The sequence below is a fragment of the Pinus tabuliformis genome, chromosome 6 (genome assembly GCF_031772625.1).
Source record: "Pinus tabuliformis cultivar Carrire ecotype Pingquan chromosome 6, CPIR1, whole genome shotgun sequence".
In the NCBI taxonomy this organism is placed as follows: Eukaryota; Viridiplantae; Streptophyta; class Pinopsida; order Pinales; family Pinaceae; genus Pinus; species Pinus tabuliformis.
This window is the reverse complement of record NC_142292.1, coordinates 783,169,369-783,241,457: the sequence shown is the minus strand read 5'-3', so window position 1 is coordinate 783,241,457 and position 72,089 is coordinate 783,169,369. Positions and strand designations below refer to the sequence as shown.

At 34.2% G+C, this 72,089-nt stretch overlaps 1 protein-coding gene and 1 pseudogene across 1 annotated transcript; one reads left to right on the top strand and one right to left on the bottom strand.

Annotated features, from left to right (window-relative positions):
- Window positions 1–38,615: 38,615 nt before the first annotated feature.
- Window positions 38,616–44,435, bottom strand: LOC149261067 (uncharacterized). Its single transcript, XM_089367544.1, has 3 exons — window positions 44,031–44,435; window positions 39,171–39,581; window positions 38,616–39,079 (listed from the first exon to the last, which is right to left on the bottom strand). The coding sequence occupies exons 1-3, from the start codon at window positions 44,433–44,435 to the stop codon at window positions 39,008–39,010; spliced, it is 888 nt and encodes a 295-aa protein (XP_089223670.1). The 3' UTR covers window positions 38,616–39,007.
- An 864-nt stretch (window positions 44,436–45,299) lies between these two features.
- On the top strand, window positions 45,300–61,402 carry LOC149261066 (CBL-interacting protein kinase 18-like; annotated as a pseudogene).
- Window positions 61,403–72,089: the final 10,687 nt, after the last annotated feature.

The window sequence follows — 72,089 nt, the reverse complement described above, 5'->3', positions numbered from 1 at the left end:
AGTTTAGTAAGGTCAATTCTTGCAATTATTATAGTTTAGTTTAGTTTTCTAGTTTTACTTCTTAAGATTAAGATTAACTTGATATTCAATAATGTATCAATACATAAGTGCTTGTGAATTAGTGAAAACATAGATTTCCTTATCCTCCATCTATTGCCAAGGGTGCCAACTCTAGTGCCCTTCAAGAACCTCTCGTTCCAAGGGTGCCACGGGTTTCCCTTTAAACAAATGTGATCTGAATAGGGGAAAGAATTATTGGCATAATAGAAACTCAATAGTCTCCTTGTAGCCCACGTTGATAGTTCCATGGTGACTGGGGATCAAATCTCCCTTTGATGCGCACCCCTCAGCAGGCCCTCATGAGCGATCATATTCATTACCCAACCCTCACAACATTAGCCAACTCGAAGGATACATACCTTTGCACTTCATCCTGAGCCACAACTGGACTGCTTACATGTATAATCATGGACACAGATCATATCCCTCCTAATGCATTTGGTCTCCTCCTACAAACCCATTACCCATATGTGGGTCATTTGGTTAGCACTCGCCAGAGCCTACAATAATTAGGGGAACATCCACCAATGAAAGTATCCAAAACAAACATATAAATCATATTGTAACTCAAACCTTCATGTCATGGGTTGTGTCCATGGTCCTCTTTTCGTACTATAGTTAAGAAATGATTAGTAAAATTTGATAAACATGTTATAAATATCATCTAGTAAACATCATAATGATCACATATAAAGGTCATAATCTATGTCTTTATCATCATTAGAATGAATGTGAAAGATCCCAATATCATGAATACATGTTTACACAAAATACATAAAACTTTATGAGCATCATATTGATGTCCTCAAAGAATACTATGTAAGTCAAATGATGTCTCAAAGTCACGATAGTGTAAATCTCATATCAACTAGCTCATATCAATTAGAGTAGGGCACTACAATTGATGACTATCAACAAGTATAGTTCAATCGCGAAGCTCACCCAAATTCAATTACATCGATTTTACAAAGAAATGTAACATAATTATCTATTATTCCTTTGGTTTATGAATAACTACATAAAATATTATGAAAATACAACAATTGTAAACACATTCATAAGAAAATACTACAAAACTAAGATCAACAAAGAAAAAAACTACTCAAAAAAATATCAATTCAAATACTGGAAAAATGAATATGTACACTTAACATTAAACAGAGGTATTTATGTAGTAGAAACAATTCCAAGGGGCATGATTATCAAGCAACAAGTGTCTATTGATATGTAAGCCTCTAAGGGCATTTATTAAGTATGTTGATTAAAGTGGTTCAAATGGAGGAAACAAATATTTTTTTGATAAATTCAATTTATAAGGTGAGGTAATATTTTATTTTATTTTATTTTTTATTTTTTTATCTTAGGCATTTTTCTTTCTAGATTGTGAATGATCAAATTTTAGCGAAAAAACTACCATGTGCCTTCATTTTCATCATCATTAGAAACACTTTCCCACATTCTCATTCCCTTTTCCATCTATAACACTCACTTTATATTTTTTCCTACCCTTTAACCAAGTCCAACACCAAAAAATAGACTAAGGAGAGGGTTTATGCCTCCATGGATGGCCCCACAACAACACAAAATCCTACTCTTGTAAATGGCTAGGTCATATATCATGATAAAAAATAATTGATACATTTGATAAAGACTCCAACAATTTATATAAAGCATCATGATATGTCTATAGAGATATATGAGACAATTGGCAGAGACTGCAACAAACTATATAGAGCACCATGATATGTCTATAAAGTTCTAAAAGACATTTGGTAAAGATTGCAAATATATATATATATATAGATATATATATATATATATATATATATATATAGAGAGAGAGAGAGAGAGAGAGAGAGAGTGTGTTTCCTATAACATAGTCAAACCAATAATATGAATATACCTCACTAATTATGGTATACATGAGCTAATCAATAATATGTCATTATCTCTAGTTTAACAATTTCAAATTTATGTTAAAAGCATATTGATTACACATGTTTCTTGAATTTAAAAAAAATAAATAAATAAATAAAATAAAAAAATTTCACATATTTTCAACTTATAAGATTTTTTGAAATTTAAATCATTTAAAAAAAACAACCCTAATCCAAAACTCTTAAATAAAATCCCAAAATGCTTCAACATCAACCATTAAATTTGCATCTTAAAATTAGCAAAATATCATCATTATAATCATCCACATCTCCACAAACATAGATGCAAATTAGCAAAATATCATCATTATAATCATCCACATCTCTACAAACATAGAAGCCTACACTAACTTTTGATAATCTTTTTTTTTTAAATCTAGGATAATCAGTAACTGGTGAGAGTTACCCTGAATAGACCCAAGATCAAATCTAACTGGCTGCCACTATAAACCTAGGTTACGTGCCTGCAAGCCGCACAATAGCAGGAAACTTATGCGTCAACAAGGCTACGTGCTCTTAAATAAAATCCCAAAATGCTTCAACATCAACCATTAAATTTGCATCTTAAAATTAGCAAAATATCATCATTATAATCATCCACATCTCCACAAACATAGATGCAAATTAGCAAAATATCATCATTATAATCATCCACATCTCTACAAACATAGAAGCCTACACTAACTTTTGATAATCTTTTTTTTTAAATCTAGGATAATCAGTAACTGGTGAGAGTTACCCTGAACAGACCCAGGATCAAATCTAACTGACTGGCACTATAAACCTAGGCTACGTGCCTGCAAGCCTTGGCACTATAAACCTAGGCTACGTGCCTGCAAGCCGCCTTGGCACTATAAACCTAGGCTACGTGCCTGCAAGCCTAGGCTACTTGCCTGCAAGCCGCACAACAGGAAACTTATGCCTCAACACAAGAGGTCCGTTATGGGGTCGCTTACTCTTCTAGACAAGACGCTTACTCTTCTAGACAAGACACAGCAGGTCATATATATACTCAATAAGATTTGAACCCTCATCTCATGGATTTCACCCACCGAAACTTACCGTTAAACCCCATATCACTGTATAACTTTTAATAATCTTAATATACATGAACGGTAAGAAACAAAGGTTCCTTACTATTTTCAACATGTTTTAAAGTTTAAACTACTCCAAAAAGGCGCGATGGTTGAAGAATCTGAAATACAGTATAAACATGCTTCGACATCTTCCATTGTTGTATCTCAAAGTTGACGCATTTACTTATAACATTTTTATATTACGCACAACAAATACGTGAGAAGCAACACGTAATCGAAGGACAAAATACATGGTTAAACATAAATAACAAAATTATATAATAATTAAAATTAAAATAAAAAAATATAATAATTTTTTATATTAAAATTAATTATTTATCATATAAATAGGACATATTATTATTTTTTAAAATATATCTATTTTAATTTTTGATCTACTAAGAGGGATCAAATCTCTTTTCATTTTAAGAAAAGTTTATGTTTCAAAAAAATTTCAAAAAATAATTAAGCTTATTTATTTCTAAACATATCATCTTTATCTATTAAAACTCTTTACAATCATTATTACATATAAATTAAGAGAATATATTTCAGATATTATATTAAAGTGATTATCAAATAAATGCTTAAAATAAAGAAGCAATTATTGTTTTGAATGTTGAGCAATCCTGCTTAATCTTATTCTTATTTAAAACAAATAAAATGTAGATCTCTCAAGTTTCTATATATATATATATATACACACATATTATGTATTTATCCATTCAACCATAGAAACAAAGCATACAAAAAGATAGAGGGTCACCAAACATATCCATACAAATGCCCAACACAAACATATTCATAATTTTCTTTTAAGTTTATAGGCTACATGGATTCAATGCCATCATTTTCTACAACTAATTATGTATCTAAATATAACTTCAAACTAAAGCCACAACTAATTATGTACCTAAATATAACTTCAAACTAAAATGGCTTTAAGCTAGTTTAATTTCCCCCTTAAACAAGTTATATTCACATGAATATTATGGTTCAATGCCATGAATTCTTAATATCATAAATCAATACTAGTAATCATTTTTTATTATTATTAATTTTTCATAAAGTTATTTTTATTTAATTATTATTTTTATTTTATTTTTACAAAATTAAAATATTTACCATACTATAGGTTAACTTACACATCTTCCATATTTTAATTTAATTTTACTTTTAATTTCTCCCGATCAAAATGTTTTCATTTCAAGTACCACTGAAAAACACTTCTTAATCCAATAAAAAATGAAATAATTATTTTTATATTGTATTATCCAATAAAAAAATGAATAATTATTTTTTTATATTGTATTATCCAATACAATATAAGTATCACTAAGTATTGCTATCCTGAATCCATCTGATCGTAGAAAAAGAGTCACCAACCACCAAAATGCAATCAACATTGAGCCATAAAGCCACGTGTTGTGCCAAAATGTTGCATTCTGCAACAGGTTGCTCATATCTGGCTGTGCTCTATATTACTATTCCTGAGATGGCATTGCCTGCTTTCCATTTCTTCCAACGTCGCTGATTCTGTTATTCATAGACTTGAAGCCTAAAACCTATTAGCATGGGCTTTGTAGGGTCATGTTAAATCTGGACAATTTAAGGAGAATAACACTCAAGCTATCAAGGACCGGGCACCTCTTCTAATATATGGGCCGGCTCAGCATTGGTTGTATCATGTTCATTTATTATACAAATGAAAATGGATTTATAGATTTATATTAATTTATTAGGTTAATATTCATGGTGACAAGTTTTTGTTTTATTTTTATTTCTGATTTAAATTTATTAATTCTACCCACCCAATAACAATCGATACTTCTGCATATAATTTTTCCGTATTCGTCTTAATTATGTAAAATAATTCGAACATTATAATAATAACCATGTGAATGCATGAATATGAAATTGGCAAATAAAGATTCAAAATTAGTAATTGTTTCTAAAGATGTGGAAAACATGTAGAAACATATGCTTACTTTAATTTTATGTATTTTATATTTTAATAAAAATTTGCTTTATTTATTGGTTGGTAGGATTTATATGGTCTTGCATGTGTTTTCATCGAATTCTAAGCGAAAAGTACAACATTTCATGGAAAAGATATTGCATTCTAAGCAAAAAGTACAACACTACATGGAAAAGATATTTCATGCAATGCCGAATGAAGAGGTAGTTATGGAGAGAAGTTTGGAGGAATATAATTGTGTTGAGAAATTTTTTAAGGCAATGAAAGAAGTTTTCTTTCGAGGTGGTTATGTATTATATGAAAAATAAAGTCAATTATGTCGCGAGAATCATGGATATTATTTATGGATTTTTATTGTGATCAGATTTATAAAAAAAAAATCTCCTCAAATTTACATTTAGATGTGAGAGTGTAATCATTCTTAAAAGTGGAAAAAAAAAACATCCTAAGGTATAAAAATGGAAATGTTTTTTTATTTTTAAAATCGTTGAATGGCGTAAAATTAGAATGCACAAGTTCAAAATACAATGATCTATTTGAAATTTTGTTGGGTACATAAATATGAAAACAATATCTATTCAAAAAAAATGTAATAGACATGCTAATGGAGTCAATACAATGATGCTATATTGATGTGGCTTGGAGGCAAAGGTGTGGTAGGATAACATAGTGGAAAGCAATTCCTTCCTTCTTTCCCTCACTAGAAAATCTAGAATCAAGATTACTAGGAGGAGGAATTTTTCATTGCATTATTGTTTCCTCCATTTTAGAATGTGTAATGCCTCTAGAGCCCAAGTTAGAAGATGACAATGGGAAAATTGGCGAGATTGCAGACTTCAAGATGTAGTCAAGTAATTTTCAGAACCATCTCTTGCTATATAATGAATGACACACACACACACACGTATTCCACATTTGATCACATGAGGATCACTAATTTGCTGAGATGTCATCTTTTATTTTGGTTACATCACAACATGTGCCAATGATATGGATGAATTTATGCTATGTTGAATGTATAGGTATTAAACTAATTGTTTTGTTTTAACTTCTATTTATTGTTTATAATGTTCCTATCAATCAATAAATAGCTATGTGCTTTTGCATTTGGCTTGGTGTTAACTTTTAGGTATGTTATATCAATCAATATATATTGTCAATTTGAGAAGTGGAAAAATGCACCCTTGTTTTTTGAAAATAGTTACAAGTTAGTTTGTAAGCACACACTAACATTGCTCTTAAATAGCTAAGAAGGTAAAACTTATAAATGACAATTTTGAACTTGTCCAACTTCGAGGGCTAAGTAGTCATTTCTTGCCTAATCTCTCCCACTAAAACATTTTTTTTGTTCATTCAAAGCTTCTGTGCACCCATCTAAACTTCATAGGGAAGAATTTCTAGTTGTGTCTTCGCTTGAAGAGGAGAACCCAAATTTGATTTTCTTGGTAGGGTGTCTTTCAAACTTGGATTAAGTGAGTCAAGCAAAGCTTCTTTGTGCAGTCAAAACTTCTCTACACCTTTATAAACCTCACAGGGAAGCATTTATATATGTTTTCACTGGAAGAGCAAAGCACAAATTTGATTATTATAGTGGGGTGTTTTGTTTCCTTATAATGTATGTTACCAATCAACATGCCAAGTTACATCATAATATTAGAGTGACCAATTTTCTTCATTCATGATAGAGAACTTGCAATAGGTCACCATGCTATGTTGTATGTGATAATATTATAGTAATCATTTTTAATGATAATATGATGTGAACTTTTAGTATACAAAATTTAATATCACCTTAAAAATGTTCCAAGTTGGGTTGATTGATTTGATGTACAACTTGTTTTCATAATTATGTGAAATTCCATATTTCAATTTCACAGAAAAGTTGTAGTATGAATAAATTTATCTATTATTGTTTTATAACATGTGGCTGAATTAACATTATAGATAGTCAACCTCTATTTTGATGGAAAATTCATATATTCAACTTTTGCATACACTTACCTTTGGATTTGAGTAGAATCGTAACTCATCAAAAATTTCATCATTTTTTAGTGATAGTCTTTACTTTTAATTTAAATGTCATGTGTTAAAATCACATTCCATTGCCTTTGTCAAATACCTTGCTCTTGACCATCACAACAAATCAAAGACTTTAAAATTCTAAATTGTATATGACTTGTTGTACATCACTGCTTCTTGTTTCATTTTTGTGAATTTTGGGACGAGAGTTCATATGACGCTACAAGAAATTTCCATTTTCAAAGCATGATTGTGTTAACAAGTGTCTCTCTATCCCCAAATTCACATTGATGCCTAATATATGAGTTTCACCCATGTTATTTAGTGCATTTATATTCCCTTAGTATTTCTATCCTTTAGCCTCTAGCAACAAGAAAGTGTGTCCCTTAATCCTACATGCATGGATATGGAAAATTTTGGTAAGCCTCAAGGACCTTCCTCTTTAATTCCATATTTCAATCTCCATGACAGGTAATTCCTATCCAATTACATGAGAATATTTTCTTGAATGGAAGATTTAGTAACTTATGGAGACAACAAGATGTAGGAAACTTTGCTCATAGTGGAACTTTGATCATCCATAAAATTCCTATTGCTTTTTTATCAGTTTTTGTAATTAGAAAAATGGTCTCTTTGGTATAAAATAAGCTACCTGTTAGAAACATTGAAAACCAATGAGGTAGTTATGAATTACCATAATTTTTTTTTTTATAGTGAGGTGCTAATTGACATTAAAGCTACGCATAGAAACAACCAAAAAGTTTATACCATAAATGGTGTGTTTTGATTAAACTTTAACTCACTTTGTGGATCATATTTACAATATGATTTTTAGTAATATGATAATGCATAATATCCTACTATAATAACATATGTGTAACACCTCCCACCCCTTATGTCATCTTGAGCTATGGGAGTGCTACCTTTTGACCCAATCTCTAAGGTCTGTTATGAAAATGGGGTTATGAAAACCTCTTTTCCTCAAATTACTCAAAACCTAACACCAATGGCACCATTTCATTTAGCTTGTTAAGAGTATTCCGAGGATATAAATTGTGCCTCAATCTGAGTCCCAGGTAGAGATTTATGCTTCTTAGAAATCTAGCCCATTTGAAGAGGTGTTGACAGTGTTGGATACCCCAAACATATAGGGTGTCTCCCTAATGTGAAGTCTCAATTAGACCTCACGCCATTTGAAGAAGGAGTCCCATCCGGAGTATCGAACCAACCATCATAACTTGAAGGTCCTCCTTGGTTTCAATGGATAACATAAGAGATTATACACATAACCTTTGAACAAGCAAGAAAGTTGACATTGTGAAACACCAATTGCAATGTATAAAAGGAGGCCTTCACGAGAGGGGAGATGTAAGTGAGTCTCTCGAAGGAATTAATAGCACTAACCTAAGAGAGACAAGCGAGAGAAAGAAAATATGTGTTATTCATCTAGCAAAATAGTTCACATAGACACAATGATCATTAAACCAAATACAAATCACATTCAACAAGATAAATACCAAAGCCAATGAAGTAGTTCAATTTTCTTGGCACATATGAACAAGACATATACCACAAACATCTAAATAATAGTCCTATTAACTTCATGATAAATGCATGAAAATGCATTGGCACATTGAGCTTCAATTATTAGGTTAAAGATCCAAGTACACAGTTACAATTCTCATCCACTAGATCTAGTAGTGAAACATTAAGTCACTTCTGACTTCTCCAAAGAATAGTTTTCTCTCTTATGCCGAGTTAGAGAAGCGAAGACTAGCTCTCCAAATCCTAAGCCTCCAAAAAGCCTTTTGCTTGATTTATGAGATTTCTTTTATAACAAGAGGAATGACCTTTCATATCCCCATGAATCTTGAGTTACCCGCATGGCGCTTAGACTTCTAAACTACTGTTGAACTTCTAAGTGAATTTTGGACTCCTCTGTGTGACTTTTGTCCATATATTACTATGTGAATTTTCTTATTCTCCATATGACTCTTGGATTTCCACACATTACATTTTGTCCTTTCCCCTTTAATAATTACATCATTACATTCCACATTATGTGGCATGACACGTGGACACACTTGAGATTTTGATGACACTTTTACAAGTCACAACTTAACAATAAAGATTAAGTATTCATGATGAGGTGGCAATGCCAAGTTATTTTTCTTGCTACTTTTTCTTCAAAATTCATGAGATATTTTTTCATTGCTTCATCCTCACCCTCCAAAGGGTATTGAAGAAGTATTGGAATCATGGGAGGCATCATGATAAGTCTTCATTCTGTCTTGGTCCAAGATTTTCTTAATGTCTTCATGATGGTCCTTCTTTATGCCTCTTCTATACAAGTGCTTCCTTACTTCTTCTACTTGAGCATCACCTTATCATGCTTGGAAGGAACACCTACCAATGAAGATCATTCATGACAAGGAAAAATCATTCTTAAAATCATTTATCCTATCCTTACTAACTCATGGGAGAAGTTGCTTATGATAGGCATGTCTGAGGGATAAAAGAGGAATGATTGATAAGGAACGCACAATTGAACTCAACAGTGGCTAAGGGGAGCACCATTGTTCACTATTATTATGACATGCGATATGAGGGAGGGGCTCTCCTTCATCCAACGTAGTGGGGAGGAGCAGGGAACAAGTTTGATAAGCGTGTTTCTTAAGACTACGCCATGCACTTGAAGGAAGAGGAGGCCTTAAGGAAAGCACAACTTTTTCCAACAAGAACTCACTGTCTCCATGCACTAGGAGAGGCAAGACAAGACAAAAATTAAGCACATAGAGGGACAACAGTGATTAGTGGAAGAACTATTGAGCCTTGTTTTTGCGCCATGTGTTGGGCTTAAGGGGAGGCCTTTATGTCAGCACAATATTATTCAACAAGGGATCATTGTTCATTTAGAATGCGCTTTTCACCGAGGGAGGTAGCAGAAGGTTGGGTCACTTAGCCTAGGAGGTGTCTCCCTGCATCATGGAGGGCAGAGGCATTTTCCTTGTGAAAACTCATTTTGCAAGGGGATGGAGGAGCTCCTTAGTTTTGGTTAGAAGAAATTTATTCACCGAACAACAAAAAGGTGATCAAAACTTGGCACAGTGAGTTGCTAAAACCAAGAAGCGTAAAGTGACCATACTTGGAAGGTTCTCAATGTGAAATCATTGGAGATAGATTTAAGAGGGACTTAGTGCACAAGTATTGGAGGGAAAGTTTGCATGAATTAGAAATGTAAATAGGTTATTATCATCATCTAGTAAGAGGGTTGATGCCTTCACAAATTGCACTGGGCAGGATGACCATGAAGAGCTCCAAAATGGCTAAGTGTGGGACCAATGGAGTAAGAGAGGGACATATATCCGAAAATGACTCAAACATGGATAACACACATGAATTCCATTTATATAAGCCAAGAGAATACACAAGAATCTTGAACAATAATCACGCCTTGAAATGACAACAAAGTGATACTTATTTTTAAGTGCAATAGTTGAATCGACACATTACGACACTTAGAAAACAAGTAGCGACATAAGTGACGATTGAGACCAAAACGTGCACTAAGTTGTAGGAATGTGTCTAAACAATACTCTAATGATATGTAGGATCATGTAATGTAGATGGGTGCGCTAGAACTAACTCTAGTGATGTGCGAAGGTGCGACAGATATAAGTGTGAAAATAACAAAAGAGATACTTGCAAGAGGAAGAAAACATGAATGACCCCTGCAAGTGCGAAGTAAATTGAAAGCGACACATGCCAAAGTGAATATAATAAGAAAATGACACTTTTTAAAGTGAAAGCAATAAAAAGTGATAGTCATAAACATGAAAGTGACACTTGTGAAGGAAAATGTGTGTCAAAGAGACAATTGGGAAAGCACACCAAGACAAAGGTACAATTGCAACCAAAGTGAGGAAGAATGTCAATGGAAGGTGTACACTAACTATCGACATAGGTTGAACATCGCATAGGCACTGTCATGATGGATTGTGCTATGCTTGTTCAATCTTGGATATAAGAAACTAGGAAGAAGACTTAAAAACCTAGTACAACATTAGTTGACAATGAAGTTATCATAGATGACATATCATAATATCCTCAATATGCTCCAAAATTTAACTGTAGAAAATTTTTTGGAGGATTTTGATTTGAACGTCAACACTTGGTGACACACTTGTAGAACTCCAATTTCTTTGTTCATGTTCCACCTTTACGTGCAAGATCCCATTCCTTCAGGAAGTATTAATTCACCATGTAGGTTACCCCATCTTTGCTAGTTATACTATGTAAAGATATAGTCTCTTCTTTACCTTGCTCAACATGAAGCACATCATCATAAGATTAGTCATACGTCAACTTTTCGATAGGGGAAAATGATAATAAGTATACCAAGCTTTTACGAACATTCCCTGGTGTTTCTCTGGTGCTAGCAAACCTGTTTACTAGCCCAACAAAGTCATGTAAAGGAAACAAAAGCATCGCTTCACTACCAGCATTCCTAGACAGTACCCTGGTGAAGTTTCTTTCTTCACCTCTCTACGCAAGAAGCCTTTCTCTTCTTCACCATTTATTTATTTTCTTAAAGATATTCTTGAAGCACTTATTGAACTTTTATAGCCCGGGTGGAAGAGGGATCATGACTTATTGAGAGTAGGAGAGTTATTTTTGTTTGTTTAAGGGATTTGAAAGATAACTGGAGTTATATGGTCATTTTAAAATTTTATCCTTGCCCTTCTCTACTCGGTTGAGTTGATAGGTTGAAACACCATTCAATACAAGGCTGCGTTGGAATGAATATCCTAATAAATATACGAGCTTCAAGTTTGACCAAAGGCTTTCTATGTGGAGCGAATAATATTTTCCATTAAGACACCATTGAATTTAAAGAAATGTAACCCAAATAGAGAAGAGATAACATATTAGCCAAGAATTGTTTATCATCAAAATTTCCCTTTTCAAATTTTGCCACATTGTCTTTTGAGCCAAAAGGAGCTTTTTTCATGCAAAGTCTTGTTAAAAAAACAAAAAATAAAGAAAAAAAAACGAAGAAACAAGACCAAATGACAAAGAAAAAGTAAACTAAAAGCGACATGCAGAACATAAAATAAGAAAACGAACAAATGTGGAGACTAAATGGAGAGCGGGATAGTGGGTGGATACAATGCAGGGGAAACTAATGCAACTAAGCCTACTCCTAACCTAACTAGCTAGAAGGTCAGGGCTAAGTGTAATGATATTTCCAATTTAGCCATCATTGTTCCCGACTTGTAATCATAAAGATATGAACAATTAAAAGAAACATAAAGCATTGTGTAAAAGAAAAGATAACCACTTGAAAAACTTGTGTAATGAACTAAAGGTCTTCCTTATTCACAAACAAATGTGTCATACCAACTGGCTTGAGCCGGTCTCAAACTATACCTTATTGATTGAATTGTCAATAATACAAACCTTGTAGGTTGCTTGCAAATACACATTCACTTGTGTTTTCAGTTCTTGCAAGCATTAATAAAGATCAGAACTTATTATTTGCAATAGAACTTTCCAAGTAAGATTTCTCTAACCATTTGGTGATTGGATCTTGATTGGTGATTGGTGAGAATCTTCGGTATAATGATTAGATTGGTCAATTAACATATAAGGTTATCGAATCTTTATCAATTCTCTTTGTATCCAATTACATGCAAAATCAACAATATGAAATATTAGAGCATTTACAACAATTGTTGAAATTGCAGATCCAAGAAACCAATTAAGATACTAATTTTAAAATAGAATAGAAACATGTGTCAAATCAAACCCAGTATTTGCTTCAATGCTGTAACATCCTCCTCCCACATCTACCTAAGAAATTGGCCATCCGAGGTAAACATGCAACAAGAGGCCACTATGATATGATTCGACCTCTTAAGTCACGTTAAGGAAGTGGAACCAAAAAAACACACCATACATACATTCAACATCAGCTACAGGACCCTCAATAACCACTCCAATACTTTAGACAACTTTCCCTTAGGTCCCACTGAACTTTTGGACAAATTTTACCTCGGTCGCTCTCATTTTATAGGCATGACAACGTCCAGAAACCCAAATTCACTCTCACAAAGTTACCTTCCAGTGATCAGAGACTAAATTTGTCATTGTTATGCTAGCGACCCTGGGATTTGAGCCACCTTATTAAGCCTTGAGCCTAGGTCACTACCCAGAATTAAACCATCTCTTCATAACTGTAAAATAACATGTAAATGACAATATTAAAGAAAATACATGTTTAAGACCTTTAATGGAACCCTACCAGCAATGACAAGAATTTCTTCAAACATATCACGAATATGTAATCTACAGGTGTAAATAACATTTTTGAGCATAGGGGTCTCACACTTAGCTGAGAATCGCTAACAACCATTGATGTCTCAACACATCAACATTAGGTCATAGGTACATTGGTCATTCAATTACAAGTAATAAACATGATCAAATCCATACATGGATGTTGTCATAAAACACATACATAACCAACATAATAGCAAAAAAAATACTCATGAAATTACATCCATATAGACCACATATAATCCATCAAAATTCTCATAGAAATACAAGTAGAAATAACCTTTCATTAAAGATGCAAAATCCAAACCCAGGATGGGACTTCCACACTCCACCCTAATGTAGAATGGCTAAGCCAAATCTCTCTTCATTCATTCACCCTTGTGCCATATTCCAAGCATGAATGTAAGATCTCATAGAACACATCAATCAAAACTCATCCAGGACCTCTAGAGACCATCCACCTCAACCCATCGAATAGTGATTCCACCACCCAGTCGGACATCACCAAAACTATCATCAGATTGGTCTCCATCCAAACCTTCCAGGGCTTCTAGAGCGTTTGTTCCAACCAAGGCTTCCAAGACTAGTAACTCAACACACACAGGGCTTTTAGAGCATTTATCCAACCGGGGCTTCCACGACTAGTAATTCAACCCACCAAGGGATTCTAGAGTGTTTTTCCAACCAAGGCTTCTAGGAATAGTAACTCAACCCAAGTTGGTACAGGTCTTTCAGAGCGTATGTCCAACCAGGGCTTCCAGGAACTAATAACTCAACCCAAGCTAAGGAAACATGAGAACCAACCAAAAACAAAAAATGAAAGTAAACCCACAATCACCATGGCTATCCAGGAAATGGAAAGGCTAGGAAATCCACTATTAATCTCGGCCATCCTCCATGCCAATGATAGATCACAACAAAAATTCCACATGGATATGCCATGCATGCCAAAACTAGTGAAAGAAACATATATGCAACTCAATACTTGCAAGAAAATATGATGCAGTTTCTAATCCTAATGCCTTATTACACTTTCTTGCTCTTCCTTTGCCTTCTTTCTCCAAGAATCCAAGTATGCCACACCCACCAAGAGTGCTCCAAGAAAACTCTAAGTCTCCAAGAGTATGAGAGAGAGAGAGAATAATGAGAGAGCTCCAACACTGAACTGACAAAAGGTTACCAACTGATCCTCAGAAGCCTTTTTATGAATGAGGCCTCTATTTTCTTCATTTTCCATTATTTTCCTTCAATTTCCTCCTCACATGAAACCTGTGAACTTTCACCTTCCTTTTCTCCTAATTTCCATTATTTTCATAAATAAATGTGCCAAAAATGCCATTTTTCCTTTCCAAAGCCTTAGCCATTGCCTTTGCCAATTTCCTTAGCCATAAACAATCACAAGTGATCCCCATCACTAGGATTTTGCCCAACATTCAACTTGGAATAAGTGTCCCATCAACCGTGGTTATTATTTTGCCTTTATTTACTTTTATTACATGGAATTTTCACCAGGGCTATTACAAACACAATGGTTTTGATTAACACTCTAAAAGATGAAATGTGCCAGGAAGATGATCAGCTTCATGACATGCACAAAAAGGCTAAAAATATGATCGGATTTGAAAGAGTTTATCAGAGAAAAATCCTTCAACCCAAAATGAAGTTTATCTTGATAATCAAAATGACAAGCTTTGAAACTATGGGGATCCATGAAAGACGTTCTTTCCAAACATTGGTTTAACACAAGGGATCCACATTAAAAGGGACTATCCAGACAAGAATCCTTCATCTGGTCATAAATTAAATCTAAAATATCATGAAAATCAACCTAAAAACACGAGGAATCCTTTAAAAATGAACTCATAACCAATGTATAGATACTAAATAAGGAACTATGCGTGAAAATTTGGATCCATCCTAGTTCAGAGATATCAATGGGAATGCGAGAACCTAACATAACCATCAGTGGGGGATGAAGTGCCTCGACTTCCTGACAAGCCTTTGAACTTTCTAATGATGGATCATCAAATCTAGGTGGCTTAGAAAAATCAATAGGTAGACATGTACCATTATCATTTGATGTATCAATGAAAATGTTGTTAGTGCCAATGGTTTGATGAGATTTAATATTAGGTATATTATACTCTTGATGGATATATAATTTGAATGCATTGATTCCTTGATCAAATAGAGTTGGAACATCTTCCGCTTGACTTATGAAAGATGTACGGTTGAATAGTATTGGACACCTAATCTGCCAAGGGTTGGCATGAAATGTGATCAGTCACCGGAGTCCAAGAGACCACTTGGAATATGAAGACCAAAGGTCACAATAATGTATTATAAATGTGTATCATTTGAATAGTAACAAGAGCTCATCCTTATCTTAATATGTTGTCTCTTTATGTGTGTGTTTAACATGGTATCAGAGCCACGATGTGTGGCCTTCCATGACCACTATTTTTTTGGTCTTCATCAACCTATTGTCTCGGCAGGTGAATTATAGATTCCTTTAGGGGATTTATTTCTTATCAAAGGATAGCACAAAATTTCATTAGATCCTCGTGCTCAAATATTCCCAGTGTTTCCATCCACACCAGGTTTAGATCCTGTCCCTATGTCTATTAGTTCAACTACTTACATGCACCAAGTTGTTTCATCTAAGTTTGTCTCTGCCATTCTGCATTGTTCTTCTAGTAGAAACGCTCCTCTATCCATCATATTCGCTTGTTGGGTGCTTGATTGTGTTGTCAAGGGTCATTTAAATTCTAGCAAACCATCTTCCTACATTTAAGCACTAATCAACAAGTTTGTCAACACTTTTGGTTGTTGCCTGCACCATAGTCGTTTTGTTTAGATGTTTGGTTTTTGCATTTTTCATATTTTACATAGCTCCATGTTGTCATTTTAGAGAACCTGTTGCTTTAGAGATGTTCGTTAATATTTTAAGTTTTCGGGTTTACACCATAAATTACAATTTCATAGTTTCCAAGAAAAGATGGCACTTGTTTATAAATGAGATTATCCTATAGCTAAGCTCTAAAATTCAATAGTTACAGTTGCTTATTCTGCATGTAATATCTACAACACAGGCAATCTAAATTCCCAAATTCCTTTTTTAACCATCGCTTTGACCCATGCCAAATATTTTTTCATTCACAATGGCATATACATCCGAGGAAAGATAGTGTATTATTGGACATTAACAGAAGATGTTCTATCAAATGCATGACCTTTGTAATGTCCACACATTTTCGCTTCAAATGGTAAACATTGAGTGGATGAAATTAGTGATTTGAAAGCAATATTTGGTCCAATATGTCGCGAGTAGCTTTCCATTAAACTTCATAACTATAATGCTCACCTCACATTCTCTCCTACAATGTTGAATCACCATTTGAAGGTTGGATTATTTATATATACAACGATGATCCATTAATTGTATGTTGGATCCATTGTTGGGACATATTTTTCTCTCTGCGCATTGTATTGATATTTTGAAACCTCCTTCCTTGATATTTTGAAACCTCCTTTAAAGACATATTGTATTGAACATTGTATTGTGTTTCACTTGCGTTGAATGTATTGCGCTCTCTTTTGATGCCCACTGAAGAGTTAAACATCAAAGGGAATACAAACAATTTGGTGATGTATAAAGTAGTGAGTTAAAACTCCTGGTGATGTTCCAATACATTGATGGTCGGTCCGTCTATGTTGAAGTAGTGTGGTCAGCTCTGGTGGCCAGTTTTGGTAAGAAACATGCATTGTTGGACTATTTTTCATCAAACATATTTATAATTGCATTGTATATTGGGCCTATATGTTTGTTAAATCTCTATGGTATGTCATATGTTGCATTGAATCTAGCCACGGTATCATATATGGCTTGTAATGGTTGGTAAATGACTTATATGTGCGTTTCGTCACTAGAAGTGTCACCAAAGAGAGAATTAGTGATGGCCCTTTAAAAACCCTCACTAAAAGTGTCATTGAAAATGGCTTTGGTGACAAACCTTAAAGGATCATCACTATATGCACTTACAACAATGTTTTTTTAAGGATCGTCACCATATGCAACATTGGTGACGAACCTTAAAGGTCCATCATAAGCATGACCCTCACCAATGACATTTTTTGTTGTAGTGCTTGTTCAATGTCCTTATATATATATATATATATATATATATATATATATATATATATATATATTTCTTTTTTCTGTCATTAATGTATAGATTTACTCTGTTTCTCCAAGGACTTGTGAATGTATTAGCCCTTTCTTTTTCAGTAAATGAGCATTATGTATTTTGTATCTATCATGGTCACTCTCATGCATATAAATGTACACACACATATATTCCAGAGGCCCAGTTGACCCCGTATTAGAGATTGCTCAATGACCTTCTAAGCTATATTCCTCTAGTGTACATGACTAATGGTATGGCCTGGAGAACAATATAACTATTTTCTACAGGTTTATACTTCTAATCTGTACACAAACCATTTTTGAATTTCATTATATCTATATATATATATATATAATGTTTTGAGTAAGCACAAAATAAGATAAAGCATATACACATAACGACAAAAAAACCAATTCCAACAAACTGCAGAGAAAAAAGTTGTTATAATACAGGTGTTCTTTGTTCAATCCTTTCTCTAAATTTGAAAATAATTTCCCAGCAAGTCTCTACCGTGCAACTTTCTTGAAAGGGATCTAGAGGGAATGTGAGAGGAAGATGTTGGTATAAAATCGTACCCTTCTTAGTATAAATGAATGAGCACATGCATTCTAAAGTGAGCCAAAGGCTTTACACTTTGTTTCGATTGAAATCATAAGATGAGAATAAGACCTCGTCAAAGTGAGCCAAAGGCTTTACACTTTGTTTCGATTCAAATCCTTTCCAACAATAGCTTCCTTCAAGCTATCAACCTTCTCAAAGGAAAATTATGGACAGGTAGCAGATGGTTTACCTGTGATGCTCTGATTTGTTATTCATGTTAAACAATTTAAAATTGCTTATAAGTTTCCAAGTTTGTTTAATTTGTTGTTTAAAGTTTAGTTAGTTTTAGATCAGATATTAAAAGGCCTCAATGCCTACTTTTTACTTTTAGTTTGAATTTGACATACCTTATTCAATTGTACTGTTTAGATCTAATCGCAATAGTGGTGTGAAAGCCCATTTTTTGTGAGAGCTAATAAATGCAAAATGCAAAGTTTATGCTAAATAAATTTCATATTAAATCCTATTGTGAGGCCACTATTTTAAGGCTTGCTTCTTAAAGGACCTGTATGATCCTTATTCCATATTTTCTTTTATTAGGAACATTTAGGAAGCTAATCTTTACTAAATGCATGTATGATGCTAGATGAACTTGTGGAAAGATTAACAAATGTGTGGCCACCTTATTTGAAAAATAATTGTGATGTTATGCACATACTTATGGCAATTCAAGAATCAATATATTTGGAGAGAGTTGAATTGTGAAATATCTAAATGTCTCTATATGGCTTACTATTATGGTTTTTTATTCTTTATGGTTCACATCTAAATTAAGAGTGAATGAGTTGCTGTGATAACGTTGAACTAAGAATTAGCTTCATTAAATTTTTAAATATCTAATATCCGGGGAAATTTCCCTACCTCATACTCGAATGAAACAATGTTAAATTACTAGTTTTATCACTTTTAACTTCACACATTCTGATTGAGATTGGATTAATGTGTTTAATGGAAGATCGAAGAGCCAGACGAATTTAAAACAGATAATAGAAGATATTTTCCATCAACCTTGCCAACCACAAGATGCAATGTAGGTGATGTTATGAAAATTTTCAGATTCAGTGTGATTGGAGCTTTTTAAAGCTTTTTACCAATTTCCGAGTAAGCTGCTTTCCGAGTAAGCTGAATTTCATGTATTAGAGCTTATGGGCTTTATTGTTAGACTCTTGTTATGATATGGGTTTTATTGTTAGACTATTATTGTTATGATATGGTTGTAAGATTGGAATTTGGATTTTCTCTTTACTGGTTGTATAATTTTTTTTTTGTATTTTGGATTTTTATTCTTTTCTATAATAAAGATAATGTTTTTTAAGTGTAAATCTCATGAGTAGATGGTAATGAGGTATGAATTTCATGTATGAGAGTTTATGGGCTTTATTGTTAGGTTATTATTATGACACGGGAGTATGGTTGGAATTTGGATTTCTCTTTGCTCATTGTATAATTTTTTTTGATGTTTTGAGTCTTTATTCTTCTCGTCAATAAAAATTATGTTTAAAATTTTACCCTTTAAAAATGCTATTCTCATAATAAAATAACCCTTATCAAAGCTCATAATCCCTTAACACTCCTCTTTAGCATATGTGTAACATAATCTTTGTAATTAAATATAATACATCAAACCTCTTATGAGCTAACATTTAATGTAAAATTCAATTAAAAATAGAAATAAAATTGAATAGTAACAAGAGGGGAATATGGAATTCCCATATGCCTGGTCATCATGTAACTTTTTCTGAAAAAAAATATCGTGTAAATTTTTCATGTTTAATAAAATTCAAATTATTATCACATTCAATCCACCTTTGAAAAGTCTAAAATCAATGAAAAGTTTAGACTAATGATTTTCAAGGAAAATATCGTGGAAATTGTTTATGTTGGATAAAATTCAAACTATTAGCGCATTTAGTATCCAACTAATTAATTTCAAAAGAAAATAAAAGGGAAATTAATTCTCTGTAGATTTCAATAGATTAATGTTATTATAATTATCAATTAAATTTTTTGTTATGAAACCAACTCACAAATAAATAGAAAAGATAGATCAACGACTTCAAATCAGCCTCTTCAAGGAGGAAACCTCCTTTACATTACACAAATGAGCAATTCGTGGATGATACAAATGACAATACCTCATTTTTATATATACGAGTCTAAGTGGTTCCAATATAATCAGAGCCTACATAACAATAATATTGTAAGGGCACAACAATAACAATAGTGGGCTTCTATGTGGCATAATAATAACAACATGAGGACTACATGGGCACAACAATACCATAAGGGGGTTGCACTAATAACAATAAGGCGCTACACTAGTAGTATAAGGACCTAACATGCCTCTATCCTTCAAAAAGTGTTGTCCTCAACGCTTGAGTAGTTTTGGATGCTTATGTATAAAATTCTCATCCTCCCATGTAGAATATTCAACGGGTAAGTTCTTCCACTTGATGAGATACTTTGAAATTTATCGATTTCGTAGCTATCGGGTTCTTGTTTCCGTGACTGCTTCAAGTTCAAATATGATTTTTCCTTCCTCGTCAAGTTCCGACAATATTGTTTGAACTGGGACCTTGTCACCTATAACCTTCTTTAAGCATGAAACATGGAAAACTGGGGGCACTCGGGAAGATGCAAGAAGCTCCAATTTGTATGTCATAGTACCAATATTTTGCAGCACTTTATAAGGACCATAGTACTTTGGTGATAATTTATTATCCTTCTTAGCTTGCTTGAGGGACATTTGTTTGTATGGTTGTAGTCATAAAAATACCCAGTTGCCTATGTCAAAACTTCTTTCACTGCGATGTTGATCTGCCTGTTGTTTCATTCGATTTTGCGCGAAAGTGACATTATCCTTTTTCTTCTTGATATGTCATTCTATCTTGAGAGTTTAAGGAGTGGTAATTCCTTCCAATGCATTACAAGATATGGTCGAATTCATTTCTTCTTTCTCTAGGGTCGGTTCTTGGTGTATATCCTATTCTTTTGATGTTTATTGATCATTTTCTTCCTCCTCTTTACAATCAATGTAAAATAATTTCTTCTCAGCACACTTATGATATTTAGTATGTTTGCTATCACAACTGTAACAAAGGTCATTTTTTCCTTCTTCTTCCAACTGTTGTGATGTCAACCTTGTAGGTTGCTATTCTCTATCTTTATAATTGTGAGTGATAGGATTTCTTGTTGCCATAATTTTGCTTTCAATTTTTCTTGCCAACTTGAATGCCTTCTCCAATGAATTAGGCTCCCAAAGATGAATCTCATGTTGAGTGTTATCTTTTAAAGTCACTATGAAGACATCAATCCTCTGCTTCTGTGGAATATCATTTACCCTTATATTCAATTTTTGGAAGTCCTCAATGTGCTCTGCCATTGAACCCTCTTGTTTGAGATTTATCAATTGGCTAAAGAAGGTGTTGCTCTTTGTATCCTCATAATGTGCTATCATTTTCTCCATGAAAATTTCCCAGGTGACAAGTGGTTTACGAGAAAAAAGCCCTTTATACCATAAAAATTGATTCGGTTCTAAATATAAAGATGTAATGCGTACCTTTTGTAACAATTGCACATCATGTAGATCAAAATATTTCTCCATCTGTAGTATCCATGTTATGGGATCCTTGCCATCAAACTTCCTCATATGATCTTTGGAATATGGTGAGTCTTCATTTCAATGTCAGATTCTATGAAATCATGATTAACATTTATTTTTTTCTCATCATGAGTTTCCTCTACTACCTTTTCGTCATTAGGAGGCCTTTTTTGTAGTAGTGTTGTCCCACCTTCCTTCAAACCTTCGATGTATTTCTTCAAATCTTCCATGCCTTTCTTCAAATCTACTTCCCTACCATCGATATTAGCTTCTATGGAACATATAAAACTATTTATCTTAGCTTCAATGACATTCTTCAAATTATCCATCCAATTTTGCTTACTAGGTGTTTCTATTTTCTTGATTCAAGCCATTATTTTTCTTGCTTTTAGCAGCGCAATCTTGAGTCTATTGTATCTCTGAAATTTCGAATCTCCAAGGTCTAAAATCGCAACCTGTAGTAGCCTTCTGCGTCCTCTTTCCAATTCTACCAGTCTGATCGAAATTGGATTCTCCAAGAAAGAGTTATGCCCAATCTCCCAAGATGACCTAATTATAAACTTTTTCAGTAGAGTGAACTTGTACGAAATACCACGTCACTTTTTCAACCTTCGGACCTAAAAGCAATATACAGAAAATTACAGTCCATCCTCTTTCTGTAACTTTTTACGAAATTTCAATCTGATGCTTAGAGAGAAATTTATGATGATTTTCCCAAGGTCACCTGTTTGAGATGTGATTCGGGAGCCTACAGAAACCATAAATGTCTTAGATCGTATCTCCTAAAATATAGCGAAACAAGATCTGAAATTCGGGCCCGAGCTTCACCAAGGTTTCAGCTCAAACAGGGAGTCTGAGCCTTCGTAGAAAACAAATTATAGCAAACTTGTTTGAGATGGAATTCTAGAGCTTGCAAAAACCCTAAATTCCTCAGATCATATCTCAGAAAATATAGCAAGACATGATCTGAAATTCAGACCTAAGGTTCAGAAAGATTTCAACTCAAATGAGCTTTTTTTTACCTTCTAAATCTTCATAGAGAAAACGTTATAGCGAAAATTCCACGATGACCTGTTTGGAGCAGCAAAACCCTAGAATCCAAACCTCTGATACCAAATGTTATGAATCCAACTTACGAAAAGATAGAAAATATAGATCAACGACTTCAAATTAGCCTCTTCAAGAGGGAAACCTCCTTTACATTACACAAATGAGCAATTTTTGGATGATACAAATGGCAATACCTCCTTTCTATGTATAAGAGTCTAAGTGGTCCCAATATAATTAGAGCCTACATAACAATAATATTGTAGAGCCACAACAATAACAATAGTGGGCTTCTATGGGGCACAATAATAACAACATGGGGACTACATGGGCACAACAATACCATAAGGGGGTTGCACTAATAACAATAAGGGGCTACACTTGTAATATAGGGACCCAACATTTTTTTTTTTTATTCGACCTTTCAGATCTAATTCAAAATTTGTCTTCAAATAGATGGATGAATGTAAAAGATAATATATATATATATGTATATATAATAGATGGATGAGTCAAGAGTTGTAAAGGAGTATATATATAGAAATCGTTTTTCCTAGGAGAATATATATATATATATATATATATATATATATATATATAGATGGATGAGTGAAGAGCCATAAAGGACGATATATAAAGAAATTGTTTTTCTTAAAGAACTCCAAAATAAATCAAGAGTTTTAAAGTTTTAGGAAAATATAATGGAAGTTGTTTATGTTCAATAAAAATTCAGATCATTGTCGAATTTAGTCTTCCAATGGGAAGCATAGAATAACTGAAAAGTTTAAATTACAAATGGTTTCTAGACTTTCTGCTTCATAAAATTCAAATTATTATCATATTTAATCTTCCATGGAGAAGTATAGAATAAATGAAAAGTTCAAACTGATGATTTTTAGGATTTTCAAGGAAAATATAGTGAATATTGGTCTAGTTTCGATAAAATTCAAATTATTTTCGCAATTTGTTCACCATTGAGAAGTATTAAACAAATGAAAAAGTTGAATGCAGTGACTTTCAAGGAAAATATGGTACAAATTGATTCTATTTATAAAAATTCAAATTATTATCACATGTAGAGATTGCAAATTTGCATAATCTGAATGTAGATGAAATTTTATATAATGATGAATCTCTAATTTCAATAAGATTTGATTGAAGATGAAATTTGTTAGAAAAGGCAAAACTCCTCCTTTGTTGTTATTTCAATTCTCTCTCTATTTCCCTTTTGTGATAGATTTTGATTTTCCTGGTTATCAGAAAACAAGAAGAAGAACCAGCAGTTGATTCAATTGAAGATGGCAAAAGTGGAAAGTTAGAGTTGATTTGCAAGGAAATAAATTACTCCACATTTAGTTATACACACGTGATGCATCTATATCTGGTTCATATATTCAGAAATTATACTAAATGAAACTCAAATTTGCCTTCCCAACTATTGTGAAATAAAAAAATTTAAAAGCTCGCAGCAACTCAAACCCAATGTCTGAAGAAAAAAAATCAATGCCTAACCTGAGGCACCAATTTGCAGTTTCCTCCGAGCCAATATTCAGTTGGGGTAACTCTGAATGGGCATATGCCTTGAGAGTGTGAGTTTCAGGGAAGTAGACCGCCCAAATCTCCTCTTTTATGCATGTGCAGTTTGATGATGAAGCCACGCCACGAGCAATCTATGTCATAAGCTTTCGAATTAACTGTGAAATTGAGGGGCAACAGTGGCGCCAATTGGCATTTTTACTGGTACTTCACGACCTTAACCCTATTCCTTCTTCGACCCTATTCCTTCTGTAAAAGGAAGGCAATGTACTTTCTGTAAAAGGGAGTGGAAAGCAAGATGGAAAGGATGTTCAGATCAATAATCATCCACTATCGCTAATATACTCAACCCATTGATATTCTTAAATGCTAAGAAAAGTAACTTTTCCTTATACTTTTTAAGCCAGTTGTGAATTTATTGTGGTTGCAGACTTGCAGTGAGGATATGTCAAGTTGTCAACTTGCTACAAAAAAACACTAATAGATGGAAAATAAATGGGCGTAAGAACGTTTTCTAAAAACTTTTAAACGTCAAAAATAAGTGTCTTATCATTCCAAGGACGTCACGAAAAACGGGCATCCACGAATTCTAGCAGTCAAATACGATCAAAATGTCTAATGACTGGAAAAGTGCCCATCAAATTCCATCCCTATATGGGAGAGAGGAAAAATTACTAAGTGTAATGGGGTGCTTGACAGGGAACATTACAATCAATTGATGCCTAGATTCATGTTGCATTGCAGGCCCCTTATGCAGTGGCAAGTTGTTGTAGGTGGCATGATAACAAAGACTGAAATATGGAAGGTCGTTTCATCACCAGATAGGAAGGTTTCCCATTTGTGCCACAACCTTGGATGCTGGTGCTCTCCTTATTCTGGCACGAGGGTAGTGAGTGATGACTTGGAGACTTTGTAGGTGAGGATCCATGGTGAACCCAATAAATCATTATAATGGTAAGGAGTTATCTTGCATAAGTAGGAGTCCACATGGAATGATTACATTGATGAGTTACTAATGTAGCATGCGGACAACATGACACGTGGTAGGAATAATGGCCTTTTGGAGGGCCATGTGGCTGGATTTTGGATGACATGTGTGTGAAAGCCCCAATCACTTTTCACCTTTGTAAATGTTGTAAAATATTTTGAAAAAAATCAATAAAAAAAATATGCACATGGGATGAATCAAGGGAGAATGATTCCAGAGCCGAGGAGGATCATTGCTTGAAATATATTTTTATTTTTTTTTGTTACAACCACAAAGGTTGACAGATGGCAAGTGACATGGGATTATGTGGCACTATGGTGATTGGTAAACAATTTTGAAATAGAAAGACAATTTGATCAACTATTGGTCTAGAGGATTTGGGCCAGATTGAAAAAACAACCACCAAGAAGTAGAATCAAGGACCTACAGTTAAGAGATACAGAGAAGGGAATCATATAGTCATTGGGATTTCAACGTTGCACGAGATAGTCATGGAGAAAGTAGAGAGATCTCGAGCAAATTGGAGTGAAGAGACTTGAAACAGAGAGTAGAAAAGGTAGAGAAATTCAAAGAGAAAGAGGGCATAAATTATTGGAATAAGTAAAGAAAACTCAAAGGCAACATGTAAGATTGAACACAGCTACAAGAACTTGATTTGTTGTGGGAATTATTGCATAACTAGAGAGAATAAATAACAACACAGGAATAACAGCTAGCATGTAGAGAATGACATAGGAAAAATGTTGTTGATGCAATTGTGAACACGGACGTGGAGGAAATATTAGCACAATAGTGATAGTTTGCCTAAAACAAGGGAATAACGAAATTGGGACTTCGAGAATTCATGCTTGCATTTTGTTGTCTGTAGTATTTTTTGGAGAGAAAAGTGTCAAAAAAGAATTCATATGTTATGCAGTTGACTATAAAGACCCGTGTTAAAGGAAACTAGAGGCATTGGAATCCCTGCCTATCAACAACTCTATGAAAAAGGAATATATCTCAGTTGAGCAAAAGGAGAATTTTTGGAAATCCCTTCAGGTGAAATAATAATCCTCTAGATTCCCTAGGGCTAGAGGGTGGAGATGGTATTCATTGGACTCCCTTGAAAGCTTGGGTGGAGATTTCTCCTTGAATTCCTAGTAAGAGGAGAATTCCCAATGTCCTTTGTTTGTTTCATTGTTGTGGCATTAGGTTCTGTATTCCCTTCATTAGGTGGAACCATTGTGGTAAATAAATTCATGGTGAAATGTGAAATCTCTAGATTCCCTGGTTTTGATTGAGGGTGGAGATTCCTATCTCTGTATTCCCTTATTGGTCAGTTGGTGGAGGTAGCTGACCTTTAGATTCCTTGGACTATCTTGTGCTTGATCCATTTTATGACTAAAAGGTGGAGGTAAATTGGACCTCTCGAATCCCTAGTTCAATGAGCATATTGGTTTTGTCCCTTGAGCAACCTTCTAAAGCCCTAGAATCTAGCTCGAGGGTGGTAGCTACAACAAAGACCTAATTGCAACCTATCTATGGTTGGGTTGAGAGTTGTTATCTTCAACTTAGTTTCTCATTCCTTACTCTAATATAAGTATTTATCCCATTTAACATGTGCCATGAATTTTATGTTACGTCTGATAATCTAATGTTTCGCTCATTGAATGCTTAAGCATGGTCTTCTCATATGGTTAACTTAGTAAAAAGTTGGCAGTTTCCAAGTTGTTGTGATGGTGGTTGACTTAGCATGAAGCAAGGCCATGGTAGCTATCATAAATGTGATAATTGCATTATTGTTTCTTGTGTAAGAGGGGATATTATAACCGATGTCTTGGAATCTGAATATATATAAATATATCTACATATATTCATATATGTTTACATGTATAGCCATTATGCCCTCTTCCTAATGCTACAAACACAATGCCACAGTATACAACCTCCCTAATGTATTGTAAAATATATACTTCATTTTTATACCAATAGTGAAAATAAATTGGGAAGAATGGTCAATGTCTAGATAGAGCCCATCTAAACAACTCCTTAGTGTTTTCTTTCCAAGCACTAGCACTATTGTTGTTTCCTAATTGTAATCACCATAAAATGGCTATTATAGTCATCTTTGCTGAAATAGAAGAGGAGTTAAAATATTTCCTTAAAATAATCCCATCCTAATGTTCATTCACATCTCTTTGCTTTCCACTTGGCCATTATAATTGGTTCAATCTCCTCAAGATGATTTATGAAAATATTATACATGTTTCTAATGCAACGTGCTATCATGGAAAAATAATTGAATGAAATAAAAAGGGAAATCTCGCTTCTATAATTTGAAAAAAAAGATGCAAAGCAAGAATTAAATCTACTTTCTATGTAATCCAAGACAATCTTGACACACTAGGTTGAGAGTAATATTCTATAATCGATTCCTTACTGATCAACCCTTCTTTTCAGGATTCCTATTCATACACTAGATGGTCCCAATTTTGTCAAATAATATGTATGATTATATAGGATGCCATGGTACTTCTTTTTGGAGTTTTATATACTTTGGTATGTCATGTTAGAGAAATGTTGATAATAGATAATAACTAGAATGGAAGTCCATCATATAATGGTCTACTAAATATGATGATAACATTAAATAAGACTAATACAAACTTGCAGAGATTCACTTTGTTCATTAAGCTAGAAATGTAATAAGAGCACTGTAGAGATTGATTACCATCACAAAGAATTGTAATTAGTATTGATATATCTTAAATGCAACCTCCTCTTGGTCATGTAGTGATATATGTATCTAATAGAGCTAGCATGAAGGTCAATCTTAGGAAATAACCTGGCACCATGTATTTAATCCTTCAAATTATCAGTGTGAGGCATAAGGAACTTATTTAAAAAGGATTTGATTAAGTGTCTTATGTAATCACTTTATAGATGGAAGTGGAACCAAGTCTCGCACTAGGAGAGATGATTTGAACCTCCTCACCATTCCTCCGAAACCTTGTTAGTGTTAAGTTTATGAATGGGGGCATGTTGATAGGATGAATCATAGTGAGGCCCTTAGTGGAGTTGAGTACACTAACATGTTCAGTATCCCTTGTAGGTAAATACCACCTTATATCCTTAGAGCTATGTAGAGTAGTGTGGACTATGAGTTTGTTGAGAAGGGTCTACAGTCGGTGGCAGTCCTTTGATAATGTGTTCTCAATCATCTCGGTGAATTGAGAGGAATTTATTTGCTGGGTGGAAAAGAAGGTTCTCAACGAAATAACTCATTGAATACTCCAAAGACCAACCACTTCTATATTGTTTGTGGCATAGTTGTAATCTTGGGGTTGTATTTTTCCATTGTAAGGTCTGCCTTATGCTTCACACCTTTGCACTGCATGTACTTGTGGCTGGGGGTTCTAATAGGAAATTTTCCAATCAAGATGGAAGATAAATTGTGTTACTTATTCCTTATTAAGACTAATTAGTGCACTGACGTAATTAATCAAAACATGGAGACCTTGCCTATCAATTTAGGAACCAAGCTTGAAGGTGTCAAAATTCATTCCAATGATTTCTATATGGGATACCAAAGGGTCCTCCAGTTCTATTGATGGAGTTTATTGGGTTTCCAATGCCTTCCCCAGGAATGGATCCAAAGTCTCAATGTTGCAGGCATGCCCTTTAAAACTATAGATGAGAGCATCTACTCTACAGGTTAGAGACAGACTTGAGATATGGATTGTGATATCCCCAGATCCTATAAATATTTAAATTTACTGCATACCAAACAAACTATTTATTATTTTGTTATAAAAACTATTTTTGGTATTTAATATCTTCTGAAAGGTGAAATAACAGTTATTTGTTAATATGATTTTTTTTACTTGCTAAAGTAGTTAGGGAGACAGTTACTTGTCCCTAACTAATTTCTTGAGAATTTATTCAAGAAGATCAAGAGGATAGGGGTATCTGAGATTAGGGAGGAAAAAGAGAGCAAGAAAGAGACAAGGGAGATCTGTGCTGGTTTGTGAGACAAATTTCGATGGCTATGTCTGGTGAGGACCAGATAGCTAGGAAACATTTAAAGTAAAGAAAGAAGGTTCATGTGGTCAGGAACAACTCGGGGGGAGATTTACAAGTACAGTAATCTCAAGGTTGGGAGGCAAATTAGAGTACAGGTCTAGTGATAGACCAAATCTGGGATGGCATAATCCAGATAAGTGAGAAATTTCTTATATTAAGTAAGCATAGAACTTATACAGGTCATATGAGTTTATGTGAATTTATTAAGTATTTTTATTGTTATATGAATTCATGTTATAACAGATATTAGCGATGAACTGTTAATTAGGAAACATTACAAGTAAACTACTCTGTATATCTACAAGAAGTAGGAATTAATCATTTACATTTAGTAAATTAGTGCAAATATGATTACAGAAACCAACAAGAATATTTTCTTTTATCCAGAAGTAGGAAAAGTAAAATGCAGTATAATGCTGGAAAGAGACAAACAGAGTTTATAGCTTAAGTCGTACTATTCTTCCAAGGAATGAAAAATCAAAACCAATAATGTTTCGCGCTATCTTTTGGTAGTAGTGAATTAAGTACACTTTACAATACCAGAGCTTACATCATAGACCAAATATTTTCAAAGACTGAGACTAATAGCGTCATGTTATCTTCCTGTGAGGAGTATAGCTAGGTACTCTAAGTGCTAAAACATGACAGTATATAATGCTGAGATTATGGCAAAAATGAGAGAATTAATAGACACATTATTTTCCTGAGAAAATGAGATAGACTCGAACTAGAAAATAAAATCAATAGTAAAATATTTGCATGTAAACGTTAGGAATCTTCAGAACCCAAAAGTGGAAATTCCATTCTTAAGAACCCTATAATCCTGTATGCCAAGATTGGCACTGAAGGAAACGAAACCCCAATCTAGGGCATCAGTTAAACAATCGATAAGCATCATAATATAAACTAAGAATCAGAAATAGAATCACGAAGAATAATGTCAAGAAATTCTAGAAAATCGATACAAACAAATAAGTTTCGAGTATACACGAAGGCCGAATGAGTAAACAGTGCAATTAATACTTCAGCCTACACTACCCTCGTGGGATAACTCTTAATGAAATATCCAAATTTTATTCAAAACCAAAAGGAAGGTGTTACAGACTATTTGGAATCACAAATTATTTTTGAGAAAAAACATTTAAAAACCTTGGAGATAGTATGCGCTGGAACCCCAACCGGCCATACAAAATATTCAAGATTATATAGTCCAATGGCACGAGACCACTCAAATAACCAAAAAACAATAGAGATTGGGCCAAAACCTCAGACTCCTTAAGCATTGTAGAAAAGTAGTACCCTGCTCATCCAAAATAAGCACCAAATAACAAAAACCAGTCTTGCGAAGTTTTACAATGCTAATTAAAGTCCATCCATGGGCTATCTAGCCGAATTTAAGGCATAATAAAAGTTACAATACCCAGAAGGGAGTTTCCGTTAGCCGAGGATTGAGAGAGGGGTTTCCACAACTCTTCCTCTCCTGAACCTGCAAAACCCTCCATCAAAAACTGGATGGATAAACCCATTAGAGCATATTCATATATTAAAAGACTGCAAGGAAAAATTATCATAAACAATGAAAGAAAAGTTATATCTCACTGAGGAGAAACGTTGGTTGAAACCCTCTCTGCAAAAACGATGGATTCAGTTGCCAGCTAAGTTGATGAAGAAACCCCAAGCGAACTGGAAGATTACCATGCTGGCGAGAAATAAAGGAGAAGCATATGTAGGCCACAAGCCATGAGCAAAGCAAATAGAGAACTCTGTGAGAACCAGGAACTCTGAACCAAGCAGACGGATTCTGGAGATGCACAATGGCAAATAATGCCCAAACCACCCGGGGCATAGAACCCCAGGAACCATAAGCACTGTTCGATCCAAATCTCTGCCAAGAGCCATCGATGAAGTAGCCAATCCCAAGGGCAAGGATGAAGCGGGATAGTCGGACAAACTCCAGAACACCACCTAGGTCAAAGCCAGCCAAGATAATTAATAAGCATACAATTGGAGCGACTTCCAAGCGTATAAGCAAGCCTATGACCAAATCAAAACAAATTCAACATTAAAGAGTATGTATAGGCATTGTACAGGTGGACTTAACACAGATTGGTAATTGGACTAGTTGGCGCGTATAGCCATAGTCCCGCTAGCGTAAAATGAATCATTCCAAATATACAACTATGTCGTGACTTTAATATTCGGAAATAAATATATGTATGAGTTTTTTCGAATGTCTATTATTACGGACATGAATGTTTAATCACCATGGTGTAATATTAGAATAGCATATGGTATATTAAATAAGTTGTGGTTATTTATTTATTTTTTTATTTTTAACATGTGGGTTTATGACATATGGTATCAGAGCGCTTAGGTTGCCAAAATGAGACCTATGGAATATAGAAATAACAAACTCAGTGATGTGCACGTAGGAAGCAAGGAGCAATCAGCATGAGGAGGACTAGAAATCTACCGCACAGGTCCGTAATGGGAGCAGGACCAACATCATTTTAGGAAGGCAATCTTGAGGTTTGTGTGCAGCTGGACGATGAGCTGCAAAATCCCAATATAGATATCAAAGTGATTGTACAAGAATTGAAAGATGAGATAGCCTGGCTGTGGGAAGATAGGGAAATATTAATGCAAGAGCAGGAAAAGATCATGAAGACTCTATCAGATAGACATAATCATTGGCCACTAGCCCCCAACCCTGAGCACAGAAATATGACAGGGGAACAAGAGTTTCGAACAGAGAATGTAGAAACAAAAGGTGGAGAAGAAAATCATGAAGAAGAATCAGATAATGTGTCAGATCACAAGACACAGAAAAGGCAGAAAATGGAACTTCAAGGGGAATTTTGGAAAATCAAGCCTCCTCTCTTCGATGGTGAACAAGAAGAGGCGGCGGAAGCATGACTCATTAATATGAACAAGTATTTCCAGTTGTACGAGTATGATCATAATCTGAAGGCCCGGATGGCCATTTTCCATCTACAAGGGAAAGCCACACTGTGGTGGGAGGAAGTAAAACCAGTTCAAGGAGTCAATGAGCAAAGCATAACCTCGGAAAATTTTCAAAGATATTTTAAAGAAAAATATCTAACATAAAGGTTTTATGATGAAAAAGAAAAATAATTTCATGATCTCCGACTGGGTCAAATGACCATGGATGAGTTCATAACAAAGTTTACATCATTACTGCGATATGTCCCTTATATTCGTGAAGAAAAATCTAAGGTGCAGCGGTTTATCAGCAGTCTTCCATTGTTCATGAAGGAACGACTAGAGTTTGACAACCCAAAAACCATGGACGAAGTTATTCGTAAAGCATGGATCTGCTACCAGCAAAATAAACCAAAGGGAGATATGAACAAGAGGTGGGCTAACAAAAAGGGAAGTAAATTTGTACCCAACCACAAGGGGAATAAGGGTCGAGGCAACAATGGATTTTATAAAGGTCAAACTAACCGGAATTTTGATAAAATTCAACCCAGATTTAAAGTACCAGGCGAAACCAGAATTAGTGAGCAAGCTAGCAGAACTAAAGCAAAATTAACCAACATACCCTCTGTACAGTGTTGGGGATGCGGAGACCCACATTATGTCAAAAATTGCCCACATCGCAAAGGAGCTGATCAGATTTCGCAAATACAAGAAGCTTCCACGGTGGGAGAAGTAGCAAGGAGCCTCCCTAAAATTAATGCCGCCCTTGAAGATCATCAAGAAAAATTTCAACCAACCATGGTCGAGTTTGAAGTTAAACTTTTTGACCGAACTATATCTATTTTAATTGATCCTGGGGCTACCTTGAGTTATATTAGCCCCAAGATCATGGAACAATGTAAATTGTAAGTTGTAAAGTTTAAAAATCCCTAGTTAGTACAACTAGCCATAGGAGCAAAAAGAAGAGTTTTGGCCAAGGTCAGTAATTTCCCTCTAATATTAGCTAACCAGTCCATCATGGCAGATTTGAATGTGTTACCCTTGGGGTCATACAACATCCTTATAGGCATGGACTAGCTGGAAAAACATTGGTCCCTTATTAACTGTAAGACCAAAACCATTAATTTCCGAGATGAGAAGGGAGAAAGACAGGAAATTCAAGGCATTCAAAAACCTCTGCAAATAAGACCTGTAACAACTTCCCAATTAGAAAAATGCATCAGAAAGGGCTGCCAGATTTATGCAATACAAGTAGGTTATGTTGACTCTAAGGATAAATCTGTTTCTTTAGAAAATATACCAATGGTACAAAATTTTTCGGATGCTTTTCCTGAGGAAATCCCGGGCCTACCAATGAAAAGAGACATAGATTTCACCATCGAGTTAATTCCAGGAGCTGCCCCAGTCTCCTGAGCCCCTTACCATATGAGCATACCAGAGCTTAAAGAGTTGAAAATGTAGCTACAAGAGCTACTTGATAAAAAATATATCTGCCCCAATGTGTCCCCTTGGGGATCTCCAATACTTTTTGTTAAGAAAAAAGATGGAACCTTGCGAACGTGCATGGATTACCTTCAGTTGAACAAGTTGACCATTAAGAATAAATACCCCCTACCTCGTATAGATGAGTTATGTTGGGTGTGAAGCCTGATTATCTTCTGTATTCAAAGGTATCGTCGCATTGGACCCCAGTTCGTAATGGGGTGGAGTTGAGTATACGCTACAAGGGGGGTCCAAGGGGGGCGGCTGCGACCTTTGGGAGCCCCCCTGGCGAGGGGATCGAGAGCAGCGCTCCCGAAGCTAAAAAGAGATGTAAAATTCCCTTGTAAAATGTTGTAATTTCGTAGTCAATCTAGGTCGTTCATTAAGCGGAGATCTGACAGTAGATGTTATGTTTAATTTAGGGGTTTTTTCCCTAGAAAGCACCCCCTCGCTATATATGAGAGAATTGTATTGCGTCTATGTAGATCTGTAGTTTAAGTGAAAAAGAGAGAGGAGATTGAGAGCAAAGAGGAAATTACAACAGACCTGCTGTAGGTTGTATCTCTTCAGTTTGTTGGATAATATAAAAGGAAGGATTCGCTGTTTCTCCTTGGACGTAACCCAAATTGGGTGAACCACGTATATCTATGTCTCTCTTGTCTTATGTGTTTTCTGTGTTTGTATTTCTACAATATATTTATGTGTTCTGTTGCTATGTAATATATAATTTTCTAACAAGTTATTTCATCAGGTAAAGGGTGCAATTGTATTATCAAAGATTGACCTTCGATCAGGCTATCATCAGATCCAGATAAAGGAAGAGGATATAGCAAAAACAATATTCAAAACTCGTAATGGACATTATGAGTTTGTAGTGCTGCCTTTTGGATTGAGTAATGCCCCAGCAACCTTCATGTGTCTCATGAACAGTATATTTCATCAATACTTAGACAAATTTGTGTTAATCTTCATTGATGACAAGCTGATCTACTCTCAGAGCATAAAAGAACATAAGGAGCACCTCCGTATTGTTCTACAAGTCCTAAGAAAACACCAGTTGTATGCCAAATAAAGAAAATGTGACTTCTTTAAAGAACAAATCTAGTACCTGGAGCATATCATCACCAAGGACGGAATTGTTGTAAACCTAGAGAAAATAAGAACTATCATGGAGTGGTCGGTACCAAAAGATGTAGCTGACATAAGATCCTTCATGGGCCTAGCTGGATATTATAGGTGATTTGTGGAAGGATTTTCTAAGGTGGCATATCCTATTACCTCTCTGCAAAAGAAAGGAAAAGCCTTTAGGTGGACCTCTGATTGTCAAAAGAGCTTTGAGCAGCTCAAGCATCTTCTTACCTCTGCACCTATCTTAAGCATTGCTGATCCCAATAAAGAATACATGGTTTGCACGGATGCTAGCAAGGAAGGTGTAGGTGGCATATTAATGCAAGAAGGTAGGGTTGTTTCCTATGAGTCTAGAAATCTTAAAGAGTATGAACAAAAATATTCGACATACGACTTAGAACTGACAGCGGTAATTCATGCTTTAAAGATGTGGCGACATTACTTAATAGGTAAGAAATTCCTGTTGATGACTGATCATCATAGTCTGACTAACTATTTTAAACAACCCACTTTAAATGCTAGGCAAGCTCGTTGGATATATTTCCTAAGCGAATTCGATTTCGAAATCAAACATTTGAAGGGAAAAGAAAACAGGGTTGCGGATGCCTTAAGTCGAAAGGTAAATTGTTTATATGAAATTTCTTTCAATGAATCATGAACAACATTTTTTTAGCAGATTCGTGAAACAACCATGCAAGATTTAGTATATAAACATTTATGGCAGCAAGCAAAAATTTCGAACAACCATGAACAACAATTAGGATATGAGATAAATGCAAAAGATTTGTTGATTTATAGGGTAATGATACATGTGCCTAACCAGAAACATCTTAAAAATTTAATTTTAGATTAATATCATAAGATCTCTTATGCAGACCACCCTGGTAACGAGAAAATGATTTCTGCCCTAAAAAAAGAATTTTTCTGGCCTAGTATGAAGGAGGTAGCAAAATATTTGGCCAAATGTCTAGAATACTAGCAAATAAAAGTTGAGCACCAACACCCAACAGGATTACTCCATCCTTTGCCTATTTCAAAATGGAAATGGGAAACCATATCCATTGATTTCATTATCAGACTGCCCAAGTCAAAAAGGAAAAGTGACTTCATCATGATGGTAGTTGAAAAATTGAGCAAGCTCATTTCGTACTTCTCCAGTCAACTTATAAAGCAATACAAATTGCTAATATTTTTATGCAAAACATTTTTAAATTACATGGGATTCCCAAGATGATCATTTCTGATCGTGATGTGAAATTTACATCAACCTTCTGGAAAGCCCTTTTTGAGGGATTGGGCACACAACTACACTTCAGCACTGCATATCATCCTCAAACGGATGGACAGACTAAGTGAGTAAATCAAGTTGTTGAAGACATGTTGCGAACTTATGTAATGCAACAACCATCTAAGTGGGAGGACTACCTGCACTTGGTAGAGTTTGCCTATAATAATGGGTACCATACATCTTTACAGATGAGTCCCTTTGAGGTGTTATATGGGCGTAAGTGCAGAACACCTTTGAGTTGGAGTGGTCCAGAGGATAAGTTGATGTTAGGTCCGGATATGTTAGAAGAAATGGAGAATATGGTGAAAAAGGTGTGAGTCAATTTAAAAGCTGCTCAGGACCGGCAAAAGAATTTTGCAGATCGGAAGAGGAGCTTCTGGGAATTTCAAGTAGGGGATCATGTGTACATTCGAGTGCGAGCCAAGAAAAGCACATTGCAATGGACTGGATGTGCTAAACTAGCACCCCGATTCTGCGGGCCTTTCCAAATCTTAGCTCGAATCGGACCGGTGGCTTACCAACTTGCCTTACCCAGCCACATTCGTGTACACAATGTCTTTCATGTTTCTCTACTTAAGAAATATGTTTATGATGCTAATCACGTAATCAATTGGCAAGACATTCAGGTAAAATATATAGTAATTTTTTTTTTTTTCAGATTTATTAAACAAGCTGGTGAATGACTTAATTTATTTTATTGTTATGTATAGGTCGAATCGGAAGGCAAGTTCCTGGTCAAACCTCTGGTTATACTAGATCGGAGAGAAGTAACGCTGCGGAAATGAGTTATCACCCAGGTTAAAGTGCAATGGCAGCACTATGGGCCGAAAGAGGCCACCTGGGAAGATGAGCAGGTTATGAAGGAGACCTTTCCAGAATTATTTTCAGAGAGATAACATCGAGACGATGTTACATCATGGAGGGGAAGATGTGATATCCCCAGATCCTGTAAATATTTAAATTTACTGCATACCAAACAGACTATTTATTATTTTGTTATAAAAAATATTTTTAGTATTTAATATCTTCTAAAAGGTGAAATAACAGTGATTTGTTAATATTATTTTTTTTACTTGCTAAAGTAGTTAGGGAGACAGTGACCTGTCCCTAACTAATTTCTTGAGAATTTATTCAAAAAGATCAAGAAGATAGGTGTATCTGAGATGAGGGAGGAAAAAGAGAGCAAGAAAGAGACAAGGGAGGTCTACGCTGGTTGGTCAGACATATTTCGGTGGCTAAGTTTGGTAAGGACCAGATAGCTAGGATACATTTAAAGTAAAGAAAGAAAGTTCTTGTGTTCAGGAACAACTCGGGGGAGATTTACAAGTGCAGTAATCTCAAGGTTGGGAGGCAAATTAGAGTACATGTCTAGTGATAGACCGATAGACCAAATCTGGGACAGCATAATCCAAATAAGTGAGAAATTTCTTATATTAAGTAAGCATAGAACTTATACAGGTCATATGAGTTTATGTGAATTTCTTAAGTACTTATATTATTATATGAATTCATTTTATAACAAATATTAGCAATGAACTGTTAATTAGGAAACATTACAAGTAAACTACTATGTATATCTACAAGAAGTAAGAATTAATCATTTACATTTAGTAAATTAGTGCAAATATGATTACAGAAACCAACAGGAATATTTTCTTTTATCCAAAAGTAGGAAAAGTAAAATACAGTATAACGATGGAAAGAGACAAACAAAGATTATAGCTTAAGTTGTACTATTCTTCCAAGGAATGAAAAATAAAAAACCAATAATGTTTCCCGCTATTCTTTTGGTAGTATAGAACTAAGTACACTTTACAATACTAGAGCTTACATCATAAACCAAATATTTTCAAAGACTAAGACTAATAGTGCCGCGTCGTTATCTTCTTGTGAGGGGTATAGCTAGGTACTAGTGTTAAAACATGACAGACAGTATATAATGTTGAAATTATAGCAGAAATGAAAGAATTAATAGACATATTATTTTCCTGAGAAAACGAGACAGACTCGAACCGGAAAATAAAATCAATAGTACAAGATTTGCATGTAAACGCTAGGAATCTTCAGAACCCAAAAGTGGAAATTACATTCTTAAGAACCCTATAACCCTGTATGCCAAGATTGGCGCTGAAGGAAACGAAACCCCAATCTAGGGTATCAGTTAAACAATCTCTAAACAATTGATAAGTAACATAATATAAACTAAGAACCAGAAGTAGAATCACGAAGAATAATGTCAAGAAATTCTAGAAAAGCTATACAAGCAAATAAGTTTCGAGTATACACGAAGGCTGAACGAGTAAACAGTCCAATTCATACTTAAGCCGACAATACCCTCGCGGGATAAACCTTAATGAAATATCAAAATCATTTATTCAAAACCAAAAGGAAGGCGTTACAGACTCTCTGGAATCACGAGTTCTTTCTGAGCAAAAACATTTAAAAACCTTGGAGATAATATGGGCTGGAACCCCAATCTGGCCATACAAAATATTCAAGATTATATAGTCCAGTGGGGCGAGACCACTCAAATAACCAAAAAATAGTAGAAATTGGGGCGAAACCTCAGACCCCTTAAGAGCTGTAGCAAATTACTACCCTACTCATCCAAAATAAGCATCAGACAACAGAAACCAATCTTGCAAAGTTTTACAGTGCTAATTAAAGTCCATCCCTGAGCTATCTATCCAAATTTAAGGCATAATAGAAGTTACTATACTCTGAAGGGAGTTTCTGTTAGCCGAGGATTGAGAGAGGTGTTGCCAGAGCTCTTCCTCTCCTGAACCTACAAAAACCCTCCATCCAAAACTGAATGGATAAACCCATTAGAGCATATTCATATATTAAAGGACTACAAGGAAAAAATATCATAAACAATGAAAGAAAAGCTATATCTCACCGAGGGGAACACTAGTTGAAACCCTCTCTGCAAAAATGACGGAGTCAGTTGCCAACGAAGTTGATGAAGAAACCCTAAGCGAACTGGAAGATTACCATTTTGGTGAGAAATAAAAGAAAAGCATATGCAAGCCGCAAGCCACGACCAAAGCAAACAGAGAACTCGGTGAGAACCAGGAACTCTGAACGAAGCAGACAGATTCCGGAGATGCACAATGGCAAACAACGCCCAAACCACCCGGGGCATAGAACCATAAGAACCGTTCGATCCAAATCTCTGCCAAGAGCCGTCGATGAAGTAGCCAATCCCGAGGTCAAGGATGACGCGGGACAACTGGACGGACTCTAGAACGCCACCTAGACCGAAGCCAGCCAAGCTAATTAATAAGCATACAGTCGAAGCGACTACCAACTACCAAGCATATAAGCAGGCCTATGACCAGATCAAAACAAATTCGACATTAAAGAGTATGTACAGCCATTGTACAAGTGGAGTTAATACAGATTGGTAATTGGGCCGGTTGGCGTAAAATGAATCATTCCAAATATACAACTATGCTGTGACTTTAATATTCGGAAATAAATATATGTATGAGTTTTGTCGACTGTCTATTATTACAGACATATGGTAAATTAAATATGTTGTGGTTATTTTTTTATTTTTTTTGTGTGACATGGATCTTTCGCATTAAACCTCTTTTGTATTCCTTGCGTGCACGTACTTTTGGATAATGAACATGAGTTGGACATCATGGGGATGATTTAAGTTGTGATCTTCCCTCCTTGAGACCAGTTTCTTGGCTATGGGCTTAAACTTCGTAGAATTGAATATATATATGTTGACTGGCTTCCGCTGCATGCTGAATTGCACAAACATGCTATTAACTATTATTGAGTCTTCTCAACTCTGTCTGGACTGACTATCTTGAATGTTAGTAAGGAATTTATGCTTGATGGTGCTAATACTCAGGTCGTGGGATTTATGTTTAGAACTTGACGTTTACTTTAAAGTCGTTGGAATTTGGACAAGGAGTTGTGATCTGCAGCAACAAAGACCGTATGTTAATATAACTAGAATGTTACATCTTTTTAACTCGTCAATGTTAATACATTTTGGTGAATTAAGTAGCCACGTAAACTGTATGCTATTGCTAATGGAACAATAAGAACTGGGCATCTTCATCTTGATATGCTTTGGAAGTTGTGGTAGACATTTTAAGAACTCGTCTCAATTTATGTGTTGAATTATTTGGTTTTCCTTATTTACTGTGTAAGGTCATGTTGTGTGATGTGTAGGGTAATTTTGTTGAAAACATTTGAAATTTATAAATAATTTTTTATAAATAATTTTATATATATATATATAATATTTTAAAATTTTCAAAAATATTAAATTTAATCTAAATAATTTTTAAAATTATTAAAAAAATTATAAAAATTTATGATATAAAATAAATTATATATAATAAAAGATATTATTAAATTAATATAAACTAATTTATATAAAATATATTATTAATTTAGTTATAATTAGTGTAACTATATCAAGTAAATAAATAGTGAAATTTATTTTAGATTACTAAAATTTAAATAAAAAAGTTATAACTTTATAACTAGATTATAACTTTATTTAAAATTATGATTAATTACAAAAAGAATGAATATGAAATTAAACATATATACATTTGAAAAAACATGCAAGGAGATTCATCCCTGTTTTACCATAAATATTTTTAACTTATAAATAATATTTATTATAATACCATGTGTCAATACCATGACTTATTAATACCACATGCCCAAAAAACCATAACTCATGTTCATATAACATTCTTTTAATTAATCAATTTAATTAAAAGGACAAAAAAGGCATAACTATTTTTGTGATAAATCTCAACCTTGATTTGTAACTATTATTGAGAATATTCTAGAATATTCAATGGAGGTTAAATCACCATCCTCTTAATAATTATTGATAAGTAAATTAAAATTTTAAAAGTTCTATTCCAAAATAAACACACCTATCCATTTAACTATATGATTTTTTTATTATTATTAAAATTAAACAACATAATTCATGGTGATATTACAATTTTATGTTATTTAAATTGTGTCTTAATATTACATCTATGATATTTAATTGGTATAGACTCATCAACCTAAAACTATAGTTTTCTAAATAAAATTTTAAGCAAAATCATCCAAATAATCTATAAAAGAGCCTAATATCATAATTACCTTTATGATCAAAAACCTTCTTACACATTTTTTCAAAAAAGATATTTTTTTGTTTTGATTCCTTCATATTTAATATTATCTATTATCACAAATGTAATTATGCATAACAAAGTTATGTTTTTTTATTAAATTATTTAGTTAATTTTGCTCAAAATTTTATTAGAAATTGAAAAAATTATAATTTTCACTGGTTGAATTTACATTTCTAAATATTAAAATACAACTTAAATATAATTTTGTAATAATATTATAAAGCATGTTATTTAATTAAAAATAAAATAAACAATTACCTAATTGTAAATGAATGTCTTTCAGAATAATCACAGTGAAATCTTAATGATGTGATTATTTGGAAAGACATTCATCTGGATCACAAAAGTCTCAGATCTAAAATCACTTAATTAAACTACATATATTAATCTTCATATATATATATATATATATATATATAATTTCAAATAAATATAATATTATTCATATAATTAAAAATAATTTTTAAACAACTTAAATCTTACCATATATATATTTTAAATTTAGTTTTATATATGAGTATAAAAGACATCCATTCAAGTTGTGAAACTTTGATATATGTTTAACATTTTTTTTTCATTTCATTTTTATTGTATATAAAATTTAAAAAAATAAATAATATGTTTGTAATGTTTTTCTTCGTTTAGTATAAAATTTCATTTAGTATAATTTTTTTCCATTTCATTTTTATTGTATATGAAATTTAAAAAAATAAATAATATGTTTTAAATGCTTTTCTTCGTTAAATATAAAATTTCAAAAAATTTCATTTTTATTGTATATGAAATTTAAAAAAATAAATAATATGTTTTAAATGCTTTTCTTCGTTAAATATAAAATTTCAAAAAATTATTGGTGAAGTATTCATGTTTTTTACAATTTATTTTATGGAGTATTATATTTTAAAAGTAAAATTTTATTATATAATTTTTTTAAATATTTATATATTTTTCTTTGTATAATTATATTAAGTTTTTAAAGAGTTATATTAATTTTAATTTAAATGGATTAGATTAAAAAAATTGTATATTTTAGAATATCCATAATTAAAATGAAAATGAATCTAAGTGAGTAATAATATCTAAAATTCTTTCCATTTTAATTTATAATCTTAAAAAAAAATTAACAAAATAATATTTTTAAAAAAGGATAATCCCCATGGAAGAAACTTTATATTACAACATGATACAATTATATTACAACGTGATACAATATCCGTACATATGTTGCATCAACCGACAGCAACCCAGCAAATTCCTTACAATCGTTGCGTACAGCAACCCGACATGTCTACGCAACCCGACATGTCGATACGTGTGTTTCGAATGCAGGTGGGGAAGGCAATATTGCACCGTCTCAACAATTAAATCCATATATTTTTAACAATAATGTTCTTAAAAAGAAATCAATTAATCCATCAACAATTACATTCACACAAATGCCATTTCCTCACTCTCAATTAGTTAAAAGATAGAGACAAAAGACTTGAAAAGTTGAGATAAAAACGCATAATTTCCTTTGAGTAAAATAAAGTATTATCTAAAAATATAAAATTGTACTAAAAACACATAACTTCCTTAGAGTAAAATTAAATATTATCTAAAAACATAAAAATCAAACCTACTAAAACACTTAAATATAACCTTTAACCCATTGTGTATCAAACCTAATAAAACATTTAAATATAACTTTTAACCCATTGTGTATCACGTGTTTTCCTTACAGATAAATAACCTAGCATAGGAAACATACAAATCAAAACACAAAATATACATATAAAATTGTGATTGTGAAAACAGAAGTGTTCGCTATTGCCCATAAATATATCGATAAAGGATGATATAATGATTTTTTTTTATAGTAGCTTTAAAATCAAACATGCACACGAAAATAAATTATTAAGCTTGAATACTTGTAGTTTAAAACACACAACATTCATTTAAGTATTTGGAGTCACATGTGCCATCAACCGATCATGCACCGGAAATGTGAATCTCGAAACAATTAATTAAAATACTGAATATTTGAATAGTCCAACAAAATCGCAGTATGAGATTTTTTGGAAGTTTTTGCGGTGGGTTTTTCCAGTCAAAATTCGGCAGCAATTTATTGGAATCACAAGTTTGATAGCTAGTTTTTGCACAATCAAAGCGTCCAAGGGGTTTTTCAAGGCGCTGAATCCAAATATGCAGTTAAAAAACCATTTTAACTACAACAAATCAAGATTTAACCTCAATTTCTTCTACCAGATTCATCGAAATCTCCAAAAAATCACATAGACAACTCCAACAAAATCTCCAATATAATGCAGATGGAACGCAAACACACGGGGCACTTAGTTTTTCTTTGTCTTTGCACTTATGGTTGTTGACGCGTGGGCCAAACACCACGTAAAACGCATAAAGGACCATGGTCCGCCATGATTCTGGCAACATCATTGTGCTAACGCAGAAAGGACCATGGTCTGCCATGATTCTGGCAATATCATTCTGCTACTTTTGCTGTAGACAATGTATCCACATTTTAAAACTGAGGTTGAGACCCTCAAGATGAGTTTCACAGATCGGTTTTTAGGTAATTCGGAATACAGTACCTGCAACTGATCGGCGAGGCCTCTTTTGAACACCTGAGAAATGAAGAGTTTCCCATACCTTCTGATATGATTCGTCACAGGCTTCACACAGAGAATCACACACAGAATCAGGTTATCTTCCTGCGGAGTGATCGTGTTCTCTACGCGGTAAAAGAACTTCCATGACGACACAACCGACTGGTTCGGAAGATTCTTGACATTGCTCTCGAATTTGGTGTACGGAAGATCCGTATCGATGCAGTCGTCTATCAAATGAGCGGAGCTCCACACCGGCGACTCGACGGCGGGCACAGTGTCCTTGGACGACTTCCATATGCAGATGACCCATACGTGTAGCAGCTCCGCCATATTTTTGGTGAACACAGCGTGGTCCTGGGGAATGAGGAAATCGTGGAGTTGCACCATGAGCCACTCGTCCAATTTGGGTGGATCGTCTTACTCCCTCCTCCCATTTCTTACCAGTATAATATAATGCTCCCCTATCCACAATATTGAAGGAAGCAGAGAGATGCGTGTGAGGGCAGATGGGAGGAGTACGAGGAAGAGCGGGTGGGTATGCAATATTTCAAATCAAATTGATGGATTGTGCCACGTCCACTCAATGCTTAAGGAGGCCTATAACGAGGCAGAGGAATTGGCCAGACAGTCAAAAGTGGTTGGAATCTCAGTAAAAAAATTTCAAAAACTCTTGTACAGAGTGTTTGAATCGTGTTTTTATGGTGGAAATGGATTCAACACCATAAAAAACGTCTAGGACATCTAAAATTTTGAAGTTTAACAACAATAACTTGGATTTACAAAAATCCTTGCCGGATTTTCTCTAAATATAACCAGAATTTCCATAACTCTCCAGGCAACTCCTCCACCTCGTTAGACTACGCGATACTTTAATTGCGTCGTCTTGTCTTTTCGGCGAACCCTGCTTGTTGTCAGACCTCAGGTACTATTGACTTACCAATTCAGGGATGGAATTTGACGGGTAAAATGCCAGTCGCAGGGAATTTATACCCGTTTTGTCTGACGTGTTTGGGATGGTTCAAAAAGTATTTTTGACAGTATAGCTTTTTCTAAAAAAAAAATTATTAATACCTAGGGCAGGGACGCCATTACGTGTGCGCCCTCCCCTCCACCTGGCCTACGAGCACGTGAACACCACATGACGTTGTACGACACGCGTCTAGCGTGGACTGCCACATGTTGTGCAGCGTGTCAGGCCATAAAACATCGTTTGTCGACCTTTCGCCCGCTCGTTTCCGCCTATTTGCCGCGATGTGTGGTTTGCCTGTGGGTTTTCTGTTCGGGTCCGGTGTTTGTTCGAAGCCCTCCGCCGACGATGGCGCGGGACGGCTCCATTACCTGCGCGCTTCGTCCGCCATGGTTGAGCTGATGTCCGCCATTGTTTGCTTGCACGAATCCATGGTTGGAACATGGTTTCTGTTGTTCTTGTGGTTTTCCGCCTGCAATTGTTGTTCAGTCTGGACCGCCGGTGGTTTAGGGTTTCCTGGGTGGTTGTTTAATTCGCGCTATTTGTTGTTTGGGGAGGAGCCAGTACCAATTTCAGCCAGTTCGAGGTCGAAGGTGGCATTTACAGGTAATTGCAGGTTTTGGTGGTTTTTGTGTGGTTTTTTTGGTTTTTTTTTTTTCTCCATTTGCTAATTTCCCACTTGTTGTAGGTGTGGCAGGTGTGGCGAGTGCTGGAGAAGGTCTGCCGAAGGTGTGGCGAGCTCTGGACTTGGACATGGCTTCTATCCGGTAGGATTTTAATCCTACCAGCCATTTCTGATGTGTTTTTCAACACCTCACCTTGTGTTTTTCAACACCTCACCTTGTTTATTGGAATTTTTGTTAAATTTGCAGACAGGTTTTGGGTTTTGTGGAATTTTTGTTAAATTTGCAGACAGGTTTTGGGTTTTGTAGGTTAGGGGTTTTGTTTTGAGGGTACCAGCCATTTCTGATGTGTTTTTCAACACCTCACCTTGTGTTTTTCAACACCTCACCTTGTTTATTGGAATTTTTGTTAAATTTGCAGACAGGTTTTGGGTTTTGTTTTGAGGGTTTAGGGTTTTGCAGGTTAGGGTTTTAGGGTTTTGTTTGCAAGGATAAAGTGCACTAGTTTATTAACCATTTCCTTACTGTTCTTTTTGGGTTGAACATTGTGAGATAAGGGCAATTGGTTGCCTTCTTAAAAGTTCTTATTTGTTGCGTAGAAACCAATGAAACAGGGTTTGACACAGTGAAACCAAGTTCTTATTGCACGTGTTTAGAGACATTATTTTACCTTATTCTGTTATCTGAGAAAGGAAATGTAGAGTGCACCACTGTGTTGGTTAGTGAGTTTTGCTTTTGAGCTATTGCTGTGTATTAACTTCTTTCTGTATTCAATAGAAGATGGATGTGTTTGAGAGTTAAGATATTTTACAGAAGTATGTGCTTGTAGGTAAGCTTACTTAGATCTAGGTTATTCTTTCAAAGTTGAAAAACTGCTTACAGTGGTCTGAAAATTAATATCCTTGAGCTGGTTTATTGAATCTTCCCTTTTGTTAAAGATAGAAGATGTTAATTGTTTCCAAATAATTCTATTTTTACCTACAGTGCTGAGTACATTGCCAACTCTAACACTCTGACTAAGTTCACAAACACTGCAGACAAAAATATTTACTTGTTTTTTCCATTTCTTCATGTATTGTGACTGTTCGTATTGATTGATAGCCATCTCACAACAATGGACTGAGCATAATGAAGAAATTTATTGTTGGAAAGTGCACTGGTTTCTTAACCATTTCCTTACTGTTCTTTTTGGGTTGAACATTGTGAGATAAGGGCAATTGGTTGCCTTCTTAAAAGTTCTTATTTGTTGCGTAGACAATATTCTTATCTGGATGGCATAGCAATGTTGCAGATTCATATAGCAATGATATGCTTTAAATGTGCGTCTTGGGTTTTGTGCAACAATCCTTGCATAGAGATGGCACATTACTAATCTGCGGTGTAAGGGAGGTGCAATTATGTAGGAGTGTAGAGGGTGCATACTTGTGTTAACATGCATATGCGAATCTTAGTATCTTTCATGTGTTTCCACTTTTAGTTTATTCCATTCTGCAGGTTGTTCAGATTTAGCAATTCCGGTTTGTCTTTTGTTACTGTTCAGTTTGGCTTTAAGTTTAGTTCAGTTTTGAGGGTGCATGCATGGTCTGTTTTTCAAATAGTGTACATCCTTAGGCTGTCCAAGGTGCTTTTATGGGAGTCGTCTATTTCTGGATGAGAGCTTAGTTCTATAGGAGGCACCAGCAGATTTGCTTGATGTGTAGTTATCCATGGAGCTAGGGTGTACTAGGTGTTCTGAGTAGGTTTAGGGTTTGACACAATGAAACCAAGTTCTTATTGCACGTGTTTAGAGACATTATTTTACCTTATTCTGTTATCTGAGAAAGGAAATGTAGGGTGCGCCACTGTGTTGGTTAGTGAGTTTTGGTTTTGAGCTATTGCTGTGTATTAACTTCTTTCTGTATTCAATAGAAGATGGATGTGTTTGAGAGTTAAGATATTTTACAGAAGTATGTGCTTGTAGGTAAGCTTACTTAGATCTAGGTTATTCTTTCAAAGTTGAAAAACTGCTTATAGTGGCCTGCTTTCTATGATCCTTGTTGACTGCAATGAATAATTAGATCTGAAGCATATTGCTACTGTGACTTAATAAATACCATAAGATAATAATAATAAGCCTAAGACCATTGCACATTGACCATAAGAGGCTAATAAAGTCATATTTTTTTTCTGTTGGTGACTTTCCAAGTGTTTTTCTAAGGTCTGGTATATGTTTTTTGATATCTGAAATATGCTTTTCGAGATCTGGTGTACTTGTTTCAGTAAGAAGAAATCAATTTGCTAAGGTTTAATATCCATAAGAAATCACTTATCAGTCTTGGGAGCATCATTTTGAAGCTAATGGTGAAGTATTAAGTGATTTATTTTGTGAAATATTGTTCATCTTTGCAGTGGAAAAAGAAGCCCCAAGACATAATATGAATTGACATAACAATTTCAAAAGGGGAATAAGTATCTAAGTTATCATTGTAGCATCTTTTGTGGACTGATATCATCTCTCTTAAATATTTCAGAGGTTGGTGTATTTTTTGAGCCATTGGTTTCAGGTCTAACTATTATGTTTGCATCCATTGGGTGACAGACTTCATTGGTTTCTCTTTTTGTCTTTCTTATTTGAGCATTGCATGTTTTCATCTCATCTCATTGCAAAACATTACATTGACATTCTAATTTGTATTTTTCATATAACACAACATGTTCTAGCTACTCTTCGGGAATATTAACTCTTGCATAATATATCCTTCCTATACTTATCATCGTTCCTTACAAAATTGTTGCATTATTAAAGTAGAGAAGCAATTTTATAGAAGTTAGATCTAAAATTAACATAAAGGTGACTTTTGTGCATGGCTTTTAGTTTCTAAATTAGCTACTTTCAGTTGAGGGTTGCTAACATTTACTTTTCCTTCCACACCATCGTCTTGGAGATAGGCTTGTGGATGTGAATGAACTTAGTAAGCATGTCAATTAATGATTTTGAGATTGTGTGGATGTGGATGATTGCTTCAGCTTTCCTCATCATTTGAAAAAATTGATAGATCCCAAGCAGTTCAATAGGTATTTGTCCTCTTTAATCTGTCTTTTGTCGGGGCAGAGGTCAAATTATAGTAAGGGACCTAGCAGGATATGAGATATGGAACCTAACTGGATGGTTTCTTCTTGTTGATGATTACTTCCTCATCATCTAAAAGAACTGCTAGATCCGAAGCATTTCAGGCATCGTCACCCCTAGCTTCCTTTTCAATTTCCCTTGATGTTGTTGCAAAGGACCATGCCACTATACAGGTGTATGAAGGATCACATCGACATATCCTTCCTCTCATTATCTTAGCTATAGATGTTGTAGGTAAGCTTACTTAGATCTAGGTTATTCTTTCAAAGTTGAAAAACTGCTTACAGTGGCCTGCTTTCTATGATCCTTGTTGACTGCAATGAATAATTAGATCTGAAGCATATTGCTACTGTGACTTAATAAATACCATAGGACAATAATAATAAGCCTAAGACCATTGCACATTGACCATAAGAGGCTAATAAAGTCATATGTTTTTTTGTTGGTGACTTTCCAAATGTTTTTCTAAGGTCTGGTATATGTTTTCTGATATCTGAAATATGCTTTTCGAGATCTGGTGTACTTGTTTCAGTAGGAAGAAATCAATTTGCTAAGGTTTAATATCCATAAGAAATCACTTATCAGTCTTGGGAGCATCATTTTGAAGCTAATGGTGAAGTATTAAGTGATTTATTTTGTGAAATATTGTTCATCTTTGCAGTGGAAAAAGAAGCCCCAAGACATAATATGAATTGACATAACAATTTCAGAAGGGGAATAAGTATCTAAGTTATCATTGTAGCATCTTTTGTGGATTGATATCATCTCTCTTAAATATTTCAGAGGTTGGTGTATTTTTTGAGCCATTGGTTTCAGGTCTAACTATTATGTTTGCATCCATTGGGTGGCAGACTTCATTGGTTTCTCTTTTTGTCTTTCTAGGTACTAGCATTTCTTCCACTGTAATACATAGTCTTTCAATGTTAATAATCAATTTTTTTGTAAACATTTGTGCTTAGCTCGCAAATAAAACTGCTTTACAACCAACCAAGCTGATGTTGGCTTTTCAATGTAGTGAATGCATAGAACCATAATGTTGTTAGCGTTTCAAAGCAATAAAACAACCTAGGTTGTAAGCCAGAATGTTTCTGTGACAAGAAAAAGACACAACCCATCCAAAATCCACATCATAATGTGGTTACAACCAAAAACATATGACACCCCTATTCTTTAGGACCCTGAGAATCTTGTAAGATTTCTACATTATAATAGACTATAGATGTTCCTTCTAAAATGGATTTTGGCTACAATGTATCACACATTATGAAATAAAACAACCTAGGTTGTAAGCCAAAATGTTTCTGTGACAAGAAAAAGATACAATCCATCCAAAATCCACATCATAATGTGGTTACAACCAAAAACATATGACACCCCTATTCTTTATGGCCCTGAGAATCTTGAGTGCCAAAACTCCCCGAGTTACCTTCTTGAGCCAGGTAGGTTGGCCTACCTGTCAAGGGTTGATTAGGAAATGGTTGATTGCTGCCATATGATTGACTCCCATTTGCAGCTTCCAACCATGGAGGTATTGAGTACCCATACCTCACATTTGTAATACTGACCCCTGCATTAAGTGGAGGTGTAATGAGCATACATAGAATTGACACCAACTCTGGTAGGAATAAGGCAAGTGGGTAAACCCTCAGTTTGATAGTGAGGCACTTGAATGTTTATGAGATCTTGGAATAATGGTGTATTATCTGCAATGGAGTCCAATGAGTTTGAAATAATCCTGGTTTCATCAGCTATTCTTGTATCATTGTCAACCATATTGATCATCCCTTGTTCCTTTTCAAGCATTTGTTGTGCCTTTCGTTTTTCCTTTTCCTGTCTTGCCATTTGCTTTTGTTGGTCCTTAACTTGCCTTGCTTTATCTCTTTCAATCCTTTCATCTGCTCGACGTTGTGCTGCAACAATCCTTGCTGCCTTCTTCTCCTTGACTAGATCCTTCTTTTTCTGTTTTAATTCTTGCATTTCAAATTTCTTTTTTTCAGACTCAACTAACAGGTTTATATAGTCCTCTGAGGTGAGTAACTGTGAGCTTCAGCCCAGACAAAGACTACCCAGTGCACCTTGCTTTTTTTTCATTGATACTCTCTCTACTGGTAGCTTTAGGAACCGTCCAAGTGTCTTCTCCACCCCTCCCACCTGCATGTCATTGCTTGGTACTTCCCTTTCAGTATCTGTTGGAACTGATTGAACTATATCATTATCTTCATTTGATGCCTCATTATGTCCTTCATCTTCTTCCATTGATCTATTGTCCACAAAAAAATGAACAATTTCACTGTTCAATTCTGCTGGTTGTGAGGGCATGTTCATGCTTTCTTCATTGGTTGCTGAGACACTATGTGCATTCATATTGATCATTGCTTCTGCTAGCCATGAAGTTGGGGTTACTTGGCTTGGCAATGTCAATTGGTCATTGTCAACTTCATGTTCAACAATATCATTAACAATATCAGCAACATGAATTTCATGTTCTTGAGTTGGTGGAACGATCTCCATGTTACTGCGAATTTGTTCATTGTTATATTGTGTTTCACATACAGTTTCATCATCTTCAGCATATAAGTGTCCTTGAGACAGGGAAATCATATTACCAGCTGCAACAACATCATCTTGGTCATCTACTTCTTGCACTTCAACACCTGTTTGGGCATTCCCTTCTTCCTAACCATCCACATGAAACGCTTGGCTACAACCAGTATCATGCATAAGAGCATCATAGTTCAGTGGCCAGATTCCTGTCCTCCTAAAGCCAGCCTTGATATTTGATGGTGTCAAAGCCCTTTTAAAAGCTTTACTTGCAAGCTCTGCTAGCTCAAACCTTTTCACCTCAACCCCTGGATTCTTTGCCATCCATGCAGCGCGCTCCGACCTGAAATAGTTCTTGAAAGGGCCAAACACACTAACATCAAGGGGTTGCAGTCTGTGAGTGGTATGAGCTGGAAATGTCAACAGGTCGATGCCTAAATTGTTTGCTTCCTCAATTGTTTGTACAGCCATGTGGCTCCCATGGCCATCTAATATCAAAAGGTGTCTGTTATTAGGCGAGACGCCACCTGGTACCGATGCAGCAAAGTGAAAAAGCCAACTTAGAAACAGTTCTTTAGTCATCCATGCATGGGGATGTGCAGCCATGCATGCACCTGGTTCACAGTTCTGTATATAGTTTTTCAGTTGATTTTTACCTTTGAATAGATAAAATCCTGGGATTGAAGTACCAATTGCATTGACACAACATAAAATAGTTATCCACTCCTTGCTCTTGGGCAAAATCTTTGGCACATTTCGGCTTCCTCTCTTGGCAATTACTCGCATGCCACAATTCCTCCCTACCTGTAAACCTGTTTCATCACAGTTCCATATATGGTCTGCTCCATAAGAATGTTTATCGTAAACACTATAAAGTGTGTCATAGAACTTTTGCACAGCTGCAGGGCGCAAATTTAATGCTCTGTCTCTGTCAAGGCCCTCAGCAGTACGCAATACAAGTTCTGGATGCCTTTTTTTAAACCCAAACCACCATGATTTACCAGGAAACCCATCTTTGAATGGGTTTGGCCTCCCTTGACAGATTTGAGCAACTGTTGATTTGAGTTGTATCAACTCTAGCCCATGTCCCAGTTGGGCCATCTCTTTACACCACTCAACCACCTCGGCCTCCTCCTCCTCAGTCATAACTGTAAGAGGCCCTCTACGTTTTGTATGAGTCAGTCCATTTATCCAATAATGTATTGATGAGGGAGGAATACCATGTTTTTTTGCAGATGCCTGAACTAAGTATCCATGAAACTCTATGTCGTCAATTGCAACTAACATTTGTTCTTTTGTCCATCCTCTTATAGCACTGATCTTTTTAGTTGAGCTTGCCCCTTGGACTGTTGTTGATGGTGGTTTTGTGGCTGATGGTGTGTTAACATCAGCTGCTGTCACATGGTCATCCTCAACAATGTTCCCTGGTGCATTGTTGGCATTGACATCAGCTGGCCTGTCATCATCAGACGATGTGCATCGCAGCTGCGCACCCCTTGTCACTCTCCTGCCACTTCTCCTTGTACGAGCATAGTAACTTCCTTTTGCCATAGATGCAACAACCTGTAAAATTATTGCATGCATTTAGACATTAGAATATTTGTAAATTATGCTTTATTACTTCTGCAAAAATACTTTTCCTTTATTACAGGAAATTATCAACATGTATGTTACAGGAAATCGAATTGCATTACTTATGTTACAGGAAATCGAATTGCATTACTTCGTAGTCTCTCATTGCAAATTACTTCGTAGTCTCTCAATTGCCTGCCTATTCATCAATTTAGCAACTTTAATATGGATTCAAGTAGGATTCTATGATAGTTGTTTCAAATATCATTTTCCATTTTTTTTGCTGTTTGGCATTGCCAAAAATGTCTCAGTACTGCAACTTCTCCATTGCAGTCCATGGCCACCATTCCAGGCATAAATTCTATGTTGGGAACAACTTGCAGTTGTGATCAGCCTTGTGGTCTCTCAATTGCCTGCTTGTTCATCAGTTTAGCAACTTTTATATGGATTGAAGTAGGATTCTATGATAGTTGTTTCAAATATCATTTTCCATTTTTTTTGCTTTTTGGCATTGCCAAAAATGTCTCAGTACTGCAACTTCTCCATTTTCGTCCATGGCCACCATTCCAGGCATAAATTCTATGTTGGGAACAACTTGCAGTTGTGATCAGCCTTGTGGTCTCTCAATTGCCTGCCTGTTCATCAATTTAGCAACTTTTATATGACCAATCACACAACTATGAAATTCTACATCCAATTTCAAAAGATTCTCTTTCTCAAGCTGTTGAAGTTTGGATATGGGAGCACCAGAAGTGATAAATCATATTAATATTGCACATCAATATGAATTCACATTTTCTAGCCTTCGATTTAATGCAAATCCTCTTTCCGCAGGGAACTTATCGAGCATTTCAATATTCTGGAGTTACTCTGAATATTTAGTATTTTTTTCGTTCACACTGGATTTTTCCATGTATTCATCTGTTTTCATAATGAGAGTAAATGTTTAACTTTCATAGGGCAGTGTCAAAATTTTGCAAATGTCATTCCAAGTAAATCCATAGTTCATCAATTTAGCAACTTTTATATGGATTCAAGTAGGATTCTATGATAGTTGTTTCAAAATCCATAGTTCATCAATTTAGCAACTTTTATATGGATTCAAGTAGGATTCTATGATAGTTGTTTCAAATATCATTTTCCATTTTTTTTGCTGTTTGGCATTGCCAAAAATGTCTCAGTACTGCAACTTCTCGTGGATTTTCAAAATTTTGCTTCGTTTTCCTGAAATAAGCAGTCAAAATTCACCTCCTAGGGCCACCTGCAAAAATTAGTTTTCACATTGATGGATTTACATTTTAATATTTTCTCTAGGTTTTGGATAGCACTCACAACCTCAAATGTCTAATATTCCTTATCTCACCAAGATGGGAGAATATTCCCACAAAAAATGAAGGATGTGAGAATGGAATACCATATCAAGGTGTCCATGAAATACATGAATAACCAGGACCCATGATCACACCACAAAAATTTTGTTACTTTGATTAAGTAAAACATGCCACTTGCATGGAATATTTTTAATCTTCAATTTTGCTTTCATTGGAGAGACCATAGGTTTGATTTGGAAATAGTAGTTGAAGAGGAAATTTGCAAGCAACAATCTCAAGGAAGAATAAAAAGAAGCAATGCCAAAATCTCAGAAGTGACGAAAACCAGGGTAACTGTCAAGTAGTTTATCAATGTTTTGTTTTCCTCCTTTGACCATCTCAAAGCATGATTCCTTTGAGCCCATATCTCACTATAAAACACAACAAAGATAATGGTCCATGCCAATACCACAATGATTTTTGATACCATACTCATTCAAATTAGTGAAGTCTCTCTTGACACTAAACTGTATTGTATTCTAGCATCAAGCAATGACTACCAAAAACATAGGCTTACCTATGTAATGAAGGCACTAAAGAGCCCTGTTGATGTGTCTCTAGTTTATGATAAATTATATTCAAGATTGTTTGCTCTTGTTCTCATCATTGTTGCCACATGGTTATTAAATAAAATTTTGAATTTGTTTTTGCTACAATAGCATGGAACTCTTTTGAACTGTGTCCCTATTATCTTCAAGAAAACCAAGAAAAACCTCCCTTGGAATATTTAGTATGGCCAGACAGATCATGTAAGAACTCTAATAAATGAAAACAATGAAAATAGAACTGTAAGAACAATGACTTTCAATGGCTGTTTGTGAAACCATCCAGGTATCCTTCTAGCAGTTATGGCCAGACAGATCATGTAAGAAACCTGATAGATGAAAACAATGAAAACAGAACTATAAGAAGAATGAGTTGTAATTCATATAACTAACTTGGATATATTGGCAACTGTTTTGTGATGTTGTCTTCAAGTTCGCTGAATGGTTTGAAAGCATAAGATGCAACTTCAACAGTGGGTGGACTTCTTTTATAGTTTTGGGCACTTGAATTTAATTGGTGGACATGGATGCACATGGATTGCAATGGCTTCATTTTGAATGTGCGGTCTGGATTTAATTTGATGTGATCTAATGGTTGGGAATTGGTTATTTTTTGATCCATGTGCTTTGATCTGTTTTAATGAGAAATAGAGTGAGTTGGGTGTCATTTATTGCAGTTATTGGGTCTAGGTGTCATTTATTGCACAAAGTGGGTTTAAATGTTATTGGGTTGGGTGTCATTTATTGAACATAGGGTGTTTAGTTGTTGAACAACACAGCAGTTATGGCTGACATACATTCCCTTTTGTTATGTGCAAGTAGGCATATTTATTTGGGATGCAAAGCTGCAGTTCTGATGAGTGGGGGTTGAAGTGACTGCTGCTTTCTACTTCTGGAATAGACCATTTTGGAAGCCTTTATGGTTTTAGCTGTTTTCTAGTTGGGTCAATATGGTTTGCAGTCTTAACTAGTAAAATACTATTTATGGACAGTTGTGGGCCCAGTCAATGTATGGGGAAATTTTGGACATAAATTAATACCTATTTATACTTAATGTTATTTATTTTTGTTTAAATATTGGTTTCAAAAGTCTCAATTTATGGTAGTTTGGTGGGACCAGTACTATATCAATTACTGGTCCCTGCACAACATTATGAATCTCTCCCCTATTCAGCAAAGGGGAAATATATATATAGAAATAATAGGGAGTAGACTAAGTTGCTTGGAGCTTGTTATCCTATAAATAGGCACTTTTCCGGCCTCCTGCAGACCATCCTGTCTCCATAAACATTCGTCTCTCACCTTTCAAGGATTTCCGTTTGGTGTTTGTGTTTGTGATGGTTCTGTTGTAAGTGATAATAAGTATGTGTGGATAATTTTACATCCACTCCATGTTTCAAATTTAGCACATGATAATGAAATTTTGAAATCCTGGGAAATGCGTCCAGGAAAACTCAAAGGAAATTCTCCCTTGCATTTGTCTTTGTTTATGCATATTAATTTGTCAGCCAAATCGCAGAACCGACTTTTGGTGGACGGCTGGTTGCAGATTTTCTCTTAGAAAATTTCTGAGGGTATAAACTCAGAGTTGAATCAAATAAATGATTTGTTGCCCAAAAAATGGCAGTTTATTTAATGGAACATTTGCAAATTTAAAGGGATTATGTTGGTCTGTTTTGTGGATATCGCCAGAAGTAACCACCCTCTAGAATCATGTTCTGTTTTACGAAAAATGAATCCCAAAAGACAATGCACTGCCACTGATAACACCAATGACAGGTTTGAAGAAATCTTTCCTTTGCTGCAGCGAATGGAGATGGAGCCTTCTAAAGAGCACCGGAGACGCAGGGCTAATTTGAAAAGGTCACTGCAAAATGCATCGAGGTGAGGAAGGGCCATTTAATTACAATAAGTTTTATTGCTTAAAAAAAAAGTTGTCATGCTCAAATGGCCCATAGCAGTCCACCTCAACTATTTATTGAAAAAAAAAAGTTTAATGACCATGTAAATGCACGTGATGTCATATTTTATGTTTTATTTTTTATTTTTTTTCAAATTTGGTATCTTAGCTTTAAGATGGATGATTCATTTGAACGTTGGTATTTAAAAGTAGTAATAAACTAATTGATTGTGTGGAGACCTATCTAAAGCAATATTTTCATGCTTGTGCTGCTGGGCAAGAATTTCGATCATAATTTCAATTTTGAATACATTCGAACTAAAATATTAATCATGAGAATTAGTGTTTTTTAAATTAGTATGATAAGGTTTATTTGTTTTGATGTGAAATTATGCATTAAAAATTTTATATTATATTGATGCTGATGATGGTTAACGTCCAATGAGACCAAATTTTGGTTTATCGGACCTAAAGAAACGAATTATTTAGTTTGATTTAAGATTTTATTTCTATGTTCAAAAAGCTTGGAGATAAGCCTCCCAAGCTCACTACAATTTTGACATCGTAAAAAGCTAGGAAGGTCAGTGTTGCAACAAAGATTATGAAATTGAGATTTAATGTGGTTGTAAGTGGGACATTCTAAGAGAAAATGATTTTCATCCTCGATGTTCATATTCTTAGAGAGATGGCAGATCCTTTCCATCCGTGGTGTTTTAGGAACTGCCCAACGACCCGTTTCACTATGGAGCTCATGAGAGTTCGTTCTAATCTTAGCTATATTAATTTTCTTCTTTGAGCTAGTTAAAACAGAGAGATACTTTTGATCTTCTAGGGTGGGGTTGATGACCTCCTTATAATATCTTAATTTTCTTTTAGCTGTTAAATCTTTTTCACACCACATTTTTTCTTTGAACTTAGAAGAAACAATATTTTTAATGTTATTAATGTTTTGCAATGCAACATTGTCTTCGATCTCCCAATGGTGTAACCAGGCCTCATGTCTTTATACCAACCTCATTTGAGCCTTAGGTGGTTTTGGTTGGAATTTAAAGTTAGCTTAGGAAGTCTATGGTCTCCTATGGTTAAAAAATAATTATGATTTTAATGGAATTTGTTATAAGAAAATTTGAAAAGTGCACTTTAATTTATATGTGTGATGGTTTTTTCGCTAAGTCTTACAATTTCAAGCAAGATTGTGATTTTTCTTTATTTAACATATATTTTTTTAATGTACAAATAGATTCAATACCCTAAAAATTAAATTAAAATTAACCAAAAATCTTACCATGAAGACTATGTTTTTTAATATTATATTTGAGTAATGATTTTTTAATTTAATAAATTTTTTTGATGTAAACGCTATTGTTTTGGGTTAGCTTAATTTTAAACATGAAATGACATTTCTAAAAGTTATTTCATTTGTAGAATTGGAGCATTGAATTTATTTATGCATTAAAAATGTATTTTAAACAACAAAAAATCGCATTCTTGCTTGAAAGGATATGGTCATTTAGACTATCCCTATTTTTTTATTAAAATATATATTTTGAAAAAATGAGGATTTTCTTCTTTTCTAAAATATTCATAAGCAACAAGCTTTGCATTGAGAAGTGATCTCCAATACACTTGATCAAGCTAAAATAAAAATTAAATTAAATTAAACATATAAAATAAAATAAAAACATAACTTTCAATCAAAATAAAATTAGAAAAATAAATAAATTAAATAAAAAACAAAAATAAAAAGATTAGTAATTATCTTTGTAATTATAATTATACTTACTAGTTAAGCCAACCTAGATCCATCTTAACTCTCCTCTACCAAAAATCGAGAGGATCAAATCTGAGAATTCTCTTCCCAAAATAATCCAAAGGAAGATATTTCAATTATAAAAAAACAATAATTATCTATTATTTTATTATATTTGTTTTAATGCAAATTCAATTTATAATTTTTTAAGTTTAAGCAAAATATATCTATCTTAAACACATCTAAATTGAGCTAAGAGGGATCGAATTTCTTTAGGTGCATACTTCTTTTAGAGTGCAAAAACCAATGTGTAATTTTTCTTTGTTTAAATTGTATTTTTGAATGCTTTAGAGATTACATGTTCATTGAGCCATTTCATAAACATAGATTAAAATGGTTTTTTTGTAACACACATTAAAATGGTTTTTTTTTGTTATTAATATATTTTTAAGTATCCATCAATATTAATTCATATTACAATATTTTATTCATAACCCAAATTGGATATTTTATTATATAAAACATTAAAATATTTTTTTTTTTAACATGTTTTTTCTATATAGATACTGAAAAAATAAAGTTATATTTTTAGTTCAAATTAATCTTAAAAGAATAAAGGTGTATAGTATTGAAGGCCACACTACACCACATATTTTTTCGTCCATTTGTATCATCTTGTGCCTAGGTGGTCCACATATTACCAAACTTTTGAAAAATGCCTTAAAAGATGGGACACATTTAGATTGGAGCATTTTGGTACTATGACATAGAATCTCTCCCTTCATGCTTCTCAAGATGCATTTAAGAGGAGATTCTTTTGCATAGATATCCAATCACCCTCTTTCTTCTCCCTTTATGCTTCTCAAGCTGGATTTAAGAGGAGATTATTTTGCACAAATATTCAATGACCCTCTTTCTTCGGCTTTAATGCATAACTTCTTGGAAATTTGAGAAATTTTGTTGTTTTTATTATCATTGGAGCAATGAAATTTAGAAACTTGTAAGTTGTGACATTTGTGTAACTAGATTTTGGAGTAAACCATCATTTGTAATAGTATGAATATGTATCAATTAATAATTTGCATGGAATTTAGTCTTATTGGGAAACTAATTATTACGGTGGTATAATATAAATTGTTGTTTTTAAAAGATAGTTTAAAGATATGCAATGGATAACCATCAAGTACTTTACCTAGGACTCGTCATATAGTTTCAATGAGAAAAATAAACATGTTTCAAATGTTCAACACTTTTTTTGAAACCTCCACAATTGTATTTGTCAAAGTATTATAATTTAAATATATTTAATTTTTAGTTGATATGTCTACAAGTTAGATTAAAGGGTATAGTCTCTAAATAATACACCTAAGTGAAAATTATTTTTCAATTTTCAATGAAATTATTTTGTGTAAAAAATAAACTAGTTAGATACATTATGGGAGCCCTTTTAGAGTGAGTTTGTTATAATTTTATCCAATGTTACTTTAAAACGCAATGGTTTTCTTGTTCACCAATAAACGCACATATTTTACTACATCTGGAAATAAATAGAAGGAAAGATTCGATTAGAGCATGCGTCTACCACATTTAATACTTATAAATGTTTATTGTCTAAGAATCTAATAAGAAAGGAAGAAATAATAACATAATCCTATAACATGATGTTAAGATATCTACAATGTCCATTTATTATAAGTTTAGCCTTTTAATTTTTAAAAGGTTCAAATACTATGCATTCAATCTTTGTTCATGTTAGAGTATATTCATGATCCAAAGCAATGCTAAAATATATAAGATAAAATGTACTTTATATTTAGAAACAATAGTATATATTAGATTATGTTAATCATAACATGAACCATATTAATTACGTCGTAAGGCGTTCCCTTTGAAATCAACTCCCCTTCTTGCCCACCTGTCATCCTTATGCACCCTAAGATTATATGTTAGACGATTGAGAAAGGTTGAACCGTTCGATCACGAGAAAATAGTTACGAATTTGTTGCAGGTATTCAATTCGCATAGGTAAAGACCCATCTGCGAAATCTGGCAGCCAGCTCTTCAATCCGGTTGTTGAAAAGGGGAAACTGAAGGAAGAGGAAGCAAGAAACTATTTTCAGTAGCTGATTAGCACGGTCGATTTCTACCACAGTTGGGGTGTGTATCACCAGGATTTGAAGCCGGAGAACCTGTTATTAGATGAAAATGGTGATATGAAGGTCACTGACTTCGGCCTCAGTGCGCTGCTGGAGAAGTTCAGACAAGACGACCTTCTCCACACGGCGTGCGGCATGTTGTCATACGTTTCGTTGGAGGTGATTACCAAGAAGGGATATAACGGAGCCAAGGCCGACATCTGGTCGTGCGGGGTCATACTGTTCGTTCTCATGGCAGGCTACCTGCCGTTCCAAGATGTGAATCTGATAGTGATGTATAAGAAGATCTACAAGGGGGATTTCAAATGCCTGCCCTGGTTTTCCTCTGAAGTCTGGCGTCTGGTTATCCGGCTGCTAGACCCTAACCCTCTGACGAGGATCACTGTTCTGCAACTCATGGAGGTTTCTTGGTTCCGTTGGGGCTTCAAGCGCCCACAGGCCGACAATGATGTCAATGTCAGACAATTAGAAGATGTTGGCTCGACCTTCCCCGCCCCCAAGCTGACTTTCCTGAACGCCTTCGACATAATTTCCCTCTCGTCGGGGTTCAATCTCTCGGGCCTGTTCAAGGATGATGTGGTGAAGCAGGAGGAGTCGAGGTTCACTTCGACTCAGCCGGCGTCGAGCATAATGTCGAAGCTGGAGGAGATTTCAAGTCTTTCCAGTTCAGTTTCAAGAAGTCGAAGGATGGTAAGGTGAAGTTGCAGGGATCGGAGCAGGGGCGGAAGGGGCATTTGTCTATTGATGCCGAGATTTTTGAAGTCACGCCCTCGCTCTTCATGGTGGAGCTTCGGAAGACCGAAAGGGATTCGCTGGAATAGAGTAAGTTCTACAGTGGAAAAATCCTGAATGAGGCAATTTTGGCATTCGATTTTTCTTTTTCTAAGTATATATCAAAGCATTATATGGTATTTGCATTCACAATTTTTATTTGATCGTGTGCGATTAGATGTGTACTACAAAAAAAATAATTTACCCATTGTCAATTTGGTCAACTGATTCAAACATTTCGATTTTTGGCACTTCCGCAGATTCAAATTCTTCAGGCTTCTTGGCACTCAACAATTCTTCAAGCTAAAACTCTTCTATAGAATGTGTGAATTACAACAGAATGTAGATCATTCATTATTAATTAGATAACTTTCGTCCAACTACATTTTATCAAAGTGGATTGAAGTTCATCTCAGCATAGAACAACTAGTTCTATTCAATAGAAATCTTAAATTTCCAAATTTGGCTTTTTATTTCTACACACTAACCTAAATTAAATCCCCTTCACCTTATCTTTCTGAAGACTATGTACCTCAAACTTTTAACATATGTAATTATGAAGGTGTCTTCTGCAAATAGTATGTGGCATCACTCATGTTAGTCAGCACAATCCACTGCAAAGGCATACTCTTATTCCTTTATAAATTATTCAATAACATTATTAGTTAAATTTGTTATGTTATTGTTTTGAAACATAAAAATCTGAGTTCATTGTTATCCACTGTAAAGGCATAATCTTATTCCTTTATAACTTATTGAATAACATTCTTGGTTAAATTTGTTATGTTATTGTTTTGAAACATAGAAATCTGTGTTCATTGTTTTAGTTTGTGCGGGGAATTGGAATTGTTCTTGGTGAAAATGGCCCGATGTATTAGAATAAATTGAAGAAACATATATTTTTTAAATAGAATGGAAATAAATTGAAAAGCAATCAGAATTTATGTTTGACACCAAAACAAAATTTTCATAAACATAAAACTTATTCCCTTCAATTTTTTAACTGAATTTGATATGTATTTGTTTGGTCAAAGATATCGTATCGCCCAAAAATCTCACAAGGACCAACGACTTACTGGAAAAAAGGAGAATGATCCAGATCCCAAAATCTAAATTTCAAGAAAATTTCAGGTCAAACAGAGTAAGGTACTTTCATAATGCTTCTCAAGCTGGAATACGATAAGTTCCATAGTGGCAAAATCGTGAATGAGACAATTTTGGCATTCCGTTTTTCTTTTTCCCCAAGTAATATATCAAAGCATTATATGGTATTTGCATTCACATTTTTTATTTGATCGTGTGATCTTAGGCGTGTACTACAAAAAAAAAACAATTTATCCATTGTTAATTTGGTCAACTGATTCAAACATTTTGATTTCTGGCACTTTTGCAGATTCAAATTCTTCAGGCTTCTTGGCACTCAACAATTCTTCAAGCTAAAACTCTTCTATAGAATGTGTGAATTACAGCAGAATGTAGATCAAGACAACTTTCGTCCAACTACATTTTATCAAAGTGGATCGAGGTTCCTCTCAGCAGGGAACGACTAGTTCTATTCAATAGAAATCTTAAATTTCCAAATGTGGCTTTTTATTTCTACACACTAACCTGGATTAAATCCCCTTCACCTTATCTTTCTGAAGACTATGTACCTCAAAGTTGTAACATATGCAATTATGAAGGTGTCTACTGCAAACAGTATGTGGCAGGACTCATGTTGGTCAGCACAATCCACTGCAAAGGCATAATCTTATTCCTTTATAAATTATTGAATAACATTCTTGGTTAAATTTGTTATGTTATTGTTTTGAAACATAGAAATTTGAGTTCATTGTTTTAGTTTGTGCGGGGAATTGGAATTGTTATTAGTGAAAATGGCCTGATGTATTAGAATAAATTGAAAAAACATATATTTTTTAAATAGAATGGAAATAAATTGAAAAGCAATCAGAATTTATGTTTGACACCAAAACAGATCTTTCATAATCATAAAACTTATTTCCTTCAAGTTTTTAACTGAATTTGATAAGTCTTTGTTTGGTCAAATATATCATATCACCCAATAATCTCACAAGGACCAATGACTTACTGGAAAAAGGGAGAATGATAGAGATACCAAAATCTAACTTTCAAGAAAATTTCAGGTCAAACAGAGTAAGGTACTTTTGTAATGCTTCTCAAGATTACATAAAAGTCGGCATACAAAGGCCTAATCCTTACTCAGGGTGTAAAATGAAAAATTAAGTGAAATAGTGAGATCTTCCTTTTAGTTTCAAGCCGAAAGGGGAGGCTGATCATGTTAATAGGAAAATCTTGGACATGTAAAGAGTCTTCAGAAAAAACCTAAACACACACAGTTCAAAGAAAATTTTGGACATGAGTAACTCCAAAGTATCTAGAATAACAAAACTCCAAAATCAAAATTAAAGGATCTGATATCCGTTGATGAACTCTTTGGCAAAATCTTGAATGAGACAATTTTGTCTTTCGATTTTTCTTTTTCCCTAAGTAATATATCAAAGCATTATATGGTATTTGCATTCACTTTTTTTATTCGATCATGTGAGCTTAGATTTGTACTAAAAAAAAAACAATTTACCCATTGTGAATTTGGTCAACTAATTCAAACATTTCGATTTCTGGCACTTCCGCAGATTCAAATTCTTCAGACTTCTTAGCTCACTCAACAATTCTTCAAGCTAAAACTCTTATATAGAATGTGTGAATTACATCAGAATGTAGATAATTCATTATTAATTAGACAACTTTCGTCCAACTACATTTTATCAAAGTGGATCGAGGTTCCTCTTAGCAGGGAATGACTAGCTATATTCAATAGAAATCTTAAATTTCCAAATGTGGTTTTTTATTTCTACACACTAAACTATATTAAATCCTCTTCACCTTATCTTTCTAAAAACTATGTACCTCAAAGTTGTAACATTTGCAATTATGAAGGTGTCTACTGCAAACAATATGTGGCAGGACTCATGTTGGTTAGCACAATCCACTGCAAAGGCATAATCTTATTCCTTTATAAATTATTGAATAACATTCTTGGTTGAATTTGTTATGTTATTGTTTTGAAATATAGAAATCTAAGTTCATTGTTTTAGTTTGTGCGGGGAATTGGAATCGTTCTTAGTGAAAATGGCCTGATGTATTAGAATAAATTGAAAAAACACATAATTTTTAAATAGAATGGAAATAAATTGAAAAGCAATCAGAATTTATGTTTGACACCAAAACAGAATTTTCATAATCATAAAACTTATTTCCTTCAATTTTTTAACTGAATTTGATAAGTCTTTGTTTGGTCAAAGATATCGTATCGCCCAAAAATATCACACGGACGAACGACTTACTGGAAAAAGGGAGAATGATCCAGATACCAAAATCTAACTTTCAAGAAAATTTCAAGTCAAACAGAGTAAGGTACTTTCGTAATGCTTCTCAAGGTTACATAAAAGTCGGCATAGAAAGGCCTAATCCTAACTTAGGGTGTAAAATGAAAAACTAAGTGAGATAGTGAGATCTTCCTTCTAGTAAAGTTTCAAGCCAAAAGGGGAGGTTGATCATATTAATAGAAAAACCTTAGACGGGCAAAGAATCTTCAGAAAAGAACTAAACACACAGAGTTCAAAGAAAAGTTTAGACATGAGTAACTCCAAAGTATCTAGAACAACAAAACTCCAAAATCCAAATTAAAGGATCTTATATGAGCTAATGAACTCTTTGGAAAAATCCTGAATTAGACAATTTTGTCCTTCGATTTTTATTTTCCCCAAGTAATATATCAAAGCATTATATGGTATTTGCATTCGCTTTTTTTATTCGATCGTGTGAGGTTAGATATGTACTACAAAAAAAACAATTTACCCATTTTCAATTTGGACAATTGATTCAAACATTTCAGGTCAAACGGAGTAAGGTACTTTCGTAACACTTCTCAAGATTACATAAAAATCGGTGTACAAAGGCCTAATCCCGACTTAGGGTGTAAAATGAAAAATTAAGTGAGATAGTGAGATATTCCTTTTATTAAAGTTTTAAGCCTAAAGGGGAGGTTGATCATGTTGATAGAAAAACCTTGGACGAGCAAAGAGTGTTCGGAAAAAACCTAAACACACAGGGTTCAAAGACAATTTTGGACATGAGTAATTCCAAAGTATCTAGAATAGAAAAACTCCAAAATCCAAATTAAAGGATCTGATATCAGTAGATGAACTCTTTGGCAAAATCTTGAATGAAGCAATTTTGGCATTTTATTTTTCTTTTTCCCAAGTAATATATCGAAGCATTATATGGTATTTGCATTCACATTTTTTATTCGATCGTGTGAGCTTAGATGTGTACTATAAAAAAAAAAAAGTTTACCCGTTTTCAATTTGGTCAACTCATTCAAACATTTCGATTTCTGGCACTTCCGCAGATTCAAATTCTTGGAGCAGGTTAGCAGGGCAATTTTGGTTTCAAAGAAAGGCAATTTCGTGGTGTTGATGGTATTCCTTCGGGGGTTTATCGAACTAATTTTGTTCTAATTATAAATGGTCTACTAGAATTTTATGAAGAGGCTATATTTGGCGGTACAAATCTTATAAATTTGTTCTGAAGCTAGCTCATAAATTACTGTGAATTGCATAGCCATTACGTTGCTTCATGTCATCTTATAAAATTTTAGTATTCTATCAAAGAGGATATATTGAAATTCTAGGAAGAGGCTATATTTGGTGGCGCTTTGACTAGAGGTCTTACTAAATATATTCCCAAGCCATATGATGGATTAGTTAATGTTTCTTACAAATTTCAAGTGTGTAACCCTTGGTGATTATTTTCTGTCAAAGTGGCTTTGTTTTTATGAGATTATTCTTTTAGGAACTCTGATTCCTAGTTAAGAGGAAATGTATTAGGTGAAGAATTTTGATTACAATGTTGCTTTAGTATTGATAGATTTTGTCAAAAAAAATTATAAATTTTAAATAATGTTTTGATAAGATTAAATAAGTTTTTTTTTTAACAATGCTAGGATACAATATACTTAATTGGAGAAAATTTTAGGGTGATCATATTTACTTTAAGGATAGACTTTATTGAATCTAAAATATAAGATTTAAGATTTGAAGAAAGTTTATAAGAATGATTAGTGTTTTGTTCAAAGATGTTTCTACTCATTTGGAAGTTAATGACAAGTTATTGATAATGTTTATCTTCAAAGTTCAATCAAACAATGTTGTCTTCTTATTTTAGTGTTTTGTTTCATATGTTGAAGCTCCACATTATGTCACAAGAGATTTATTTTTAGGGCCCAAGTTTATTCTTACCTAATTAGTAAGAGCTCCTCCCCTACTAATTTAGATAGAAATGGATTACCCTTCTATATATTATGCCTATAATTGTTTATTTAAGAAATTTGATACAAAACTTACTAATACCATTAAAAGGTTTTTTAAGTGGCATAAATATTTCAAGCATGTCTAGAAGTCATATAAGCTTTGCATATCAATTGTGCTTCTTGTTGGTTTTTAACAATTTGTCATTTTAAAAATCAACAATTCTCATTATGGTCATTTTGAAAAAATAATAATGAACTATTTTATTTAAAATTGGGTTGTTTTGTTCCAATTTTTTGGGTCACGGCCTTTCTCGATAAAGGCTCTTGGATACTTGTTAGATTGGAAAGTTCACTAGGTAAGGTGAACAAATATCTATTTCTTGGGCCAAATGTCAAAGACCTAAGTCATGCTCACTTTGCAGATGATCCCCCTTCCTCACAAGAAAAAGGAGACTAAGTGTTTAAAAAATGTGATGAAATTCCTAGATATCTTTCATATATCCTTAGGGTCTGAAGATTCCATGGATCAAAACTATGTAATATAAACAATGCCAACGAGCTTCTAAATTAATTGATGTAAGTCGGTTGTAGATTCAATTTAGGTAGATCTTTAAATTTCTAGGTATCCCTTTCTTTTTAGGCCTCGACAAAAAGAGTTGTGGCAAGTTCTAATTCAATGAAATGAGAAAAATGTGACAAAATAGATTATGAAGCATATGTTCTCGGTAGTTAGACATCAAATTTATATGAATGTCCTAGCTTCTACGCATGTTTATTATTCCCTATGTTAGTGTTCCTTGGCCTTGATTTATAGTATATTGGAAAAGGTTATGAGATATTTTACAATCTTAAGCCCAATGCATGCCTTGTCATATAACAATCACATTGTCCAAGATAAATCAACCTCTCAGATAAATTTTGTATCTTTTGGGTGAATTATGTTAGGGCATGTAGAATCTGTCATGCATAGCTTCTCTTGAAATCTTCTACACACAACCTTAAATAACTATGCTCGAAATATCGTCTATGTCAGTGTCATATGATCACATGATGTGTCACCATTAGCATACCACCCAAAAACACTGCATTACACAAATTTCTCTCAATACTATACTCAATGTAACCCCTATTCAACATTTTTTGCAAAATTATGGCCGATTTGAAGAAATGAGTCACGTAGAAATTCGATATGTATTACGAAAATGTCACTAACTATCCATGTCTGTTTTTTATATGTATACACCCTAGATACAATGAACAAAAACTGATACACATCAAATCTTTTACTAATCCCCTCTGCTTTTGCATTTGTCCATTTTTCTTTGTCAAACACATGCTTGTCACAAAAGGCAAGTAATTTCTTATGCTTGCAGTCACGCAGTTTTGTATGAGATGATTTTCAATTAGCGTTACAATAATCAGTGCAAGAACATAGTCCATTCGAGAAACAATGGAAACAATTTGCATCTCTCACAATAATTCCCTTCTTGGTGATCATCGAAATGAGCTTTGTGGCATTGTGGCAACGCCCACAAACGTGAAGGTTCTTGGTAATCTGGATAGCTGATCTAGGCATCTGTTGATAACCAAAAGCAATGGCAAGCTTCTCGATGTGGCCATAAAGTATTTGCGCCTTCTCCTAATCATCTACCTCCTTGACAGAGAGAGACCCTTCTTGTGATTATACCGAACCTTGATCACTGTAGTCTCATTGAATTTCTCATTGTTGTACCGAGACAGAGTTTCACCCTTGACAGTGAGACAAAACTCCCATTTTATATTGCCACTCATGTACTAAACAATCTCATTGCCTAGTTTGGTCATTTGGCAGACATTAATAAACTTATATTATCTTATATACATTTATTACTAAGTAAATGCACATATAACATGGGGCATGTACTCTGTAAGTGATATTGCTTACCTTATCCATTATCTCAAAAGATTCATATCTCAAGGCTTTGATTTTCTTCTATGGTCTTGTTGACGTGGGAAAATGTTCCTTGTCAACTTCATAGGATTATTGGGAAAAAGGCCCAACTATTGAAATGGAAACCCCGTTGGTTATGGGCCAACTACCATAACCTAGGATTGATGAGCTAAAAATGAAATGAAACTAATAATGCAATGCAAGTGTGCAATATGAAATGTAGCCTAACTAAATCCTATTTAGAAGTAAAGAATAGGTTGACATGAAATGAAATTAAATACAAATGCTAAAAGAAATAGTCCACTCACTACAGCCTATGATGATGAGGATGGTTGGGCGATGCTTGTCGCGAAGCTCATGTAATCGGTGTATCTGGTAGAGGGGGTGTGGGCAAAAATTTCTTGCTTAAAATTATCTACAATACCTAAAAAAAAGAGGTCAATCGTTTTTTATTTTTTTATTTCGTCATTTGGTTTACAGTTTGTGGGAACTTTGAAATTGAACATTTGCAGGCTTCCATTGCGGAGGCTCTGAATTTAAGTCTCGAGGAAACTGCTAATGCTGATATTAAAAAGATGAAATTGACTACATCTCTAGGAAAAAAGAAGTGAGCATTAAATCTGCCTGTAATAAGTTGCAGGTATGGTTGGGTGATTCTCGTCATGAATCTCGATACATCCTCCATTTAACCAACTCTAATTTTAATTGATCCTCCCTAAATATCTATATCCAAACTTTCTTCCTAGATTCCAGGAAGAAAGAGTTTACATAGTGGATATTGTTTTGCCTCTAAAAACCCCCTAGCCATGATCTCATGTTTTCCTCTATGGATTCCCTCACCCAATTCTAAATCAACTTGAAAGGAACAAACATATATGGATTTATATATACATACGAATAGGAGGTAGATTGGTTCTAAATGTTCTCTAGTGATTTCTAGCATACTAAATTTTTCACCATCATGTAGGCTCAATATAGTATCATTCAAGGCCAATATACATTGACCTTAAACAAAAGTACCCACATGTTTCCCATGTAAAGTATTAATGTATTAACATGAGGCTTAGGCATCACTGGTGAAGCTACCAACAACATGGAGATGACACCTTGGATGAATAGATGATTAATGAGCTACCTCCTAGCTTTCATGATGAGGATTCATCTATAGTTTTTAGGGATCTTTGCCTTCTATAACAAAAATGGAATGGAGGCAAGAAATTTGCAATTTAAACTACAAACGTAGTTGTGCTTAATGTCAAGCAAGTAAACCTAATGGAAATGTCACTGTTAAGATAGTACTAACATAGGTTATTGGAGAAACATTTTTTTGAGATGACACAAATTAAAAGAACAAAACAAGAGGATACAAAATTTCATGAATCAAGACTCTTAGTATAAATTTTTCAAACATAATGTAAATGAATTTGTCCTTACTTTCACAATTGTGAGGAACCAATTGTGCCACTTATCATTGAATTCTTAAATGATATTTTCACGAACAAGGATTATGATGCCAATATCATCATGGTCAAATAACAATTAGAATGGGAAATTTCACAATTGTGAGGAGCTAATTGTGCCACTTATCATTGACTTCTTAAATGATATTCTCATGAAAACGATTATGATGCCAATATCATCATGGTCACAGAACAATTAGAAGGGGGAATTTCATAAGTGGGGAGAACTTTTCAAGATTTAGATGCCATCCTCACATGGTAAGAGCAATACAATTTTACCCCAACCAATGTAAACTCCTTTATACAAAGTGAAATATATTGGTTTTCCACCAACATTTATTAAACCAAATTTATGAAATGCATTTGAAGACATTGAGACACTATGGAAAGAGAATGCTCGGCACCTAATTGAGGCTTTGGAAATGATTGAGTTAGATAAAATACAATGGTCCAAAGAGACAACAAATAATACCATTCTTTTATAGTTTGGACATTTTACACGAGTGAAATAAAGATAAGAAGCAACAAGTAACTAAATTAACAACATCATATAACAAATGATGAGGGAGTTTATTAATGTTCCCCTTACTACTAAAGTCTTTCTATTAAGTTTTCCTCATAAAATTAGACCAATTTCTAATGAATAAAAACTATTATCCATTGCATTGTGAATTAAGGTGATATGAGATTACTTTGTTATGAAATGTTTGATTTAAATCATTTACTTATAAAGGTTCCAGAATCTTAATGAAGAGAATTTTCATAAATCCTTCACTTTGAACATATCCTAGTTGGAATCTCCCTGAAACATAACATATGATAAAAAAGAAACACCAATAAAGAAACAAAATTGCATAAAATTTTGACTTCTTTCTTCTATGCTATTGTTTCTTATGCCATTACCTTACAGCATTTCCTTTGCAGCATGTGGTGCAAATGCTAGTTAGTCTAATTCTGAGTTTTTATTGATAACATTCAATAGTTTTACTATGTTGATCATCTTATATGTCCCATAAGATCTCCTTAGTCATATCTCATGTATAAAATTTTTATGGCATGTCGGGGTTAGGGAAATTTGATTGTAGGTTCAAATGATTTTATTGTGAGTGTTCCATGCAATTTCAAAAGAAGATTAAAGATTTAATAAGGCATTTGTGCGTTATGGTCATTTTTTTTTACTTATGATAAATATGTGAAATTTTTTAACATAATTATGTTATTAAAGGGTAATTTTTTAATCAAACTTTTATTTGTGAAGGGATAATTTATTAGGAGAACATCACTCTTAAATGGAAAAAATTTAAACATAATGTTTCTTGACGGGAATCATAAGGACCCAAAACCTCAAAAAAAGATGTATGACGGGTAAAGAGAAATCCAAAGTCCAACCCTGCTTACCATAGATTCAAATGAGAGTCGGGAAGACGAGATGATGGAAAATCGAGAGATCCTATCATATTCATCACGCTATATATGACCATCACCCATATAAATGTCACATATCCATGTATTAAATGACAGCCAACAAGTTGTTTATTGATTTTCATGGTTTCTATACTTCGTTTACTTTGTATGGCTCTGCATCTCAGTTTGATTTCTTGTTCGATATGGGTGCTCTGATTGATGTTACTATCACTACGAAGAATGAAGCACTCTATTAGGCAGGGTGGGCATATGCTTTTTCTAGGACAAATTGTGCAGCGGGAGAACCTCTTCCTGAGGTGGTGGCATCAGATTCCCTTAGATATGAGTCATCTAAGTTGTGTTTCCATGGTAAAAAGCATAAGCACAAGAAAAAAAAACCTATTAATGTGGATGAGCAAGTAAAAAGTCTCATTCTTGGCATGAATATCCCTTCAGAGATGAACTGTGGGTTTTGACCCCATTAAAGAAGTTCTAGCGCAAAAAATCCTTTGGGAAAGAATCTGTGGGCTTCCTCTGGAGTTGTGGTCAAAAGGTACCATCATGGTTATTGTTAACAAGATTGGAAAGTATTTCCACTAGGAGGAAGGTGG

Coding starts and splice junctions, on each gene's coding strand:
- LOC149261067 (XM_089367544.1), bottom strand. CDS start 44,435: ATGGTGCAACTCCACGATTTCCTCATTCCCCAGGACCACGCTGTGTTC. Junction 39,582..44,030: donor GCCTCGCCGATCAGTTGCAG/GTACTGTATTCC, acceptor TATGCTTGGTAG/TTGGTAGTCGCTTCGACTGT. Junction 39,080..39,170: donor TTCAACTAGTGTTCCCCTCG/GTGAGATATAGC, acceptor TTATCCATTCAG/TTTTGGATGGAGGGTTTTTG.